This window comes from Heptranchias perlo, chromosome 26 (assembly GCF_035084215.1).
Source record: "Heptranchias perlo isolate sHepPer1 chromosome 26, sHepPer1.hap1, whole genome shotgun sequence".
Taxonomy (NCBI): Eukaryota; Metazoa; Chordata; class Chondrichthyes; order Hexanchiformes; family Hexanchidae; genus Heptranchias; species Heptranchias perlo.
The window spans coordinates 16,161,626-16,233,714 of record NC_090350.1 but is presented as its reverse complement, the minus strand read 5'-3'; positions in this window follow the sequence as shown (position 1 = coordinate 16,233,714).

Here is a 72,089-nt window from a genome sequence, read left to right as displayed (position 1 = left end):
CCCAATCAATATGAAAGTTAATATTCCCCATTATAAACCACTCTGCCTTTGCGACATGCTTGTCTAATCTCTGCATTTATACGTTCTGCCACTTCATAGCTGCTACCAGGGGACCAATGCACAACTCCCACTACAGTCTTAAATCCTTTTCTATTTCTTAATTCTACCTATAAAGTCTTCTCTGCCTGCTTACCTCTCGTTACATCCTCTCTTATCATTGAAGTAATTTCATCCTTAATCGCTGAGGCTTTTCCTCCCCCTCTACCATTTTTCCCATTCTTCCTGGAGACCTTATAACCTGGTACATTCAATTCCCAGTCCTGACCATCTTGCAGCCATGTCTCAGTAATAGCTACCATGTCATACCCTCTAAGTTGAATTTGCGCCTGCAATTCATGCAATTTGTTCCTTACACTCCGTGCGTTTGTATAAAGAACGCTTATTTGGGCCACACGCTCTAAGCTGTCCTTCTGCTTTAATGTTTTTTTCTTATTTCTCTCTCCTAATTTAATTACTTCACATCTTTTAGTTTTTCCTATACCTGTAGTGCCTAAAGCATTATATGATATATTCTTCTTTTATCTGGCAATATGCTTTCAGTGATCAACAGATTGTAGAAGGCATCCTCTTTCACATCTTTATTCTCCTGTTCTGTATCTCCTGTTTTCCAAAAATTAATTTCCTTTTTTATTCCCTCCCCGTGCTGTATGTCATTTCCAGATGTTAAAAAAAGCATCTAAACACCTGCTTTCAGTTGCTGTGACATGTCTAAGAATACTCAAGGTAACACATCCTCCCTCCATCCCAGTCTGCAAGATCCCAGCTGGTGTTGTGTGCCTCCCCCTGATGGACTAGTGGAGATTGGAAATTTGTTTTGTGGGGAGGTTGGTTTATTAAGCGCAATGTGGCATTTATTCAGTATTGTATTACTTCGTCAAAATTGGCCACCTGCATTATTAGCAAATGATTTCTGTTGCATTTTTAAAAGGTTTTGACTTTATTAACAGATTTTTAAAACCAGAAACAGGAGCATTTTTCCACAGCTATTATTATTCAATGTTTAACCACAATATTTGGTTCTATTAGATATGTTTTCCTCCCTACAATGTTTTAAAAAACTTTTTTCTTCAATTATAACTGTTTTCACTGTCGAGCATCTTTTGCTGGCAGCTTGAGCTACAAAGTGTTCTGCTGACTTTTCCAGAACTTTTAAACATTGGTGTTATCTTTCTGTCTATGAGATATCTTTCCTCAGAATCTCTTCTTCCTGAACTCAGTATGAAACAAAAATCCCAGACAAATCCAGAAGGCTTTTGACAAGGTGCCACATCAAAGGCTACTACATAAAATAAGAGCTCATGGTGTAGGGGATAACATATTAGCATGGATAAAGGATTGGTTAGCTAACAGGAAATAGAGAGTAGGCATAATGGGTTGGCAAGATGTAACGAGTGGAGTGCCACAGGGATCAGTGCTTGGGCCTCAACTATTTACAATCTGTATCAATGACTTGGATGAAGGGATCAAATATATAGTTGCTAAATTTGCTGATAACGCAAAGGTAGGTAGGAAAGTAAGTTGCAAAGAGGACATAAGGAGTCTGCAAAGGGACATAGATAGGTTAAGTGAGTGGGCAAAAATTTGGCTGATGGAGTATAATGTGGGAAAATGTGAACTTGTCCACTTTGGCAGCAGGAATAGAAAAGCAGTATATTATTTAAATGGAGAGAGATTGCAGAACTCTGAGGTACAGCGGGGTCTGGGTATCCTAGTACATGAATCACAAGAAGTTAGTATGCAGGTACAGCAAGTGATTAGGAAGGCAAATGGAATGTTGTCATTTATTGCAAGGGGAATGGAATATAAAAGTAGAGATGTTTTGCTACAGTTGTACAGGGCATTGGTGAGACCACATCTAGAATACTGTGTGCAGTTTTGGTCTCCTTATTTAAGAAAGGACATAATTGCTATGGAGGCGATTCAGAGAAGGTTCACTCGACTGATTCCTGGGATGAGGGGGTTATCTTATGAGGAAAGGTTGGACAAGTTGGGCCTGTATACACTGGAGTTTAGAAGAATGAGAGATGATCTTATTGAAACATATAAGATCCTGAGGGGACTAGAAGGAGTAGCTGCATAAGGGAGGTCACAGACGCACTGTACCACAAGAGGAACAGGTTCATCACCTTCCCTCTACACAGAGACAAGCAGAACGAGCGAGCACGGGGGTTCGCCCACATTGCTGGCTTCCCCATTGTGCAGGGTGCCATTGACTGCACACATATTGCCCTGCGTGCCTCGCACATCAACTCAGCCGTCTTCATCAACCGAAAGGGCTTCCACTCCCTCAACGTGCAGCTGGTGTGCGACCACACGCATCGAATCATGGAGGTCGATGCCCGCTACCCTGGGAGCAGTCAGGACGCCTTTGCCATGCGGCAGTCCAACGTGCCAGCTATCTTTCCCCCGACTTGGCAAGTCAAAGGCTGGCTACTGGGCGACAAGGGCTGTCCCCTCACGCCGTGGCTCATGACACCAGTCAAGAACCCACGCACACGTGCACAGCAGGCCTATAATGGGATCTATGCTGCCACACGCAACATCGTGGAGCACACTAAAGGCCTCCTCAAACAACGCTTCTGCTGCCTAGACCGGTCTCGAGTAGCCCTGCAGTACTTCCCTGAGTGGGTGGGCAGATTTGTGGTGGTATGCTGCATGCTGCACAAGCTCGCCATCATGAGGGACCAGCCTTTGACACCAATGATTGGAGAAGACCCTGAATCAGAGGTGGAGGAGGAGGAGGCTGAGGGGGAAGAGGCCGAGGAGCAGGAAGAGGATGAGGAGGAGGAGGAGGAGGTGGGGGGGGGCGGTGGAGCAGGAAGTGGAAGTGGAGGAAGGCGCAAGGGTGCAGCAGGAACCACACGCCTTGTCTGCCAGGACTCTGCGTGCTCACCTGATCCATGCCCGCAATCGATAATTTGAACTACATCCCCCAACTCACCAACAGCCCTACACTCGCCACCTTTCCGCTCCCAAAAGACAATCAAATCACTCTCCATCTGATTAAACATTGGTGTCCCTCACAGCTCATTGCATAAATAAAAACCACCACCAAATGCAAATCAAAGTCTCATAAATGAAATTGTGCAAACATAACAGAACTATTCACCCTTGTACATTCCCTTAGTGCCTTTTGTTTGCGTGCCTTTAGCTATACTAGTGCTCCTACGAGGTGCATCCCCAGTGGCTGGAGCCTGGGTGGTGGAAGGCTGCTGGCCTTCAATGGAGGAACGTGCAGATGGCCTTGGAGAACAACCTTGAGCAGCTCTGGGCCTGGAGAGCCTGGCTTCAGTCTGCACCATCTCAGCATGGGCTGCAGCAGTCTGGCCTGGCTGGCCGATCGGCAACAACGGGGGCACTGGCGGAGTGGCAGGGGTGGGAGCAGGAAGGCTGTCGTGCTGAGAGAGGACAGCAGGTCCGACTGCCATGAAGCCACTGCCACTCTCCCAGGGCGGCACCTCAGCAATCCTGGTGATCGGCTGGAGAACGGATTGCTGGAGTGCTGTGACGCCCTGGCAGCCTCGTTCCACAGTGGTCCCCAGTGTCACGATAGCAGCAGTCTGAGCTTCCAAGGCAGCAGTCTAAGCTTCAAATGCAGCAGTCAGACCTTGGATGGCAGATGTTTGTGCTGCAATGGAAGCTGTGACATCAATCATCAGACGCTGCATCATGGTGGGATCCACAGGTGCGCTGATGGAGGTGACCACCCGTTCTATGTTGGAAAGGATGGGCTCCAAGCTCTGCGCAAAGCCCTGTGAAAAATTGGAGCTGGACTCCTCCATGCCGCTTCTCATTGTGCACTTGCTTTCTGGCAGGTTTCCAGTGCCCCAAGCATTTGGTGTACGCCAATCAGCCGCCTTCTGTAGCCTGGCCCATCAAAGTCCTCATCTGACTCCTGTGCAGCAGAACTAGTGAGCGACCTCGCCTCCAGCGAGTTGGCTCCTGTGGTATTCGTTCCCCCCGCCCTAGCTCCTGCGCGCTTGTGCTCAGTGTCTCACCACGTGCAGATCCCTCCTCTAACCTAACCTCTAAAGGACGCACATTGTCAGTCTCTGAGCTGGTGGAAGCAATTGTCAGATTGAGTGACAGTGTGGCTTCAGTGTCCACCTCCTCCTCCTCGGACGGTGTCACCACGTGTTCTTAGGTATCTGCAATGACAAAGGGAAACGGGTTGAATTGTGGAATGGGGAGAGGAGCAAGTAAAACATGTGTGCTCTCAGCATGTGCAGCACGTGAGTCAGAAAAGATTATGGGAGGAGGGAGATGTGGAAAAGGAAAAGGAGCATTAGATATGCACAGACCCCCATCATCGGGACCTCCAGCGCGGCATGTTGTGACAGCTCCAGTGACGGCCTGCCCAATAATCCTAAGTACTGTCTCCTCTGCGGGGGGGGGGGGGGGGTGGCGAGGATGTGTAAACATGCCTGTCCACCCTCAGGTACTTCCTGCTGCCGGCTGTTTTGCGCCACATTCTCCTGCAAGTCAGAGGACAGTGTGTCATTGAGTCATTGAGTGTCCTGCAAGGTGTGTGGGTGATGTGCCTGTCATGGTCAAATAGCTGCCAGTTTGTGTGACTTGTGAGCGGTGGTTGTGTGGCCTGCAAGTGTGGTACTATGTGCGGTTGAGATGCAGCATGCCAAGTGCAGCATTATGTATGGATGGGCAGTGTTTGTTGGTGGGTGGGTGACGGGAGGTGTTGTGCATGGAGCAGTGGTGCAGTTGGTAGCATGTGCCACTTGACGCTTGCATTCACTCACCTTGACCACTCATGTCAAATCATTCAACTTCTTCCGGCACTGCACCCACGTGCGTGGTGCAATGCTCCTGCCGTTTACTTCCTGCACCGCAGCCTGTCAATGCCTGCGGAGCTGCAGACTGGAGGATCTCCGGCTACCCTGCGGGTACATGTCGGCCCTCTTTTCGTCCATGCCTTCCACCAGGGCCTCTAGAGCATCATCCGAGAAGCATGGATCCCTCTCTCGTGCCGGTCCAGCTATTCTCTTGGCCATCTTTCCCTCCTGCAAGTAAGCTGTGCACCTGCCATATGAAATGTGCACCTGCACCTTTAAGTAGAGCAGGCTGCTGATGACGTGTGCTGTGCACGCCCCATTTCCAACTTCCTCATTCTCCGTGCTGCCTCTCAGCAGCGCAGGTTGCACTGGCTGCACGGAAATATCATGGTAAGTAGCAGGCAGCACGAAGTTCACGTGCAGTCTGTGTCGGGTCCGTCAGGCGCAGGGTGCTGGCGCATCGCCCTACCCCCACCCGAAACAGACCCTTATCCAATTTTTCCCCCAACATCACTTGGTATGGCTTTATCCAGGAATGCATTACAAATGTGGACAAAAAAGGATTTTAAAGATCGTGAGAGTTTTACATGCCAATGATATTTAGAGCTGGCGTTTTATGCGTGTTAATAACCAATGTATAGAAAGGCTTCTTGACTACAGTGAAAAAGAACAGACTGCCTGAATAATTGGTCTCAGGTGCATCGGAGGGTATCTGCATGAAGAACGATTTATTAAGAAAATCAGATGCCTCTTGGCACGGGCTCATAGAAAGCAATTGGAGAATGGGATAAATCATGAATTGGCAGTCAGTATAATCTAATGTAAATTACACAAGCCTTTCCTCATTTCTTTAACATAATCCCTGACATACAAAATTCACATAAATTCCATATTAATTTTAGTCCAAAATTGCATTGGCAATAAATATAAATCAACCTCCAAAATACAAATTTACTCATACATCAAATCAAACCTTAATCTTGCCATAAAAATCCATTTACTCAACAATGGAAGAATCCCTTTACTGTGGCAGTTTCTGTCACGGAAGAAACATCCCATTTTCTCTCCATCATTGTAAATCAACACCATTAAAATTAACAACAGCAAATTCATCATCTTCAAAGCAGAGAGAACAGGGAGACCACAGTTTGTCACAGATGGCCTGCATTTCCACTTGTTAATTTTGCAGAATAAGGCATTCTCTCTGGGTGGTGCAACTGTAGGCCAAAGAAAAATGGATCCAGATAAGAAATATCGATCAGATTTCAAGTACTTAATTTTATGGGACAGAAGAAACACTAGCCAGTATTTCAGGAGAATGGAAACAAATAAGAGTATAATGAATAAGAGAACTGGCAAAAATTACTTGAAATTAGAGAAAGCAGGAAGTAAAAAAAAATGCATTTTGAATATGCATAAAAATGAGGCATTTCATGTAATCTTAATTTTTGACTCAAAAATTCAATATATATTTAGTTTCAACTTGTGTGAAATCAAACATTACTCTCTCTACAAATCATAATTCTTATCAACTATAACTTTTTTAATTTGTTCTTGGAATGGGGGCAATGCTGGCAAAACTGCATTTATTGCCCATCCATCGCTGCCCTGAGAAGGTAGTGACAAGTCTTCTCTTTGAACCACCTCAGTCCTTGTGGTGATGGCTGCTCCAGTTCAGCTTCTGGTCATTGGTAACTCCCAAGATGTTGATAGTGGGGGACTCAGTGATGGTGGTGCAATTAAAGATTGAGGGAGATGACTGAGATTTCACTTTTTGGAGATGATCATTACCTGGCACTTATGTCAGCCTAACTCTGGGTATTATTCAGGTCTTTCTGTAGGCTGGCATGGGCTTCTTCATTATTAGAGGAGTTATGAATGGGGCTGAATAATATGAAATCATCAGTGAACAGCCCAACTCCGAACATTATGATGGAGGGAAGGTCATTAATGAAGCAGTTGAAGATGGTTGGGCCATGGACACTTCCCTGAGGAACTCCTGTGATGGTTGTCCTCTGATGTCCATCTTCCTTTGTGTCAAGTATGACTCCAGCTACTGCAGTGTTTTCTCTTTAACATCCTTGGGTTATCTTCTTTGGGCTGTATGGAAATGTTAAAAAGTGGCCATTGATAGCATCAGCAGGGAAATCTGGACCGGAGGGGCTAATCATCCTGGCAGCGTGAGTGAGCTGTTAAAACACGCATAAGTGAAATGATAAGATTGCTAAAGCACTGCAACTGACGCCTGGGCCTATGTTGATATTTCGGCTGCGTCACACTGTTTGGTTCAGCAACACTTCCAGGCAGCGACATCAGAGCTCGCCATTTATTAAGTATTTGAGAAAAGCAACAAAACAAAAGAACATTAAAAGTTAATCATAATTTGGCTCAACTGGGATTTAAAAATTGGTATTGAGTGTGATTTGACTTTTAATTATATCTAGCACAATGTGAATTCTGTGAAAATGCTAATAACAATACTAGAGGATGTTCAGTTAGGCTGTGTGATGCTACTTTATCCAGAACACACTGTGGAAAGAGAAAAGAATGGAGCTGAGCAGATGTATAGTTACACCTGGCTCTCTGTACAGTACAGCAGGGAATGGATTAGGCTATTTAGCAGAAAATTTTATTCCCAAAGTAAACCATTCAGATTTGTTATATTTTTGAAGATAATTGAGTTTGATTTTGAGGTTAAATAAATGGCACCTGGTTGATTTCGTATTGCGCAGGTTAATGCATTGTCCTTTTACTGCTGGCGTCTGGATTTTAATCCAGCCCAAACTGATGAGGTAAACGTTTCTTTTTCTTTCAACTGGTTTGAAGGGACCTAAGTGAAGTCCCAGCAGGAGTAAGCCCACAGCACAAAACCGCTGATAATTTGGCAGTAATTGATAGGACATTGACAATGTCACTCAGTGGGCACAAGAATGGCTAATATGGGAGATGGAAAATTCACCTTGGTGCACTGGAGTGCTTTTCTGGGGATTGGATGGAGCTTCGCCCTATCTCTAAGAATAGATGTTGACAATCGATGTTTAAAGTAGAAAAAGATCAAGTTCCTTGTGTTGACATTCCTGAACTTGAGCATGAGATTCATCGTGTTACCCCCTACCCGAAGAACTGTCTGATTGATTGTGGAATATTTTTAGGGTTCTTAGATAAATAGTGTTCTTATACGAACATGCGAAAATGACAGGCAGTAAAAGACCAGTTGGTCCATCAAGCCTGCCCCATGCTCATGGTGGCTGGATCATCGTGACAGGACACATTTCACCCCCCCTCCCCCAGCAGCCATGTAATCTCCTGGAAGAGGCAAAACAAAAACAGAAAATAATCCATTTGAATGGATTCACTTCTTAAGATTTGCCCTGTATGCAGACTAAAAAAGTAGTTGTCAAGAAATATACCTGGTCAGGGAGTGTAATTGTCCTGGTCTGGGTCAGCCCTGCCTCCATGATACAAATGGCCCAAATGTGGAATGATGGAACATTTTCTTCGTTCAAAAAAGAAAGATTTTTTAAAATGGGACAACTTTTGAAAAAAATTATATCTAGGTTTCCAATTTGATTTTTGACGTGGTCGCGCACCCAGAGAGGAAGGGGGAGCTGAAGTACATCTGCCAGCAACCCACAGGAGAAGAGAATGCCGGCATGAATAAACTAGTCAGGGTCGCGGTAAAGATTAAAAGTAAGCAATAAGTAACTACTAATGGAACATTAAACACACAGTATTTATTTATTATTTAGCAAAGCAGCATCAAACTGCAATCTTTCCAGATGTTTTTTTGGCTGTGTTTACTTTTTTGACAGAACGCAGAGGAACATTTTTAAAGCTGGATAGACTCCCTTCCCCCTTTCCTAAAGCAGGCAGCCTAGCACTGCAGAGAAGGAAGCTAGTGATACTTAATAATGAGGGATACTTGAAAGATTATTCTACATTACAACCAATCGAAAATTGAATTTTAACATAAAATACAAATTTTATATTAAAAATCTTAATCTTTGATCCCACTTTATAAGTTCAGTACAGCATGCTGACATTATCAGAGGTAAAGGTCTGATGTAACATCCCAGAAATTGTACTTCCCATAATCTTTAGACCATCAAAGAGAGTTCAGAGGCTGTTTTTCCAACAAGATCTTTTATAGCACAGGCATTGTTCACAGCTTTTACGATGGCGAGTACTTTATTCGTATGAAGGTACAGGTAATAATACACCAAATGCTGCTGTTGTAGGAATGTATCTAAATTGCTTTAGCTCATCAATTCCTCCAGCTACATTGAAGAAAACAGACTTGTACTTAGGTAATCTCTCTGAGTGTCTATTGACCCCACTGTGTCAGCCAGTGAGTTGGAGGTGGGGCGGGACTTATGGCAGGACTGACAGCAAATGATGTATTTTACAGCAAACAAAGTTTATTTACTCATCAAACAACAAAACAAACAAAGTCTATTTAAAAAGAGTCTACAGCAAACAGGACTCATGACCGAAACTGCAGCAAATTCTCCCGATAAAAGCACAGTGATTTCTCCAGCAAAACACAGTGAGTGGAAGAAAGTTACATAATCCAAATTATTTGCGGAAAATCAATCCAAGTCACTTACTGCAGTGCGGGCTCAAGGCGTGATTAACAGAGGAATTACCTAATCATCTCCATCCTATATGCAGCCATAACCCCTTATAACATCTCTTAGACATATCTCAAGGTGCTTCATTTACAGTAAATTACTTTAAAGTTCAGTCACTTGTAAGGAAACACAGCAGTCATTTTGCCAAAACCAAGACCCCCAAAACAGCAATGACATGAATGACTGGTTAAACAATTCTTTCGCTGGTGTTAACTGATGGAGGAATCCTGGCCAGGAAACTGCGAGAACTCCCTACTCTTTTTCATTTCATGCCAGAGGATTTTGAATATCCACCTAAAGAGACAGAAGAGACCGTGGTTTAACATTTCATTAAAAAGGGAATGGGCCTTAATGGATAGCTCTTTCAGAAAGCTAGCACAGGCACAGTTGGCCAAATAGCCTCCTTCAGTGCTGTAAAATTCTATGAATACCGTGTTTCATATGTGGTAATTTTCATTGTTGATGAAAGCATATCATTATTAAAATACAACACTCCCAAAGCACTGTATTGGGTACTCAGCTTAAATTATATGCTGAAGTTCTAGAGTGGGCTTGAACCCACAACCTTTTGAATAAGAAGCACAAGTGCGAACAACGAAGTCAAGCTGACACTTGACATTTTCCTCATAAAGATTGAGGTAATTGCTCTGCTTATACACCAGATGGTGCTCTTCTGGGAATCTATATCCAAACCAGCTTCTTCAGCACAACTATTTACCTTGCTCTATCAGCATGTGTACACTGAGACCTACCCTGAGCATAACTTTGGATATTTCTTAGTTAGCATTTATAGAGTTTTATGGTCCCTTTTGCAGCCTCTTGTTCTGCTGAAGCAGGAACAGAGTCCAGCATGCTTGGGAGGAACAGGTGACTTTGGACCTATGGTTCCCAAAGCTCTCCACCACTGGGATTTTCCTCATGCGATTTCTGGGTCTGTTGTAGACTAGTTGATAGAGATTGATTGCTATGATTAGTCAACAACTCCATTATTGTTGTATCATGCCACTACCAGGTTGGTAGAAGGCGAACTAGATGGACCTTGGTCTTTTTTCGTCTAGCAATTCCTATGTTCCTATGTACCCCCTCCCAACCAAGAATATATGCATTGAGAAGCTCTGGGGCATTGCCATATCAAACCAGATTGTACAGAGCCTCTATCTGACATGATTGTTACTCACAGATATTGACAAGAGCCCTGGAACTAACTTTGGTTCCTTTATAGTAAGATGAAAACGATGAATCAACTCAATCGTTTTTGTCCTTAGGAAGACCTGATCAAAATACAGAGGAATACTTATTTTATGATCATCTCCATGAATTTACCAACCTATGTATACTAGTATCACCAAGCTTAACTTAAGGCTGATAAATTAGGCTCCACACAGACTCATTACTCATGGACTAGTTTGTGAAACTCCATGCAACTCTATCTTACCAAGTCCATTATTTTTCTACTACATAAATTCCGATCAAAACCAATAATGGAAAAACATACAAATGATACTACAATAAAACTTGTGGACACGGGGTTGTGGTGGCGGGGGGCATGAGTGGGACTGGGGGGTTAAATTCTTAAAAATGTGAAACCCGATCCCAACCTGCCGTGAACGTGTTTTCCTCCAGTTTAACTGGGGTGGGTTGGGGGTCGGACAAGTAACCTGCTCTCAGGAGGCGGGTCAGTAATTTAAATATGTTAACAAGGCTGCGAGACTCGGATTTTAGCAGCTATTTAGATTTAACGGCTGTGGGTCAGGTTTCCCAGGGCTCAGGAAACCCATGAGCTGAAGGGAGGCAAGAACTGCCAGATCCAGCAAGTAAGTGCTTTTTATAGCACTGCTTGCAGGCCAGGAGGAGCAGGAGCGCTTCCCCCCGGACCCCCAAGCTAACCCCCCACGATCGGCTATCGTCTCCATGATCAGAAGACCACCCCCCCGCCCCCCGCTATCACCAGGCTGACACCTTGGCGAACTCCAGGCCGACCCGCAATTTTCTCCCACCCCGACGCGATCAGATGCCCCCCCCTGCCCCCTGTCATCTCTCCCTCCCTTCTCTCCAGTCCCCAGCTACGGCCTTGTACTGCAGGCCTTCCCACCCAACAGCCAGCCAGCCTCTCAATCTGGCTGGCTGCTGGCTGGGAAACAGAGAAAAAAAATTCAAATTAGCTCCCGCCATTAAATTTGTCAGGATTTCCGCGTTCCCCGTAGTTCTGCGTTTTCCAGCCGCTAAAAGTTGTTCCCGCCTCCCAGTAAGTATCAGGGCCGTAGATTCAATTGGTGAGTCAGTATCAAGAGGACATAAATTTAAGATGATCACCCAAAGAACAAAACGTGAGGTTAGAATTTTATTGCTGCAAGAACAGTGGTGGAAGTAGAATCCATAATATCTTTTAAAAAGGAAGTGAATAAATATTTGAAAAGGAAATATTTAAAATAATATGGGGAAAGGGCTGGGAATGGCACTAAGCAGATAGTTCTTTCAGAGAGCTGGCACAGACATGATGGGCCAAATGGCCTCCTTCTCTGCGATAAAATTTCCATGATTCTTTGATTTTGTGAATTGTACTTGGTTTGTATCAAAGAAATGCATTGCTGTTATAATTAACAATGCAAACCTATGGACTCTCCTTTTTACATTGTTGTAGCACAGCTATGCAGAGCATTACAAAGGCAGAACAGAGTTCACTAATGTCCTTTAGGGAAGGAAACCTGCTGTCCTTACCCGGTCTGGCCTACATGTGACTCCAGACCCACAGCGATGTGGTTGATTCTTAATTGCCCTCTGAAGTGGCCTAGCAAGCCACTCAATTGTACAATCTTGCTAAAAAAAAGTCATAAGAATAAAACCGGACGGACCACCTGGCATCGGACCACGAGGCACCAGACACAACAAAGGCAAACCAAGCCCAGTCGACCCTGCAAAGCCCTCCTCACTAACATCTGGGGACTTGTGCCAAAATTGGGAGAGCTGTCCTACAGACTAGTCAAGCAACAGCCTGACATAGCCATACTCACAGAATCATACTTTTCAGCCAACATCCCAGAATCTTCCATCACCATCCCTGGGTATGTCCTGTCCCACCGGCAGGACAGATCAACCAGAGGTGGCGGTACAGTGATATACAGTCAGGAGGGAGTGGCCCTGCGAGTCGTCAACATTGACTCCGGACCCCATGAAATCTCATGGCATCAGGTCAAACATGGGCAAGGAAACCTCCTGCTGATTACTACCTACCGTCCTCCCCCAGCTGACGAATCAGTCCTCCTCCGTGATGAGCACCAGTTGGAGGAAGCACTGAGGGTAGCAAGGGCACAGAATTTACTCTGGGTGGGGGACTTCAATGTCCATCACCAAGGGTGGCTCGGTAGCACCACTACTGACCGAGCTGGCCGAGTCCTGAAGGACATATCTGCCAGACTGGTCCTGCGGCAGGTGGTGAGTGAACCAACACGAGGGAAAAACCTACCTGACCTCGTCCTCACCAATCTACCTGTCGCAGATGCATCAATCCATGACAGTATTGGTAGGAGTGACCACCGCACAGTCCTCTTGGAGACGAAGTCCCACCGTCGCACTGAGGACACCATCCGACATGTTGTGTGGCACGACCACCATGCTAAATGGGATAGATTCAGAACAGATCGAGCAGCTCAAAACTGGGCATCCATGAGGCGTTGTGGGCCATTAGCAGCAGCAGAATTGTATTCCAGCACAATCTGTAACCTCATGGCCTGGCATATTCCTCACTCTGTCATTACCAACAAGTCAGGGGATCAACCCTGGTTCAATGAGGAGTGTAGAAGAGCATGCCAGGAGCAGCACCAGGTGTACCTAAAAATGAGGTGCCAACCTGGTGAAGCTACAACTCAGGACTACATGCATGCTAAACAGCAGAAGCAACATGCTATAGACAAAGCAAAACGATACCACAACCAACGGATCAGATCACAGCTCTGCAGTCCTGCCACATCCAATCGAGAATGGTGGTGGACAATTAAACAACTAACGGGAGGAGGAGGCTCTGCAAACATCCCCATCCTCAATGATGACAGAGTCCAGCATGTGAGTGCAAAAGACAAGGCTGAAGCGTTTGCAACCATCTTCAGCCAGAAGTGCCGAGTGGATGATCCATCTCAGCCTCCTTCCGATATCCCCACCATCACAGAAACCAGTCTTCAGCCAATTCGATTCACTCCACGTGATATCAAGAACGGCTGAGTGCACTGGATACAGCAAAGGCTATGGGCCCCGACAACATCCCGGCTGTAGTGCTGAAGACTTGTGCTCCAGAACTAGCCGCACCTCGAGCCAAAATGTTCCAGTACAGCTACAACACTGGCATCTACCCGACAATGTGGATAATTGCCCAGGTATGTCCTGTCCAGAAAATGCAGGACAAATCCAATCCGGCCAATTACCGCCCCATCAGTCCACTCTCAATCATCAGCAAAGTGATGGAAGGTGTCGTCGACAGTGCTATCAAGCAGCACTTACTTACCAATAATCTGCTCACCGATGCTCAGTTTGGGTTCCGTCAGGACCACTCGGCTCCAGACCTCATTACAGCCTTGGTCCAAACATGGACAAAAGAGCTGAATTCCAGAGGTGAGGTGAGAGTGACTGCCCTTGAAATCAAGGGAGGTAATTGGGGCGGTAATTGGCCGGATTGGATTTGTCCTGCATTTTCTGGACAGGACATACCTGGGCAATTTTCCACATTGTCGGGTAGATGCCAGTGTTGTAGCTGTACTGGAACAGTTTGGCTAGAGGTGCGGCTAGTTCTGGAGCACAAGTCTTCAGCACTACAGCCGGGATGTTGTCGGGGCCCATAGCCTTTGTTAATAAAGGAAGGAATCACTGTAATATAGAGAAATGATATTGGGACAAAGGATCAGGATAATGAAACAGTTTGGGTAGAGATAAGGAATAATAAGGGGAAAAAAACACTAGTGGGCGTAGTATATAGGCCTCCTAATAGTTGCAACTCTGCTGGAAGAAGTATTAATCAGGAAATAGTCGGGGCATGCAATAAGGGAACAGCTATAATTATGGGGGATTTTAACTATCATATTAACTGGACAAATCAAATTGGGCAGGGCAGCCTTGAGGAAGAGTTTATTGAGTGTATTAGGGATGGATTTCTTGAGCAGTATGTAACTGATCCTACAAGGGGGCAAGCAACCTTGGACCTGATCCTGTGTAATAAGCCAGGATTAATTAATAATTTCCTAGTTAAGGATCCCCTTGGAATGAGTGACCATAACATCGTTACATTCCATATCCAATTAGAGGGTGAGAAGGTTGGTTCTCAAACAAGCGTACTGAGCTTGAATAAAGGAGACTATGATGGTATGAGGGCGGAATTGATTAAAGTGGACTGGGAAAATAGATTAAAGGGTAAGACGGTACATGAGCAGTGGTGTTCATTTAAGGAGTTATTTTACAACTTTCAAAACAAATATATTCCACTGAGGAAAAAAGGGTGTAAAAGAAATGACAGTCATCCGTGGCTAAGTAAAGAAATTAAGGATAGTATCCGACTAAAAACAAGGACATATATGGTAGCCAAACTTAGTGGGAGGATAGAAGGTTGGGAAGTCTTCAAAAGACAGCAAAAAGTAACTAAAGGATTGATTAAGAAAGGGAAGTTAGATTATGAAAATAAATTAGCAAAAAACATAAAAACAGATAGCAAGAGTTTCTATAGTTATATAAAAAGAAAAAGGGTGGCTAAGGCAAACGTCGGTCCCTTAGAGGATGAGACCGGGAAATTAATGGTGGGAAACATGGAGATGGCAAAAATGCTGAACAAATATTTTGTTTCAGTCTTTACGGTAGAGGACACTAAGAATATCCCAACACTGGACAAACAGGGGGCTCTTGGGGGGGAGGAGCTAAATACGATTAAAATCACTAAGGAATTGGTACTTAGTAAATTAATGGGACTCAAGGCGGATTAATCCCCTGGAGCTGATGGCTTACATCCTAGGGTCTTGAGGGAAGTGGCAGTGGGGATTGTGGATGCTTTGGTAATAATTTTCCAAAATTCTCTGGACTCAGCAAAGGTCCCGGCAGATTGGAAAACTGCTAATGTAACACCCTTATTTAAAAAGGGTAGTAGGCAGAAGGCTGGAAATTATAGACCAGTTAGCCTAACATCTGCGGTGGGTAAAATTTTGGAATCTATTATTAAGGAGACAGTCGCGGAACATTTGGATAAACATAATTTAATAGGACAAAGTCAGCATGGCTTTACGAAGGGGAAGTCATATCTAACAAATTTGCTTGAGTTCTTTGAGGACATAACGTACAGGGTGGATAAAGGGGAACCAGTAGACGTAGTGTATTTAGACTTCCAGAAGGCATTCGACAAGGTGCCACATAAAAGATTATTGCTCAAGATAAAGAATCACTGGATTTGGGGTAATATTCTGGCATGGGTGGAGGATTGGTTATCTAACAGGAAGCAGAGAGTTGGGATAAATGGTTCATTCTCGGACTGGCAACCAGTAGCCAGTGGTGTTCCGCAGGGGTCAGTGCTGGGTCCCCAACTCTTTACAATCTATATTAACGATTTGGAGGAGGGGACCGAGTGCAACATATCAAAGTTTGCAGATGATGCAAAGATGGGAGGGAAAGTAGAGAGTGAGGAGGACATAAAAAACCTGCAGGGGGATATAGACAGGCTGGGTGAGTGGGCGGAGATTTGGCAGATGCAATACAATATTGGAAAATGTGAGGTTATGCACTTTGGCAGGAAAAACCAGAGAGCAAGTTATTATCTTGATGGCAAGAGACTGGAAAGTACTGCAGTACAAAGGGATCTGGGGGTCCTCGTGCAAGAAAATCAAAAAGTTAGTATGCAGGTGCAGCAGGTGATCAAGAAGGCCAACGGAATGTTGGCGTTTATTGCTAGGGGGATAGAATATAAAAACAGGGAGGTATTGCTGCAGTTATATAGGGTATTGGTGAGACCGCACCTGGAATACTGCATACAGTTTTGGTGTCCATACTTAAGAAAAGACATACTTGCTCTCGAGGCAGTACAAAGAAGGTTCACTCGGTTAATCCCGGGGATGAGGGGGCGGACATATGAGGAGAGGTTGAGTAGATTTGGACTCTACTCACTGGAGTTCAGAAGAATGAGAGGCGATCTTATTGAAACATATAAGATTGTGAAGGGGCTTGATCGGGTGGATGCGGTAAGGATGTTCCCAAGGATGGGTGAAACTAGAACTAGGGGGCATAATCTTAGAATAAGGGGCTGCTCTTTCAAAACTGAGATGAGGGGAAACTTCTTCACTCAGAGGGTGGTAGGTCTGTGGAATTTGCTGCCCCAGGAAGCTGTGGAAGCTACATCATTGAATAATTTCAAAACAGAAATAGACAGTTTCCTAGAAGTAAAGGGAATTAGGGGTTACGAGGAGCGGGCAGGAAATTGGACATGAATTTAGATTTGAGGTTGGGATCAGATCAGCCATGATCTTATTGAATGGCGGAGCAGGCTCGAAGGGCCGATTGGCCTACTCCTGCTCCTATTTCTTATGTTCTTATGTTCTTATTTGACTGAGTGTGGTACCAAGGAGCCCTCGTAAAATTGAAGTCAATGGGAATCAGAGGGGAAACTCTCCAGTGGCTGTAGTCATACCTAGCACAAAGGATGATGGTAGTGGTTGATGGAGGCCAATCATCTCAGCCCCAGGACTTTGCTGCAGGTGTTCCTCAGGGTAGTGTGCCATGCCCAACTATCGTCAGCTGCTTCATCAATGACCTTCCCTCCATCATAAGGTCAGAAATGGAGATGTTCGCTGATGATTGCACAGTTTCCAGTTCCTTTCGCAACCGCTCAGTTAATGAAGCAGTCCGTGCCCACATGCAGCAAGACCTGGACAACATCCAGGCTTGGGCTGATAAGTGGCAAGTAACATTCGTGCCAGACAAGTGCCAGGCAATGACCATCTCCAACAAGAGAGAGTCTGACCACCTCCCCTTGACATTCAATGGCATTACCATCACCATCACTACCTCACCATCAAAATCCTGGGTGTCACCGTTGACCAGAAACTTAACTGGACCAGCCATATAAATACTGTGGCTACAAGAGCAGGTCAGAGGCTGGGTATTCTGCGGCAAGTGACTCACCTCCTGACTCCCCAAAGCCTTTCCACCATCTACAAGGCACAAGTCAGGAGTGTGATGGAATACTCTCCACTTGCCTGGATGAGTGCACCTCCAACAACACTCAAGAAGCTCGACACCATCCAGGACAAAGCAGCCCACTTGATTGGCACCCCATCCACCACCCTAAACATTCACTCCCTTCACCACCGGCACACAGTGGCTTCAGTGTGTACCATCCACATGTGCACTGCAGTAACTCGCCAAGACTTCTTCAACAGCACCTCCCAAACCCGTGACCTCTACCACCTAGAAGGACAAGGGCAACAGGCACATGGGAACAACATCACCTGCACGTTCCCCTCCAAGTCTCACACCATCCCAACTTGGAAATATATCGTCATTCCTTCATCGTCGCTTGGTCAAAATCCTGGAACTCCCTACCCAACAGAACTGTGGGAGAACCTTCACCACACGGACTGCAGCGGTTCAAGAAGGCGGCTCACCACCACCTTCTCAAGGGCAATTAGGGATGGGCAATAAATGCTGGTCTCGCCAGCGACACCCACATCCCATGAACGAATAAAAAAAATAAGCACTGAAGGTCCTGCCAATAAGGCAGTTATTCTATTCATGCTGTTGTTATACAGAAGGTACCTTTTTCAGCAATGCACTTGCTTTTGGAGCAGTGAGAGCCAGCAGCACCAAATTATACTGTTAGCTCTGCATCAGTTTCAATTCAGGGAAAAGGAGGAGCACTGTACATGTGTAATTAAATTCAAGTGCTGAACTTTGCTAACCGTCATCCGAATCGCAGAAAAGGTTTTAATCTTCATAAAAAGCAACTGTGTTAGATTATCTATTGGTTTCTTTACTGCTGGCCACAGATGCACATGGGGTTAACATTAGTTTCTACTGGCTCTTTCTGCAAACCACAGGAATATATGCTGATATCTATTGAATGCAAAAGCATTAGTGTCAATCTGTTGAGTAATGTCCTTGATGGCTGGCTGGACAACTGGTTAATTTTTAGCCATTATAAAGTGGTTGGGACAAACATCCTCAGGTGATTGACATCCTGTTATAATGTTTTTGATTGACAGTTGTGCCTTGTGTGCCCAAGTCTGGGTTTATATTTGCCTGCTTGGGCTAGTAGGCCAATCTAAATCTAGTAAAGAGAATGACCTTGATCTGGTTCTGTGGTGGTGTTTCACCACGTAAGAACTGAGCAACCATGTTATGTTTATATTAATAGATATCGTGGGAGAAGCATCTATTGTTTTGACATTGCCAAGAGGATAATAAAGTGTCTAAATTACTGTAAACACACTTTTTACCGAATACTGTTCATTTACAACCTCCTGAATGTGCAATTAATACAATCTCACAACTCAGGCCAAAACCCGAACTCGTGCTGCTCCAGCTGCAGATATCCACTTAAAGTAGTGAAACTGGTATGACCATGTTAAATGGTGAACTGGTATGTATGTGCCTTAAAACAAATTAATGCAGCCAACTCACATTGAGTCAGATGCTCAAAGTGAGTTGCTTTTTCAATCACTCCTCACCTCCTTATAAGGCATCGTAGGGAGCAATATAAAAAGTGTGTTACAATAGGGGAGCCTTGTAAAAGAAGTGCTTTCTTTGAGCCCTATATTAGTGAGGGGATTGTAATAATGTGTGTTATATCAGAGTGTACCCACAGAGACACCCACGTGCTTCTGGACCAATTTTATTGCAATACCTACACTTTCGCTGTAGTGCAAACAAAAAATAATTATTATGGCATCATTCTCATCCCACAATAAAATACACATCTATAACTTATGCTGTAAAAGTAAATAGATGGATATATTTATTGCAAAAGCTAATATTGCAAAATCTTTGAAAACCCCTAGAGGAACTTGTAAATTATAACCAACATTTTTGTATGGTTTAATGTGAATTATTGTTCCGTCAGTCATAAAGACATATTGTGTTTTTTTAAAAAAAACTTCACAGGCACACATATGTTGCGATCCCAGTGGGAAAAACCTTGTGAAGCTTGCCATTGGGAGGCCAGAGAAGCACTGCATGAATGCTTCTCTTAGTCTGCATTTGATACTACCATGGTTCACTGAGATTATGTTGAAGCCAAGAAACTCTGGGGAACCAAAGGGTAAAAGAATCAGCTAATGTTGCTGTTGGAAGCTTCAGCCTGTGTGAAACTACACTATCAACTGCACATGTTGACGTCAGGCAAAGATGGGAGGGCTATCTGAATTGGCTGTGAAGCCCTCTCTGAAGGAATAGCCTGTTGATACTCAACTGTCAAGACTTGCACATGAATAATGGCCACTTGGACAAGGCATTGGAGGGCACCCAGAACCCATGAAACTGTATCTCAGGAATGGATCAACACATTCTGGGGAGGATAGAAAAATGGCAATGTATATTTTTTAAACTCAATGCTTTGCTGCTTTACACAGAAGAAATCAGAATTGGTGTACTTCCCTCATTTGTTTAGAACCAAGAGCCCAGCAGTTTCTTGTGATTCCCCAAAGGCAGGAAAGTAGTTGATTTGTATGAGATTTTTCCCAGTATGTTCCAAGCACTTAGTGCAGGAAAGTGCACAACAGGCATTTTCCATCCAGAAGCCCTTAAGCAGTGGTTGCCTCTACTTGCTGCTATTAATACATAGAAATGACTTGGAAAAATAATACATTGGGCAGTGAATGCTTCCTTCTAGTGCACTAATGTGAAATGAAACACCAGTGTTCATCCATACCCTGCTCTGCGCTAAATTGTAAATCATAGGTATTGTGTTACATTGCATGTCAGCTTGTTTCAAGTACACAGCTGGAAATGTATTCCGATTTGTAGAAAAAAGAGATTGCTTTGCTCAGCACTTCATTATCGTTACTTCACTGCTTGCACCTCCAGGAATGTGATACCTGATTTATTTAATACAACGTTAACTGTTGAAACTCGTCAAATTAGTAAAATCATGTATAATGGAGGTGCAGAACTATCGAGATAAAAATATAATGCAGAAAATGCACAGCAAGCTCAGCGTCTGTAAGAGAAAGCTGAGTTAACATTCCAGATGGGATCCTTCATTCGAACTGGGACTATTGTGCTCTAACAAGGTTTTTGGAGGGTTTCCCTTAAAAGAAATTAATTTGCTCCACTCTGCTGTGCAGTTACTTCTCTGATGGTGCATTGAAGGGCATCGACAATATCCGAACAAATGACCCTATGACATCAATCTTCCTGATCCAATAACTCTGAATAGGGATTGGGCACCAGCAGGGTTCACCAGAGGAGATTTGAAGAATATCTGACAGAGGGTTAATCATCACTCTCATTGTGTGAACATTTGGAACATTTTAATCTGTGCTCTCATGCCCCATAAATTGTAAGATTAAAGAAAGCTTGTTTTAAAGCGTTTGTTTTTCTACGATATCATAATCAGGTAATGTGTACTTACACAGAGACTATTGTCTTTTAGCCTCTGAAAGTTTCCTCTTTCTGGCAACTTCAAGTCTGAAGACAATTCAGCCTCAGCTCAGTTCCTACTAGACAGGGGCTGTGAACTTACGGCACAAAATCATCCATAATTCAGTGCAATCTTTTTCTCTGAGAATGACAATCAGGATAGCTGTTATGGGGAGTGCAAGTGGAGTTATTCATTATTGTATAGTACAGAGAGTGGGAGGGGACCTAATTTGGAGATCCTACAGTGGCAGGTGTAGGAATAGGAGACAGATAATCACTGGTCAAAATAATTGAGGTCACTTCAAAATACCATTATCAGCTTAACTTTTTAAAGGAGGAAGGCATCTGCTTTGTGAAAGACCAGGCCAGGGGTCAGGTAGGACATAAGCAGCTTGCTTTGTGAATCTCTCTCACTACTAACAAAATACAGAGAAGACCAAGACTAAAAGCATTTATTGGTAGCCTGATAGAGAATGTGTTATATCATGCAAAAAAATGGATTAGCTGCGGAGTCTTTTTCTTCTCTTATCCTTTTTGGTTCCTATGACAGTGCCTCATGCTTTATTCAAACCTCAAAATGTTGAAAACAAATGCTGAACATTAAATGTTGCATGGTAATTGTTCTTTTACATTACAACTTATACATTCTTTGTACTTTCTTCTCTACCTCCTGTAGCATTGTAGAATATTCACTCAGTGCTTCCCCTCAGACAATGTCCCCCTCCAATTTGAAAACTGCCATCATCGTCCCACCCCCTTAAAAAACACCCTTAACCCCTCTGTCCTTGCAAACTATCATTCCATCTCCAAACTCCTTTTCCTTTCAGAAAGGCTTTGAACGTGTTGTCACCTCCAAAATCTGTGCCCATCTCTCCTGCAACACCCTGTTTGAATCTCTCCAATCAGGTTCTTGCCCCTCCCACAGCACCAAAATAGCTCTAACTAAAGTCAGAAACTACATTCTCTGTGACTGTGACCATGATGTATTGTCCCTCCTCGTCCTCACCAAAATCTCTGCAGCCTTTGAAATAGTCCACCAGACCATGGCACAGGCACAACGGGCTGAATGGCCTCCTCCTGTGTTGTACCTACTATGATACCATCTCCTCCATTGTCCAGCTTGATTGGATTTCCCTTGCTTGGTTCCACTCTTATTTAGCCAATGGTAGCCAGAGTATCTCCAGCAGGGGCTTCTCTTCCAGCCTTGCACCGTTACCTCCAGAGTCCCCCAAGGGTTTATCCTTGGTCCCTTCACCTCTTAATCTACATGCTGTCGTTTGGTGACATTTTCACAAACACGGGATCAGCTTCCGCATGTACACTGATGACATCCAACTCTACACCTCCACCATCTCTTGCCCCCTTCACTGCCTCTGTTGTCAGACTGCTTGTCTAGTATCCAGTCTTGAATAAGTCACAATTTCCTCCAGTTAAACATTGGGAAAACTGAGGCCATTGTTTTCAGTGCTCGCCACAAATTCCTTACCCTTGCCACCAATTCCAGGCTCCTCCCTGATCACTGTGTTAGGCTGAAAAAGACTGTTTGCAACTTTAGTGTCCTACTCGACCTTGAACTGAGCTTCCAACTTTATATCCTCTCCATCACAAAGACTCCACACTTCCACCTCCATAACACTGTGTACCTCAGCCCCTACCTTAGCGCATCTGCCACTGAAACCCTCAACCTTATCTTTATCACCTCCAGAGTCGTCTATTCCAATACTCTCATGGTGAGCCTCCATATGCTTCAGCTCATCCAATCTCTGCAGCCGGTATTCTATCCCCGCATCAAATCCTGCTTGCCCATCACCCACGTCCTTGCTGATCGACATTGACTCCTGGTCTCCCAATGCCTCAAATTTAAAATTCTCATACTCACATTTAAAATTATTCATGGCCTCATCTCCCCTACCCAATCTTTGTAACCTCATCCAGTCCTACAGGCCCACCCCCACCCCCTCTGAAGTCTCCATTTTTCTGAATCTGGCATCTTTCCCCTTTTACTTTGCCTCACCATTGGTGGCTATGGCTTCAGCCACCTAGGCCGCACCATCTGAAATTCCCTTACTAAACCCCTCCAGCTCTCCACCTCCCTCTCCTCCTTTAAGAACCTCCTTAAAACTCACCTCTTTGACCTCACCACTCCTGTCTCCTTCTTTGTCTATGTGTCCATTTTTTGATTGTGCCTCTGTGAAATGCTTTGAGATGTTTTTGTACATTAAAGACACTTTATAAATGCAAGTTGTTATTGGTTCCTCACTGCCCTGACCTGGTGTAAACCATGTCCAGGAATTGGCTCATTTCAGCACAATCAAAATGCAACGGCATTGTTTGAGATGCGCTACTTTTTGCTTTTATTTTACACCTTTAAGTACATAATTCTGAAAAACATAAGCTGCTTAGTTGTTTAATAGACTAAAATTGCTGAATATTCTCACATTATTCCCAATGAAACCATAACTATTTATTTTGCATAGACTATTTCAGTAGGCAGAGCCTTATAAAAGTGCAAATTAAATATGCCTTGTCCATCAAAACACTGTCTAATAAACCAATTTGCATTAACACACTTAAATAATAAAAAGTGCATTATCACAACAGAATTAATGATCAGCTTTTCCACTATGTCGTTTCCCCAATGGCATTGACACTTTTAATAATATTTAGTGTTTCAGGTTTATCCTTATCAATTTGCATGGTTCTGGGACCGATCACTATCAGCAATGATCTGATAAAAAAGGTCAGAGGAATGGGTCATTTTATGAGTAGCAATAAAAATTAATTTTCCAATGCCTTATTTTGGAAATGAGGTCATATATAAGAATGTAAATAATGTTCCAAAGAATTACAATGTGAAACTGATCCTGCCCTTATTGTTTAATTGTGCAATCCATTTAATTGTACAAGTTGCCTGTCCTAATGTTAGGCAATTAAAGGCAAGATATTGCCAGATTATTCAGTGACTATTGGCCTTATACAAACCGAAGTGATAATGGTTGTTGTAGGGCATTTTGATCATTAGCCTCATCGCAATGTACTCGGAGATGTGCGTTTCAATGAATTTGATACTAAACTGGAGAGGGGGAGGCCGTTGAGATGCACAAAGCAGTAGGAACCTACAAAAGGGGCTAGATAAAATCTGCAATTGGGCGGAACAGTAGCAGATAAAATTCAGTACCAAAAAGTGCAAGATATTCCACATTGACAGGAAAAATGTATGTCATAAGTATACTGCGGAGGGTATAGAATAGCAAAAAATGAAGCAGTATGTAATCTGTGAATGGTAGTAAATGCAGTACTAATCTGTCAAATCACTATTAAAAAACTAAAGACTTGCGTTTATATAGCACCTTTCACAACATCAGAACGTCCCAAAGTGCTTTACAGTCAGTTGTACTTTTGTACTTTTGATGTGTAGTCACTGTTGTAATGTAGTAAACATGACAGCCAATTTGCGCATAGCAAGGTCCCTCTAACAGCAATGTGAAAATGACCAGAAAATCTGTTTTAGTGATGTTGGTTGAGGGATAAATATTGACCAGGACACCAGGGAGAACTCCCCTGCTGTTCTTCGAAATAGTGCCATGGGATCTTTTATGTCAATCTGAGAAGGCAGACGGGGCCTCGGTTTAGCGTCTCATCCGAAAGACAGGACCTCAGTCAATGCAGCACTCCCACTGGACTGCACTGGAATGTTAGCCTAGATTTTGTGCTCAAGTCTCTGGAGTGGGACTTGAACCCATAACCGTCTGACTTAGAAGCAAGAGTGCTACCACTGAGTCACAGCTAACACATTAAAAATAGAAATAGAGTGGTAGGTCTGTTAAATATAACTTGGAAGGTGTTATGCTAAAACTCCACAGTGCCTTTGTCAGATCACACCTTGAGCGCTGTGTTCAGTTTTGTTCACTAAGACATAATGAAACATTCAAGCCATGGAGGCAGTGCAGAGAAGTGCCATGAGGCTGACCGTTAGTGTCAAAGTATTGAGTTATGATAAAAAACCATGGAAACTGGGACTCTGTTGCTTTGAAAGAAGATGACTGAGAGGGGACCTTCTGGAAGTGTATGAATGGAATGGGCATACAGGTGACAGATGCCCCTTAGTATGGATAAGTTTGAGATTCTGCATGTTGGGAGGAAAAGCAAGGAATGTAAGTAGAAACTCAATGGGAAGATGAAAGGAGGAGCAGAAAGACTTTGTGGTGGAAATACATGAATCCAAGAACAAGCAAATGTAAATAGATAAAGCCATATAAATAGGGGTATAGAGTACAGTCACAAACATAAATTTTGCACAAGGCACTGGTTAGGCCACAGTTACAGTACTGTACAGTATGATGTCCCATTGTAGAAAGTACACTAAAGGCTTAGACAATATGCGGCATTGAGAATGCACAGCATAGCTTGACCAGAATGATGCCAAGGATGACACAATGTAGTTAGGAAGGGAGACTTGTGATACTGGGACTGTGGTCAAGTTCACATAATGTTAAGTCGCCTGTTGTTATAATCCACATAATGTTATACTGTCCTGGCTATGTCTTGCACACATTTGAGTTCGCGTATTGTTATAGCTGTGTAATGTTAGCATTTGTTATATGTTATGCAAATTTGCAGCCCTGACAACAACCAACAACAACTTGCATGGTGGAGATTAGAAGAGACATGTTCTGAACATAAACAGAGGACCTTCTCCCTTACTCCATACAAAGAGTGATTAACACCTGGAACGGTCTTCCTCATAGAGTAATAAAGGTAAGAAGCTGAGAATAATTCATCAGTCAGTTCAATGACATGATGGGGGAATGTAGATCTTTTGCTTTATCTCTATCTGCTTTGTGATCTTGTGAGGAAAGAGTGTTAGTGGGGGATTTGGCTTCCACCCCTCCTGTAGTTTGATGTGTCAGGTGAAGTCATGTTTTGTGATTGCTTCTGCTGGAGCATGCAAAGAGAACTTCTAGCCCATGAATTGGATATTTTAGAGACTGATGGTAGTCATGGATTTTTTTTTTCTCTGAGGCACTCCTCGCTTAGAAGAGCATCTCAGAGTAAGGGAGAAAAATGTGTTAAAATAGAAATCATAGGGAGGTACTACACAGAGGAAATGTGGTTTCAATGCCTAAATGGGACAGGGAAATAATTTAATCAGTGGGTTGATTTAAACTAGGAGACTAATCATAAAGTATCACAGATAAGGGAATCTCTGAATTAGATGAAGAAATTATCATGTAGCAGCGAAGAGCACTGGAGGTGAAAATGAACAATTGTGCCTAAGGTTGCAGCTTTAGGACAAGATTTTCCAAAGTTTGTTATGCAAAACAAATGCATCTCAAAATGTAATGAGATCATCCACATTATCCACACTTACAGCATAGGAAATCTAACAAATACAAACAAATAGATGAACCAATCAATGCTCAATATTGAAGTCAGATTGCAATGATACCCACTTGCATGTTTGCCAATATGGCAAGGCAGATTATCAACACACACAATGTATTGCAATGGAAGCAGAAAGGAAATTTTCTGTTTTTAATGTGAATGAGTACCATGCCTATTAATATGATTAGGTGGTTCTGTGAAAATTGTCATTGCAGAACAGACTGCACAGCTAGCTACAAGGCCAAATAGATTCCTCCAGGGATAGAATAAAGACAGGCTGTTCTCTGTGCCATTATTTTGTTAACGAAAACATAACAAAAACAACCTCTGTTTGTATAGCACTCCTTGCTTAGAAGAGCATCTCAGAGTACTTTATAAGGGAGAAAAATGGACACTGAGCAGGAAGTGAAAGAGTTTAGAGGAGAGGATTTAAAACATGGTTGAATAGAAAGATTTATGCCTTTGAAGGTAGGGAGAGAGGTAGCAAAGCCAAGCAGTTTTGGAAATGAAGTCCAGAGAGCAGGTGCATAGTGGTTGGAAATCTGGTCTTTGGTGGTAAAGCAGAGGAAGTAGGGAACAAGCAGTTATTCAGAGTCAAAGGAACAGAGGATGTGGCTGGTACATATGGCTGAACAAGACTTCCCAGACAGGATGGAACAAGGCAGTGGAGGGGTTTGAAGATGACAACGAGGATCTTGAAAGCAATTCATTGGAGTACTAGGAACCAGAGTAACTTGTGTAGGAGTGGATTTGAGTCATGGTTTTCTAGATTAACTGAAGTTTGTGAATGGTGAAGGTGATGAGTCTGATGAAAACATTTGATAATTCAATCTTGAAGTTGGTAACGGTTTCAGCAGCAGTGAAGATGAAGTAGGACAAAAGCAGGTAACATTGGAAGCGGGATAAAGCAATCTTGAACACAGACCAGGCCTGGGATTTAAAGCTGCACTCAGGGTTGAGCAGAATTCAAAGATTTCTCACCAGTAAATTCAGTTTAGTGTGGATAATCAGGGAAGCTGATGGAGTTACAGCCAGAAGCACATAGTTGTTGATGAGATAAGTTGGCAGATTGAGAAAGCACAGGGGTTAAAAGTAGCCTTTTTAAGAAGGTGGATGATGACAGCAGTTTTGAAAAGGGTGGGAACAGCGTCTGAGGATAGGTAGAAATTGACAATGTCGCCAAGTGATGAGAGGGGGAGGTTAGGAATTGGATCACAAGAGGGTCAAGGGAACACGTGTAGGGCATCTCAGATGAAATTAATATGATGAAAAAGTGAGTAAGATGAAGGAAAGAAGAGAAATGGGGAAGAAGCTGCAAAGCGTCCTCAAGTCCTATTGGCCTAATTTACTTTGATGTAATATTCTGGGTTCATCTTATTGATACCACTTAATATTTTGTATACCTCAATGAGGTCCCTCCTTAACCTTTATAGAATTGGAATCATACTTAGTTCTCTTCTTTGCATCCTCGCTATTGAATTTATGCCTCTTCTGAAGCATTGCACACAGTATTCTAAGTGTGGTCTGATCTAACCCTCAGCATAACTTCTGTAGATGTCCACTTCACTGTTCTGATGATGTATTGCCAATTTTCTATTAGATTTTTCAATTGATTTTCTGCAAAGCCTTCACATTCTGTATTTAATGTTATTCACAGGTCCATAAGTCTTCCCATTAATTCTATTATGTTCATTTTCTACAAAATATATAATAGTCTATTTTTTTTAGTATTAAATTTAATTTACAGTTTGCCTACCCAGCTGCATAATTGATCTAAAATCGTCTGTAAATCATTATCTATATCCTTTATTACTACTGTTAGCTTAATTTTTTTGTATTCATTCTCGGGATGTCAAGGATGTCAAGGCCTTAGAGAAGGTGCTGAAGAGATTTACTAGAATGGTACCAGGGATAAGGGACTTCAGTTATGTGGGGAGACGGGAGAAGTTGGGTTTGTTCTCCTTAGAACAGAGAAGGTTAAGATGAGATTTGATAGAGGTGTTCAAAATCATGAAAGATTTCAATAGAGTATTGCATAGAATTCCATAGAATGTACAGCACAGAAACAGGCCATTCAGCCCAACAGGTCCATGTTGGTGTTTATGCTGCACATGAACCTCCTCCCTCTCCACTTCATTTAATCTTACCAGCATATCCTTCTATTCCTTTCTCCCTCATGTGTTTATCTAGCTTCCCCTTAAATGCATCTGTGCTAGTCACCTCAATTACTCCTTGTAGTAGTGAGTTCCACATTCTAACCACTCTCTGGGTAAAGAAGTTTCTCCTGAATTCCCTATTAGATTCATTAGTAAATAAGGAGAAACTGTTTCCAGTGGCTGAAGGTTCGGCAACCAGAGAACACAGATTTAAGTTAATTGACAAAAGAATCAGAGGAGACAGGAGCGAGTTGTTATGATCTGGAATGCACTGTCTGAAAGGGTGGTGGAAGCAGATTCAAAGGAACTTTCAAAAGGGAATTGGATAAATACTTGAAGGGAAAAATTTTGCAGAGTTATGGGGAAAGAGCTGTGGTGTGAGATAGTTCTTCCAAAGACCCGGCACCGAAATGATGGGCTGAATGGCCTTCTTCTGTGTTATATCATTCTGTGATTCTATGTGGACATCGCTGGCAAGACCGATATTTATTACCTATCCCTACTTGCCCTTGTAAATGGTAGCCATGATGTGGAGATGCCGGTGATGGACTGGAGTTGACAATTATAAACAATTTTACAACACCAAGTTATAGTCCAACAATTTTATTTGAAATTCACAAGCTTTTGGAGGCTTCCTCCTTCCTCAGGATAACATCAACAAGTTCCATCCCACCATCAAGCTCACCATGGACTTCTCCTCAGAATCAGTTTCTTTCTTGGACACACAAATCTCCATCAAAGACGGGCACCTCAGCACCTCACTCTACCGCAAGCCCACGGACAACCTCACGATGCTCCACTTTTCCAGCTTCCACCCTAACCACGTCAAAGAGGCCATCCCCCATGGACAGGCCCTGCGAATATACAGGGTCTGCTCAGACGAGGAGGAACGCAATGGACACCTACAGACGCTGAAAGACGCCCTAGTAAGAACGGGATATGACGCTCGACTCATCGATCGACAGTTCCGACGGGCCACAGCAAAAAATCGCATAGACCTCCTCAGAAGACTAACACGGGACGCAACCAACAGAGTACCCTTCGTCGTCCAGTACTTCCCCGGAGCGGAGAAACTACGCCATGTTCTCCGCAGCCTTCAACATGTCATCAATGACGACGAACACCTCGCTATGGCCATCCTCACACCTCCATTACTCGCCTTCAAACAGCCACCCAACCTCAAACAGACCATCGTTCACAGCAAATTACCCAGCTTTCAGGAGAACAGCGTCCACGACACCACACAACCCTGCCACGGTAACCTCTGCAAGACATGCCAGATCATCGACACAGATACCACCATCACACGAGAGGACACCACCCACCAGGTGCATGGTTCATACTCCTGTGACTCGGCCAACATTGTCTACCTCATACGTTGCAGGAAAGGATGCCCCAGAGCATGGTACACTGGCGAGACCATGCAGACACTGCGACAACGGATGATCGGACACCGCGCAACAATTGCCAGACAGGAGGGTTCCCTCCCAGTCAGGGAACACATCAGCAGTCAAGGACATTCAGCCACCGACCTTCGGGTAAGTATACTCCAAGGCGGCCTTCGAGACACACGACAACGCAAAATCGTCGAGCAGAAATTGATAGCCAAGTTCCGCACCCATGAGAACGGCCTCAACCGGGATCTTGGGTTCATGTCACGCTACACGTAACCCCACCAGCGAACAAATGTTATCTGTTTTTAATATAACGGGTCATTTGCTGTCTTTTCTATGTTTCTGCCTCTCTCATTCTCTTTTTTTTTTGGTGGTTTGTATATTCGGTGGCCTTTTAGGTAACACCTCTCTGTCTGCACACTGTGATTGCCTTGGCAACGGGCAGTTGGAAAGACTATCTGTAATCACCAGGTATTGTTCTGTGATTTATAAATGCGAAGGGTTCGAGGATTTCATTTCCACAACATTCACCTGAGGAAGGAGGAAACCTCCGAAAGCTTGTGAATTTCAAATAAAATTGTTGGAATATAACTTGGTGTTGTAAAATTGTTTACAATTGCCCTTGTAAAGGTGGTGGTGAGCCTTTTTCTTGAACTCCAGCAGTCCGTGTAGTGAAGGTGCTCCCACAATGCTGTTATGATACTGAAAAAAAAAAGTTTAGCATCCTTTGTTGTTGGATGGCTATAGCAGCAGCTTTGCAAGAAGTGGGTAGGGTTTTCTTTTCCTAAGAGTTGTTTTCCCTCCACAAATTAAGTGTCGGAGCACTTATGGAACCTGTAGGCAAAATGACCTGGGAGATGAGTCCAATAGGATACCATCCTAACAGCATTGAGGAGGACATTGTGAGTGTATCAGTGACAGGAAGACTAAGTGCACATTTAAATATAAGCTCTAACTAACATCATTCTGCAGTAAGATGCTTATCTTTGGGTAATACAAGGGGCGTTTCTGTCACATGCACACATACGCTCACAAATAAAGATATCACATATAAACAGATGGTCCTTGCAGATGGTAGAGAAAATAGCCAGATTCCCTCAAAATGACAAAGACAGCAAAAACAGTATGGGATAATGTACAGCTGGAAGTGGTTACAAGGAAATAATTTGATCAAGGGCTTCTGATGTTGAGATAAACCATGAGAATCAAGCTCAAGCTAGACATTGTAGTCTTGTAATTAGATCATTGATTTTTAGGTGTTTCCTTCTATCTGTTTTATTATTTTTGTTTTCCCAAAGATGTCTGTCTCAGTATTCTTAGTAATATTCGCAAAATCAGAACTATAGAGCGGAACAAGTTTTGCATTCCAATAGAATACGACCTGATCTCCTGCAAAGTTGCTCGTGGATTGGGCTCTTCTCTCTCCCAATTTTTGTTGAAGAGCAATGCTCAGCATTTCACAATTGGAAGTGGAGTCCTTGTTATCCCCCAGCTTACTCTGTATGTCTACAAATCTTTCTTCTTTGGTAAGTCCGTTCCCTGCCTCCTCTCTCTTACTGGTGTCACTATTTTGGTTCATAATTCCTCCTCTCCAATGTCACAGCTGTTACCCTGGATACTTGTACTACTTTCAGCCTTGTCGCTACGCTGCTCTGCTTTCCAGATTTTCCCACAAAAAACGCGCTTGAAAAAATAAAGTTGTGAACACAGCCGGCGCTATAATGTGCTCCCAACTTCAATTATTTTTCTGCAGCAAATAATCTAAGGTCGGTGCAAAATCCAACATGATTGCCTTGCTTGGTTTAGTGGGAGTCTCTGGTCTGTGGCCTCACGTGATCAAGATAAGCCAATCAGCAATGCTGGAAACACTCTACAATAATAAATATTACATTCACATAGACATCAAGCTTTTAATAATAGAATGTTGTAATTTGTGAGGTAATTTTGTTTCGCAAATGTCTTTTCCTGGTATTTTAGAGTGTGTTATTTCACAGCTGCAGTAATCCCCTGATGATTTTCTTTGTGAAGTTTCATGATTTGTGACACAATTAATGAAAATTTATTGAAATTAAATCTTCAATTGGCAAAAAACAAAATGAGAAATATATTGTGTAATAGAATAACGGCATCATGGAATATTATGGCCTGACTTTGTGAAGCTCCAGTTCTCATTTACACTCTTGACAACTTTTGGACCCTGTGAACCTGGTTCTAATCACTTTGTTTTTCTCCTCTCTGTGATTACGGAAAATGTTCTTTCATAAAAATAACACCATCTGATGGAAGTACAGATGTATCAGAGGTTTTAAATACAGTTTGCACGTATTTCCGTGATACAGTTTGAAAAACTATGAACTTTTGGGAATGAAAATAGGTTGCGAGTGCAAATCTATGACACCTTTGAGATATACATCTCAGATGCTTTTAGAACCTGTCTCTTAATGTCCCAGGTGATAGTGAAGCAATGACCCAGAAATGATCATTCCTTGATAAATCGCCTGTCACTTGTAAGTATTGTGGAATGTGAACTTCGATTATTTATGCACCCTGTCTGGTTTAATTTTTTTAAATATTTGGTCAGCATTACAGATTAATAGTGCAATAGAATCATAGAATCATAGAAGTTTACAACATGGAAACAGGCCCTTCGGCCCAACATGTCCATGTCGCCCAGTTTATACCACTAAGCTCGTCCCAATTGCCTGCACTTGGCCCATATCCCTCTATACCCATCTTACCCATGTAACTGTCCAAATGCTTTTTAAAAGACAAAATTGTACCCGCCTCTACTACTGCCTCTGGCAGCTCGTTCCAGACACTCACCACCCTTTGAGTGAAAAAATTGCCCCTCTGGACCCTTTTGTATCTCTCCCCTCTCACCTTAAATCTATGTCCCCTCGTTATAGACTCCCCCACCTTTGGGAAAAGATTTTGACTATCTACCTTATCTATGCCCCTCATTATTTTATAAACTTCTATAAGATCACCCCTAAACCTCCTACTCTCCAGGGAAAAAAGTCTCAGTCTATCCAACCTCTCCCTATAAGTCAAACCATCAAGTCCCGGTAGCATCCTAGTAAATCTTTTCTGCACTCTTTCCAGTTTAATAATATCCTTTCTATAATAGGGTGACCAGAACTGTACACAGTATTCCAAGTGTGGCCTTACTAATGTCTTGTACAACTTCAACAAGACATCCCAACTCCTGTATTCAATGTTCTGACCAATGAAACCAAGCATGCTGAATGCCTGCTTCACCACCCTATCCACCTGTGACTCCACTTTCAAGGAGCTATGAACCTGTACTCCTAGATCTCTTTGTTCTAAAGCTCTCCCCAACGCCCTACCATTAATGGAGTAGGTTCTGGCCCGATTCGATCGACCAAAATGCATCACCTCACATTTATCTAAATTAAACTCCATCTGCCATTCATCGGCCCACTGGCCCAATTTATCAAGATCCCGTTGCAATCCTAGATAACCTTCTTCACTGTCCACAATGCCACCAATCTTGGTGTCATCTGCAAATTTACTAACCATGCCTCCTAAATTCTCATCCAAATCATTAATATAAATAACAAATAACAGCGGACCCAGCACCGATCGCTGAGGCACACCGCTGGACACAGGCCTCCAGTTTGAAAAACAACCCTCTACAACCACCCTCTGTCTTCTGTCGTCAATCCAATTTTGTATCCAATTTTATATAACAGTTTTATTTCCAATTTTTATATCCAATTTTTATATAACAATTTTATATAACAATCCAATTTTATACAACAGTTATTTCATCTGTCTGCCCGCAAACCAAGGAGGAAGAAGCTTCAGCTCTTCAAACCCACAAGCTATTCATCTGCTGGTCACGAGTAAGTTTTTGTGATGATTGTGCTGTTGTTATTTCTGATATTTTCGTTCAGTAGCATGTCAATACGGGGAGCAATTTTAATCTAACACACCCGTTAAGAAACTGACGGGATTAGGTACAATGTTGGTTTTACATTCCGCCCGATTTTGCTCTCCATTGAAGTAAATGGAGACTAATTTTGGGTGGGGTGTAAAACCAGCATTCCACCCGATACCGTGGGTATCCCGCCCGGGGAGTTAGGTTAAAATTAACCCCAGTTTATCTCAGGATGATGATTTAGAGAGATTGGGTAACTCTTCCTCAGCACTGAGTTCAACTAAAAGATATTATGTGGTTCAAGAACGATGTGTGGCACCGAAGGATCATAGTGCCTGCTAAACTATGGATTGTGGAATCACAGACTCATAAAATCTGGAAAGGCAGCAAGATTCATTGCTTAGTTTGAATTCTAAGCTTTCTGAATAATATGGTGAATGAATGAGGTACCATCGTACATCATATAAAACTGGTATCGACACATGCATGAGTCTTAAAACAAAAAGCTGGTATTTGTACATGAAAATTGTCCCGCGTGTCTGAGAGATATATACCATTGATGTGGCTGCCATACCTATTGGACTTGCTAAACATATAATTATTAGAAGATTGTAGTTTGTGAGGTAATTTTGTTTCCCAATTTGTCTTTTTCTGGTATTTTACAGTGTGTATTTCACAGGTACAGAAAGCCCCAGATGATTTTCTGATGGATTAATGAATTGTGCAAATAATTACTGATAATGTAGTAAAATTTAATCTGCACTTGTCAAGAAATAACTTATGTAATATATTGTGTAATAAAATAACACTATACATGGGAGCATTATGTCTGAGAGAAGGTCCGTTCCTTATTTATACATTTGACAACTTTAGGACCCTCTCTGTGATAATGGGAAATGTTCTTTTTGAAAATAGCAATGTCAGGTGGAAGTGCCGGTTCCATCAATATTTCAGCAATATTGGCACTTCTATTATAGTCATACAGTTGTTTACAGCACACACGTAGAAAAAAAAGAACTTGCATTTTATATAGCACCTTTTACGACCCCAGGATGACCCAAAGCACTTCACAACCAATAAGGTGCAGTCACTGTTGTAATATAGGAAACACGGCAGTACAAATTCCCACAAACAGCAATGAGATATTGACCAGATAATCTTTTTTAGTTATGTTGTTTGAGGGATAAATATTGGCTATGACACCGGGGAGAACTCCCCCGCTCTCCTTCAAAATAGTGCCGTGGGTTCTTTTACCTCCACCTGAGAGGGCAGACGGGGCCTCTGTTTAACGTTTCATCCGATAGACGGCACCTCCAACAATGCAGCACTCCATCAGTACTGCACTGGAGTGTCAGCCTAGATTTTGTGCTCAAGTTCCTGGAGTGCGGCTTGAACACATGACCATCTGACTCAGAGGCGAGAGTGCTACCAACTGCGTCATGGCTGGTACTGAGAAGGCGGTACTGAGGCATTCATTCAGCACACAGTATAGATGCGTTTCGATAGTTAATTCTACCTGTTATGCACATAAATACCTGAAGGACATTGTTTTAACATAAATTTGTTTTTGAGTTTTGCACCTTTTCTTTTTGTACTCATTGGGGTTATTGACAGGAAATAGAACATTTTCTATTTCAGGCACCCAGTGTTAATGTCAAGTATTCATGTTAGGTACTGCACGACTGAAGGAAGATTGAAAATCCATCTACCAAAAATGTGCCTCAGTTCCAATCTCAAAAGAACATTCCTACTTCATCGATATGCCATTTTTCCATTTCCCATAACAGCTACCTTGTAACCTTTTCAAGTGAGATTGCCTAATTATTGCAGAAGATAGAGTACTGTGTGCAGTATTGGGTCCCACTTTAAAGGATGGATATTGAGGCTTTAGATAGGATAAAATACAAATTCACTCGGATGCTGCCTGGTATAAGGAAGTACAAATATGATGAGAGACTTGGAAAATTGGTGCTTTTTTCAGTTAGAAAAATGCAGATTACTGGGCGATATGATAGAAGTTTAAAATTACGAAACGATGGTATGGGATAGTTAGAAGCAGACTGTTTCCAGTCGTTGAGGGGTCAAGAAAAAGGGGCCATAGATACAAGATTAAATGTAAGCAATTTAGAACAGAGGACAGAAGAAACTTCTTTACACAGATAGTTGTGAGGCTGTGGAATTCATTTCCAGGGACTGTGGTTGAGGCAGAAACTATGTCAACATTCAGGATTAGATTGCATTGGTGGATGAAGGAAAAGGAGTTTGTAAGGACATGGGAACAGGCCGGGTTAGTGTGAGTAGAACTATTTGCTCACCTGGAAGGTGAACGTCAACAAGGATTGGTTGGATTGGTTCGATTGAATGGCCTGTTTTCATGTTGTAGCTTCTATGTATTTCTAAAGGCAGTTTTGTGCTGTTAGCCTATGCCCAGTAGGAGCTAGATTGAGATTGGCCAAACTCGTTTTATACAGGATCCTTACAATCTTACAGTCAACAGACAGAGAGGACTTTCATCTCATCAGTTTGGGCTAGATAATAACCTGTGTCCCAGGAGTGAAAAGCTACTGTCTAGCCCACTGCACCACCCAGTCCCCGAAACTTTTCATTTTTACTCCTGCCGCCACATCGACAGCGGTCCCCACACCCAAATGTGGGATTTAAAAGGGGAACATTTACAGGATTACTAACTGCAATTATTGCATGAATCTAAGTTGGCTTTTTATTTTTATTTTGTTCATTGTCCATTTCAATTAAATATTAAAGTGTGTGTTCACGAAGTGATGTTGATGTTAACTCCTAGTTGAGGAGGAATCCAAGAAAGGATGAATATCCTAATCCAAAGTATGGTTCTATATGGTAAAGGGATATCAGTGCCTATATCAAGGTTACAGAATGGTGAACAAGCTGAATTTTATTTTTTTTGTTTGTTCCTGATTACATTGCAAGAATCGTCTAGATTGATAGAATCATGGAAATCTACGGCACAGAAGGAGGCCATTCGGCCCATCATGTCTGTGCCAGTGGAAAAAGAGCTAGCCAGCCGAATCCCACTTTTCAAGTTCTTGGTCCATAGTGTCCGTAGTGATGTAAGTGCCTAAACTATATTTCAGAAGTGCTTTTCATGGCATAATGGACAATTGAATGGACATGGGGGGAATTTGAACTCTCCAGGACAGGCGGGACAATGGTGGGGGGGGGGGGGTTAAATTGTTAAAAATGGGAAATCCGATCTCAACCCTCTGCGAACGTGCCTATTTCCAGTTAACCCACGGCGGGTTGGGGGTCAGGCAAGTAACATGCTCTCATGAGGTGGGTCGTTAATTATAATATGTTAATGAGGCTCCGTGCCTCAGACTTTGGCAGCCATGTGGATTTAACGGCTGTGGGCCAGGTTTCCCAGGGCTGGGGAAACCCGGCAGCTGAAGTGCTGGAGAGGAGGATGTCCTTGAGGGGTCAAGGGCAGAATCTATTTGGTTGGAGTTTAGAAACAATTGGTGCGCCATTACATTACTGGGTGTATTCTGTAGACCACCAACTAGTGGGAAGGATATAGAGGAGCAAGTTTGCAGGGAAATTACAGAAAGGTGCAAGAACTATAGAGTAGTGATAATAGGGGATTTTAACTATCCTAATAAGGACTGGGATGGTAATAGTGTAAAGAGCAAAGAGGGGGAGAAATTTCTGAAGTGTGTTCAGGAGAACTTTCTCGATCAGTATGTTTCAGGCTTCAAGGGCAATTAGGGATGGGCAATAAATGCTGGCCTTGCCAGCGATGCCCACATCCCATGAATGAATTTTTAAAAAAGGCCCAACGAGTAAGCAGGCATTGCTGGATCTGGTTCTGGGGAATGAGGTGGGTCAAGTGGAGCAAGTGTCAGTGGCGGAACATTTAGGGAACAATGATCATAGTGTCATAAGGTTTAGATTAGTTATGGAAAAGGACAAGGAGCAATCTAAAGTAAAAATACTTAATTGGAGGAGGGCCAATTTCAGTGGTGTGAGAATGGATCTGGATTCAAAGATTGGTGGGCAAAACTGTAAATGAACAATGGGTGGCCTTTAAAGAAGAGATGGTTCAGGTACAGTCTAGGTATATTCCCACGAGAGGAGAAGGTAGGGCAACCAAAGCCAGAGCTCCCTGGATGACGAAAGAGATAGAGAGTAAGAGGAGCAAAGTGAGTAAGAGGAGCAAAGTGAGAGTATGAGAATAGACTGGCAGCTAACATAAAAGGGAATACAAAAGTCTTCTATAGGCATGTAAATAGTAAATGGGTAGTAAGAAGAAGGGTGGGGCCGATTAGGGACCAAAAAGGAGATCTGCGCCTGGAGGCAGAGGGCATGGCTGAGCTACTAAATGAGTATTTTTCATCAGTCTTTACCAAGGAAGAAGATGCTGCCAAAGTCACAATATAAAACAGGAGATAGTTGAGATACTGGATGGGCTCAAAATTGATAAAGAGGAGGTACTAGAAAGGCTGGCTGTACTTAAAGTAGATAAGTCACCGATCCGGATGGGATGCATCCCAAGCTGCTGAGGGAAGTAAGTGTAGAAATTGCATTGGTACTGGCCATAATCTTCCAATCATCCTTAGATATGGGGATGGTGCCAGAGGACTGGAGAAATGCAAATGTTACACCCTTGTTCAAAAAAAGGTGTAAGGATAAACCCGGCAATGACAAGCTGTTCCAGTACAGTTACAACACTGGCATCTACCCGACAATGTGGAAAATTGCCCAGGTATGTCCTGTCCAGAAAAAGCACGACAAATCCAATCTGGCCAATTACCGCCCCATCAGTCTACTCTCAATCATCAGCAAAGTGATGGAAGGTATTGTCGACAGTGCTATCAAGCGGCACTTATTCACCAATAACTTGCTGACCGATGCTCAGTTTGGGCTCCGTCAGGACTACTCAGCTCCAGACCTCATTACAGCCTTGGTCCAAACATGGACAAAAGAGCTGAATTCCAGAGGTGAGGTGAGAGTGACTGCCCTTGACATCAAGGCAGCATTTGACCGAGTGTGACACCAAGGAGCCCTAGTAAAATTGAAGTCAGTGGGAATCAGGGGAAACTCTCCAGTGGCTGGAGTCATACCTAGCACAAAGGAAGATGGTAGTGGTTGTTGGAGGCCAATCATCTCAGCCCCAGGACATTGCTACAGGAGTTCCTCAGGGCAGTGTCCTAGGCCCAACCATCTTCAGCTGCTTCATCAATGACCTTCCCTCCATCATGAGGTCAGAAATGGGGATGTTCGCTGATGATTTCACAGTGTTCAGTTCCATTCGCAACCCCTCAAATAATGAAGCTGTCCGAGCCCGCATGCAGCAAGACCTGGATAATATCAGGCTTGGGCTGATAAGTGGCAAGTAACATTCACGCCAGACAAGAGCCAGGCAACGACCATCTCCAACAAGAGAGAGTCTAACCACCTCCCCTTGACATTCAACGGCACTGCAATCGCCGAATCCCCCAACATCAACATCCTGGGGGTCACCATTGACCAGAAACTTAACTGGACCAGCCATATAAATACTGTGGCTTCAAGAGCAGGTCAGAGGCTGGGTATTCTGCGACGAGTGACTCACCTCCTGACTCCCCAAAGCCTTTCCACCATCTACAAGGCACAAGTCAGGAGTGTGATGGAATACTCTCCACTTGCCTGGATGAGTGCAGCTCCAACAACACTCAAGACGCTCAACACCATCCAGGGCAAAGCAGCCCGCTTGATTGGCACCCCATCCACCACCCGAAACATTCACTCCTTTCACCACCGGCACACCGTGGCTGCAGTGTGTACCATCCACAGGATGCACTGCAGCAACTCGCCAAGGCTTCTTCGACAGCACCTCCCAAACCCGCGACCTCTACCACCTAGAAGGACAAGAGCAGCAGGCACATGGGAACAACACCACCTGCACCTTCCCCTCCAAGTCACACACCATCCTGACTTGGAAATATATCGCCGTTCCTTCATTGTCGCTGGGTCAAAATCCTGGAACTCCCTTCCTAACAGCACTGTGGGAGAACCTTCACCACACGGACTGCAGCGGTTCACAAAGGCGGCTCACCATCACTTTCTCAAGGGCAATTAATGATGTGCAATAAATGCCTGCCTCGCCAGCGACGCCCACATCCCATGAACGAATTTTTTAAAAGTCAGTTTAACCTGCAAATTTTGCAGGTGGGGAAGCTTTTACAAACGATAAACCGGGAAAAAATTGATGGTCGCTTGAACAAGTATGGATTAGTAAAGGAAAGCCAGCATGGATTTGTTAATGGCAAATCGTGTTTAACCAACTTGATTGAATTTTTTGATGAGGTAACAGAGAGGGTTGATGAGGGCAATGCCCTTAAAATGATGTTGTGTATATGGACTTTCAAAAGGTGTTTCATAAAGTGCCACATAATAGGCTTGTCAGCAAAATTGAAGCCTATGGAATAAATGGCGCAGTGGCAGCTTTGATATGAAATTGGCTAACAGGAAACAGAGAGTAGTGCTGAACAGTTGTTTTTCTGAGGAAGGTATACAGTGGTGTTCCCCAGGGTTCTGTACTAAGACCACTGCTTTTTTTGATATATATTAATGACTTGGACTTGGGTCTAAAGGGCACAATTTCAAAATTTGCAGATGACACAAAACTTGGAAGTGTAGTAAACAGTGAGGAGGATAGTAATGGACTTCAAAAGGACATAGACAGGATGGTGGAATGGGCGGACACATGGCAGATGAAATTTAATGCAGAGAAGCGCGCAGTGATACATTTTGGCAGAACGAGGAGATGCAATATAAACGAAATGGTACAATTCTGAAGGAGGTGCAGGAACAGAGAGACCTGGGGGTATATGTGCACAAATCTTTGAAGGTGGCAGGACAGGTTGAGAAAGCAGTTAAAAAAGTACACTGGATCCTGGGCTTTAGAAATAGAGGCATACAGTAGAAAAACAAGCAAATTATGTTGAACCTTTATAAAACTGGTTCGGCCACAACTGGAGTATTGTGTCCAATTTTGGGCACCGCTCTTTCGGAAGGATGTGAAGTCCTTAGAGATGGTGCAGAAAAGATTTACTAGAATAGTTCCAAGGATGAGGGACTTCAGTTACGTGGATAGACTGGAGAAGCTGGGGTTGTTCTCCTTAGAGCAGAGAAGGTTGAGAGGAGATTTGATAGAAGTGTTCAAAATCATGAAGAGTTTAGATAAAGTAAATAAAGAGAAACTGTTCCCATTGGCGGAAGGGTTGAGAACCAGAGAACACAGATTTAAGGTGATTGGCAAAAGAACCAAAGGCGACATGAGGGAAAACTATTTTACGCAGCGAGTAGTTATGGTCTGGAATGCACTGCCTGAGAGGGTGGTGGAAGCAGATTCATTTGTGGCTTTCAAAAAGAAATTGGATAAATACTTGAAGGGAAAAAATTTGTCGGGCTATGGGGAAAAAGCGGGGGAATGGGACTAACTGGATTGCTCTTACAAAGAGCCGGCATGGGCTCGATGGGCCGAACAGCCTCCTTCTGTGCTATAACCATTCTATGATTCTAAAGGGAAGTGAGAACCGCCCGGATCCAGCACTGCTTGTAGGCCAGAAGGAGCAGGAGTGCTTCCCCCAACCCCCAGCCTCAAGCTAACCTGCCACAATCTCACCCTCCCCGCAATCTTGCGCGATCCCTCCCTCAACAATCCATTTTTCCCCCCATTATCGTCGGAACCCCCCTACAATCAGACCCCCCCCCCCCCCCCGCAACACAATCTCTCCCCTCCGCGATCTCTCCTTCCTTACCACGATCTCCCCCCACCCTCCGTGATCGCTTCCTCCCCCACCCCCACCGTGTGATCTCTCCCTCCCTCCCTCCTCTCCAGTCCCCAGCCTTGTACAGCTGGCGTTCCCACGCGGCAGCCAGTCAGCCTGTCAATCTGGCTGGCTGTCGGGTGGGAAACTGAGTATAAAATATTCTAATGCGGTCCTGCTGTTAAATTTGGCAGGACCTCCACCTTTCTCGTATTTCTGGGTTTCCCATCCACTGACAAGTACCCCCCTCCCTCCCCGCCTCTCCGTAAATATCGGGCCTATCATTTTCTACGGTAACTATGTTTTCTTATTTTATGTTTTTCTAAGCGTTGCGGTTTAAAAAAAACAAAGTATATCCTTGATAGTCTTTCCCCTCCCTCCCTTAAAGCCATCCACCTTCATTCTTTCCTGCATGAAACTTTATTCTAAAGGACATATTTTGACCAAAATAAATGAGGCTTGAGTACTATCTAACGAAGGTGCCAGCACGCTGGTAATTTACAGTGAGTATCATAAATCACTTGCGATTAATTGACTGAAAGTTATCCTTCTCTTGTGTACAAAATCATTTTCATCTTATATTGGAGCCTATATTGATGATATGTACACAGTATCAATAAATCAAGCCAATGCAGTGGATCTATTTTCTTGTTCAACTTTTTTTTTGCGAAGAAGGAAATTAAAATCGGACGGTGGTTTTAAAGAGCCTCCATCACCTTGCTTATACGTTGACCTACAGAAAGCATGGACCCGCAAGCAACCCCCATTCGTAATTGGAAACTGGCACTTTTATAGAATCGCACTGTGAATGCCTGAATTTCAACTAATGGCACATAACTGGGTTGAGTGTCTGGCTGCAATGCTTCAGAGGCCAAAAGACTGCTCTGGTAAACCAATACCTCTACAACGAATAATGATCGTATTGTTCCAATTCTAATTGCTTTCAGCATAGGGATGGCACTGCTCTCTAAGAGACCACAGTTCATCATAAACAATTGCACTTGTGAGAGATGAATATGTTAACAGTGACCCCAGATGGAGTATATACTAAGAATAATTTATTGGATCAGTGAAGGCTGAGAGACAATGAAAATTGTTAAAATACCATATACGCACATATATATTGTGCAGAGAGCACAAAACAGTTTTTTTTTAATTCATTCATGGGATGTGGGCATCGCTGGCCCGGCCAGGATTTATTGCCCATCCCTAATTGACTTTGAGAAGGTGATGGTGAGCTGTCTTCTTGAACCACTGCAGTCTGTTAGGTAAGGAGTTCCAGGATTTTGACCCAGCTACGATGAAGGAATGGCGATATATTTCCAAGTCAGGATGATGTATGACTTGGAGGAGAACATGCAGATGGTTGTGTTCCCATGCACCTGCTGCCCTTGTCCTTCTCGGTGGTAGAGGTCGCGGGTTTGGGAGATGCTGTTGAAAAAGTCTTGGCGAGTTGCTGCAGTGCATCTTGTAGATGGTACGCACTACAGCCACGATGTGCCGGTGGTGGAGGGAATGAATGTTTAAGATGGTGGATGGGATGCCAATCAAGCAGGCTGCTTTGTCCTGGATGGTGTCGAGCTTCTCGAGTATTGTTGGAGCTGCACTCATCCAGGCAAATGGAGAGTATTCCATCACACTCCTGACTTGTGCTAACTGTTCATGTTCAATGGCAGGTTCAGTGTACCAAGTGTCCTTGGGCATTTGGTACTTAATGTTATGTTGTGTCCTTGTGTATCCCCAACAAATTAAATGGTTTCAATGTCATCTCTGGAGCAATATCAGAAAAATTTCTATACTCAGAGAGTGGTAAGAATGTGGTATGCACTACCACATGGAGTGGTTGAGGTGAATAGCATAGATACATTTAAGGGGAACCTACATAAGTAAATAAGGGAGAAAGGAATAAAAGGATATGCTGATTGGGTTAGATGAAGTCGGATGGGAAGATGCTCGTGTGGAGCATAAACTTATTGGGCCATATGGCCTGTTCCTGTGCTGTAAAATTCCATGTGATTCTATGTAATGATCGGGGTGAGTCCAGGTAAGCCTAACATTTATTTCACTCCTGTTGAAAGTATTTCCGCAAGCCATCGTTTTCTAATGTATCAGAGTCATAACGTGGCCATGTGAATCGTCCACCAGTACTTGTATTCTAGCACATCACATTGCCACATATCGGGGCAGAACTTGCTCCCGAGATAACGGAGGAGCTCAACACCGCTCTCTGTTCTTAATGGTGAATTTGAATGTGCTCACTAAAACGCAGAAATTGTGAACTTGCGCCTAGTGGTTCGCCGGCGATTTGACAGCTTCGAATTAAAGGGCCATCGCACGCTGCAATCATTGAAATCATTGAAAAATCGCAAACTTGCCCACCTGCCCAGCTGGAAAGTAACTAATTATACCACCAAACAGGCACGCTTAAAAATACCAGGTCTAAACTAAATTTTAAAAGCGCAGTTAGTCTTCCTGACTGCCAAACAACTAAAAATTAATTCTAAAACTGTGGAGTCTCATTTTACTCCTTATTTTAATAGGTTTTGGTCATTTAACAAAGAATGTTTAAATTTTAAAAATTAATTTTTTTTTAACTTTTCCCTTCTCTCTCTTCAATTTAATTCAATTATCTCTTTGGCATTTTATTAAAAAAAATTGTAATTTTTATTTACAATGACTTCCAGAATGCAAACTTTAAATGAATGAAGTCTGCTTGCCTGCTTGTGGGCGGGACCTCTCTTCCTGACAGATTTTGTGGACGTGTCTTCCATTCTCACAGACAGTTCAATGCGCATCACATTATGCTGCTCAGAGGCTGAGTTCATAGCACACAAATTTTTAAAAGTTCAAAATCAAGCAAGTTGATTTAATTTGCAGGAGCTGCAGCGAGCGTTGCCAAGTCTCTCTGCGCAAGTTCTGGCCTAATATGTTTGTTACATGATGACATTCCTAGTTATGATAATGTCAAAAGTTCACTTTTCCGTGGGAATCCCGTATTTTACTTGAAAGATTACCTGTGGACCAGGTCAGGTGGAAAATGAGGAAAGTTGAAAATCTGCAACAAGAGAGCAAGCAACAAATGATGTCCTAATGTCCTGTTAATGGCCCATCAAAAAGCTGTAGCAATTTTAAAACATTGATAGTACAGGCTGTATGAACCAGATCGAGCAGGACATGTACATACTCTATGGGATGTGTTCATTGTATGGACCAACTATGGAAGTGGCATTTGTGGGTAAAATGAAGCAAATGAGCCTCAACCAGGTGGGACTATTGTGCTTCTTTGCCATTTAGCAAAATATCACAACAATTTAATTGTCTCCATAGTTTTCTGAGGTCTATTTTTTTCCACTCCCAATGACTTGTGCTGGAATAAGGTTCTTCAAGTACTGGCAGGCCTGCAGTAACTTTTGCAAGTTGCCATGCCTCCTATCTGAAACTAGGCAGTGAGTGTTGACCGATTATTTGACTGTGGCATGCAACACTGCTGAGGCAGATGCTGCCCTTATCTGACATCCACACAGATGTACTTTCCAAGGTGAGTCATCAGGTAGCAATATGCAACGAGGACCCAGTCAGAAATCAGCTCACTCAGCACTGACGGCGGACAGAATCCGAGACCTTCCTGGCCTTGTATAGTTCAGTACCACAACATCTGGTATATGTAAATTCCATACTTTTTTGTTTTATTTTCATCGTCTTTAGCACGCAAGATAAAAACAAAATAAGAAAACCATTAGGGAATTACAGGAAAGAAATATGTAATTGACAGGAAAAATCTGATTATGATCTGGGAATTCTGAGGTCCTTATTCTTTAAAAATACTTAGATGGATGTGGTTTGTTGTTTCCTGGATACCAAGGAACCTAGTTGATGCACAAAAGTGTTTGACTTCTGTTATTGTCACTAGGATATTGAACAAGAGGTGTTCACTGGTTATCTAACAGGCATTTGGGTGCCAGATATAATGACCCATTGATATCCGAAAGGTGTCTCATTTCATAGAAAGTAAGGGCACTAGTTGACTTACCATCACAAATAGATCAGGGTTCCTGTCCATGGGACTTTCTAGATCCAAGCAATGTGTTGACTTCTATCTAGACTAAATCAACAGGGGGCCAGTTACTGTATTTGGTTCTGGAATGTCACTGTGGGATGTTATACTCTGTACTCGGAGTAATTATGCTGCCACTTCCTTCTTCCATGCAATCTTCTCCTTAGAAGTGAAAAGCTGTTCTCTGTTTTTATTGACTATTATAGCCTGACAGTTACTGGTGGCATTAAGCCTAATGCCTGTGGCATTGAAGTGTTATTGTGTTGTAAGTGTGGGCTAAACCGCGCTCACTAAATTACTGTACCAGTTCAGGAATGGCGCTGTGGGCTGTTTGGAGTAATTGTGCTGCAATATCCTTCTTCCATACAGCTTTCCAAGAATAACTACCCTGGTACTAGGAACACGTGTCAGGCTAATTTAGTGAGTGGTGTTGAACCCACATTCACTGCCCATGGCTATGGCTACGTCTTCTCCTTTCTCTTCTGGCACACGAGGTAACCCGTTTATTCCAACTGCTTTTACGTCCAGTAATTTGTGCTCTGAGTTGTTTCCATAACGGAGACCCTTTTTTAAATGTGGACAGCTCTTTAACCTGACTCACAACCCCCTGCCGGGAGGAATGGCTATAGCGTATATGCATCACATGTGTGATGTGTTGTTAACCCTGATATCGAACTCTTTTTGCTGCAAAGGTTGCAGCCTGAGATCCGATCGGTGCCTTGGGGAGAGAGAGATCGGGACCTTGGTGTGGAAGGAGGGGAGGGAGATCGGGGGTCGGAGGGATCACAGTCGGAGGGGAGAAGGGAGGTCGGGGGGAGGGGGGAGGGACATCAGGAATCGGGGATCTCGGGGCTGGTAGTGGCAGCATTCGGGATGGTGATTGTGGTAAGTAACTTACTTTTTTTTGTGTAAGTGATCTTTAGGGCTGGTTTCCCTGAGTGCAGCCAGCACTGGCAATCTTGCAGTGGGGACTTGAAGCAGGCGTTAGGCCCCTTATTTGCTTATGCAAATGGCCTAACGCCTGCTTCAAGCATGGGTAAAGGATTCCTCTTGTTTGTCCTTACCGAATATGGCCGGTGTCGCACGCACACGCTTCCGGTTGAAACTGTGCATGCATTTCCTGCCAGCCATTTTGGGCCTTAGGTAAATAAGCACTACGTGGCCCAATTTAACTCCCTCTAATTATTAACAGCCACCAGACACAGAAAGACAAACACAGATAGAGAGGGGGAGACAGATGAAGACAGAGGTCATATTTTGAGTTCCTTTTTCAAATTAGAAAAATAAGTTGAATTTTGAAAACAAACAGAAAATCTCTAATTATTACCTGTGTTTTGTTGAGAGTTAACACTAGTGTGTTTACTTTTTCATTTGGTGTGAGACAAACAGAAAGAGGAGGAGGAAGAGAGTCAAAGGGAGGCAGACACAGATGCACATTCAGGAACCATCACAAAACACGAAATTTAACGTTTGCGGAAGTTCAACAACAACAACTTGTATTTGTATAGCACCTTTAATATAGATAAATGTCACAGTTGCTTATCAAGTCAGAAACCAGCGCTGTCAGGCGTAGCATCCTCTTTCTCCCTGCTCCAAGACACAAGGAATCGTTCAGTGAGCCATAACTCATGTTTCGCCTTCCATTTTGCCGATCCTCAGATTTGCCTTCCATAGTTTTGCCATACCTCAGATTCCTCTCCACGGTTTTGCCAGACCAAACGACATACCCCAGCAGGTCCACCGCACTACTGTCAAACTCTAGGATCACAACCCCAATCCTGCCAAGCCCCAGCCCACCTCAGTTTCTACCAAAGCCAGGACTGTCCTCAAGTCCAGTTAAACCCCACTCCTTTTCCCCAGTACTGCTAAATACCGCAATCTTACTGTGTATTCTCAGCTTTGAAAATGGTAGGGGATAAAAATTCAATGCAGAGGTATAGGAATATAATAAAACACAGGCCACTAATTTATAGTTTCTACAGAGTTGTGAAATTCAACCCCAAGGCACTAGTAAAATTCTAGAATAACATTTGATAAAAATGGAATTTGACATATTCAGTTACTGTAGATCAGTGGCCCTGCTGTTATCCCCCTACATGGCATAAAACATCCCTATTGTTGTAAAACAGCATGCCCCCTGACTCACCCTGAGCAATATCATGGAAGATCTACTCATAGAGTTTAAAATTTCCAAGTTAGAGGTGACATTTTTGAGATGCTATTCAATCTCTCTGTGTGTTTTCTCAACTCCTCCAAGATCATGTTCTTTATAAGTGCTCGTTCTATGCCCTACTGTCTCTACATGCCTGCAGCATAACAATTCAGTAATGCTTTGTAACTGTCTGCCACTCATCTTATCTAATATGTATCATTGTTAGCAATGTCTTACAGTTCTTTGGTAACACTGCAGTGCCAGCAGACCTTGTTGATTGTTCTGATCAACATATTGTGCGGCTTCACTTAAAGGGCTAGTTTAAGCAGGCATGGCAGTTTCAGCCACCAGCTGTTAGACTAGGAGTAGCAAGAAGATGTACGTATGGAAAAATAGAATGCCTTTCCTTAAGTCTGAACTTTAAAAATAAGTTGTTAAGCCATTTTCTGAAAAACTGTTTGTATTTAGAAGGTGACAAATAGTGTTTAATATACTTGGAGGCTTGGTGTTTGACATTTTGTTAGGCCTGGATAAAGTTTTTGAAAATGAATCCAAATTAAACTCATTTCTGCAAGTGATGCTTTTTTTTTCTCTCCCTCTAAACTAAGAACAGATGGTTGAATTGGTTGATGGATTAAAACCATCTGAAATAACTTTCAAAGTCATTTAGTAATAAAATCAACTTTCAGCACATTCTCTGGAAGTGTTTGTACAATGTAAAGAAGACTTGAGTTTCCTGATGTGGTGTAGTTTATAATATCCCTGGACGATTTATAATAAAACTATTAGCAGTAACATAGGAACAAAGGAAAAGAGGTGCCTTACAAAATGAATTCTAGAAATGCAACTAATTGTTTGGAAAAAAAAGCTGCCCTTGTTTTAAACTCGACCTCATTCTTATAGAAACATGAAATTTGAAACGAGAAAAGCCTATTCGACCCTTCAAGGCCCCTCCCTCCAACGGACTATTTACAATGTTCATTGTCATGGACATTACCCAATACATTTAATCTCCTGAGTGAAAGCAATAGCTGCTGATAAAACATTCAAGAAGAGAATTCTGAAATTTCTTGCTGACTTCCAAAAATAATGGAATGAAAGCTAAAGGATATAATCCTAAAATGTCATTCTGTATTATTCTATCTGCTGAATTTCTCATATCAGCCTTTCATGTTCCCAACATGTCCAGAATCATGACATTCCAGAACGTATTTGATCATCTAAGTCTATACATATCCTTATAAGCCTCAACCAGATATTCATCCAACTCTTCTCTGAATGAATTACTGACCTAGCATTAACTACTTCAGAAGGTCTCTAACTAGAGCGTGTTATGGGTTTGGAAGTTTGCCAGAGCTTTGTAAATGCAAAGACAGAATCCAGCAGAGATCTAAGAGAACAATTTGCAAAAATATTAGTGAGGATGCTTCAAAATGAAAGTCCCCTCTCTGTGGAAAAATACACTGCTGTCAATATGGTCATTTATTTTAAATAAAAACAGAAAGTGCTGGAAAAACTCAGCAAATCAGGCAGCATCTGTGGAGAAAGAAATCGAGTTAACGTTTCTGGTTGATGACCCTTCGTCAGGACTGGAAGAAGTTGAAGATTAAACAGCTTCCAGCATCCGCAGTATTTTGCTTTTGGTCATTTATTTTGTTCGGTCATGACCAGATCTTGTGGACGAAAGAGAAAGCTGCTATCTGGACTTGTGTTCTGGCGATAGAGGCAGCATTTTGTAAGTAACTTTATAAGAAACCGTGAATGAGAATTATTGGAAGTCATACGCTTCTCTTAAAATCTCACTGTCATTGTAAACTGAGATCATCTTTCAAACAAGGTGAGCACTTTAAAATTTAGATTCAAGACACCTTTCTTGGACTTTGATGTAAAATGACCTTTACAGCACAACGTAATTTGGAAGAATAGGATGTAACTCTTCAGGATGCAGATGGCATTAATAAACTGCTTAAGTTTTATTCTTGCTGTTTGTGCTGTCATTGCAACTACTAAACAGGCCTTATAATGTGATTATATCGTGAAAATCATCAGAGCAGCTCAATCAAATTACTGCCTTATGATGATTTCGATATATCCATTATGTTATTGATACAAGCTACCAAAACGCCTTAATTGGACCACTGCTTTGCAGTGACTCCGATTGTTATCTATGTAAGCCATCTCCTCAATTTAGATTACATCTTTCCTATCATTCCCAGGTAGCTATTGTTTTCTGCTGCCTTGAAGTCATGCCATGGAAAAATAGCACTCAAATGCTTATCATATTAATATGAAATTTCTTCCATCACTAGCTTAACGCAGGTCTTGATTAACTACCAGCTTTAAAAGGATTTCTCAGGCACTACAGGCCATGCATTGCGGTAAAATGTACACAGAAGTAAGGCAACCTGCAGAATAGCTTTTTGATTATTCATGAAATAATATTCCATGTAACTAATTCAAAAACAATGGGTGCATTTTCCTCCATGAGCTAAGATTAACTCCGAAACATATTTGTGTTAACTGGAGAGGAAAACCATAAGAAATCAACAATGGAAAACATAAGAAACCATTACTAACCTACATTTTTGGGTTTCCTGCCTGCCTAGAAAATGAAACCAAAAAAAAACAGGCTTATTCAGGGATTGTTAAAGGCCAATCAACTGCAAAATACAGAGCCTTCTTCAAGTTGAGTTAATGAAGGAAATTCAGCAATTTAGACTCAGCAGGCCTCAGTTAATTTTTGTAGAGTAGGGAAGAAGCTTCAGAGTTTCTGTGCAGCACTGCTGGAACTGAATAATACAAAATTATTTTCATTACCACAGCCAGGTCTTATTAGCTGGCACACACTCATGTCAGCAGTATTGGACACCTTTACTGAATTCTATCATTGCACATATTGTCTGTGCTCTGCAGTGTAGCACCATAAAAGTACATTATCTTTAATAGCAGCAATGGGGATGTTCATTGCTCTATCTGATCAGTTCCTTTACCTGACTTTCTAGGCAGAAGAAGTGATTTAAATAACACATTTAAAGAACGACAGATTACAACATCTATTGTAAGTGACAACATTTTATTGCGTGAAAAACAATGCTTATGATGTGTGTGCATGTAATGTTGACAAGTGAATGTAATTGTTATAAAAATGTAATGGGTAAAAATAAGAATGTTTGATCAAAAAAAAGGTTAACCTTAAACCATTTGCCTAAATGTAACCTGACTTGTACCATTGTCAGATTGAGATTTGTTCATTTACTGGTAATGGGTTTGCACTTAGTGCTGAGATAGTTTTGGCCTTTATAACTTTATGATGCTGCCAGAGACAACAATAACATCGACGGACATCACACAAAATTAACAATAGATTTGGATAAACTGCATGGGTTTCCCACAGCCAGGTAGTGTACGCTGCAACAATCCAGGTTCAGCGGTGATGCTTGATTTCACATTTAATATTCTACACACAAGGGACAGAGTTCCAGGACCATCCAGGAGAGAGTTCCATAGACAGGAAAAGAGATGTGCAAAACTTCACTGCTAGCATTCCGTGCAGACGTTTTGGATCAATACAGAATATTGAAATATAGCAACAGCAGCTCTTGAATCTCTACCATAAATATGGAGTGTTAGTTTACGCTTAAGCACAAGCAACTCTTGTGGCCATAATCTTGGAGAGGACTGAGAGCCTGATTAAGGTTTCTGCTGTAGTAGAGAATGGACTTTGACAAAGAGAAAGCCATTCTAATCCTGTCGACATGGAAATGTTGAAAGCTTCTTTACTGGTTTTGCACTGAGCAGCAAGAGAATCACCCAACTTTTCTGGCATCAAATTGATCAGTTTGTCCTGAAGCCAAGTTGCTCACCAGACAGCAGGTTGATGTGATTGAGGTATTACAATAATTCTCATTCACTTTGGTTTCCAAAACCTTTGATACAGTTGACAAATGGAATACTGCTCTATAGTTGTCAGAGTTGTACTTTGATCCAATCTTTGATACTTTCTAGTCTGGTGGAACAGTTCAAAATACATGAGTCATGAAGAGCAACTGTTCTTTTAAAAAGGTTTTGAGAACCTCAGCACTTATGTCATTAAGCTTTGCCCTGATTGACACTTCGAAGGAGACGCTGTCTTTCTTGTGCTTTGGATGATTGGGTTATTGCACATCAGTGTAACTTCTGGTACCTAACTTTGGATTTCAGATGCCTTTTCACTAAGGATGTGCCAACTCTTTTTTTTCCCACAAATGTGGCTAACTTGCTTCAGGTTGGAGCCTATGTGAGATGAGTGGTAGGAAGGTGGTGATTTGTAGAAACCCTTTTTTGCAAGAGGGTCATTTATATCCATCATGGGGTAATGTCTTTAATAGGAATAGAAAGGCAGAACTTCATAGGCTCAATTTTAGGGGGAAATTGTGGTGCATTGGGGGCGGGGGGAGGCTCCGAAAATCACGGAAATCCCGTTCGGGTTCGGAAGCCGACTCCAACCCGCCGGCTTCCGAGTTTCCCAGGGACCCACCTGTGTGCGCAGGCGAGTCGAAACCGGAAGTCCCGCCGGCAATTAAAGCTGGTGGGATGACAGTTAAAGAGCAATATGTAAGGCACTTTACCTGTGACAGATTAAGTGATTGTAATGATTTTTAACTTACCTGGGCGGCTTGCCCACCGCTTCTGATTCACGCCTGGTGAAACTGGGCGTAAAGGGCCGGATCAGGGAAAAAGAAACAACATAAATTAAATTAAAAAACCATAGAAGGAAGTTAAAACACAAAATGAACCTACCTTTCCACCGTGCTCCGACGTCCCCCTCTTCACCACCCCACCCCCGATATCCTGCCGATGTCCCCTCTTCACTTCCCGATGTCCTCCTCTTCACTTCCCGATGTCCTCCTCTTCACCCCCCGATGTCCGCCCGATCTTCCCCTCTCTCTCCCCGATCTTCCACTCACCCCTCCCCCCCAATCTTCCACTCTCTCCCCCTCCGTCCCCCACCGATCTTCCGTTCCATCGCCGGATGACGTCTCGCCCTCTCTCTTTCTCTTCCCCCCTCACCTCGCGTTGCAGCTTCTGACGGCAGCCAGCCTGTCAACCAGGCTGGCTGCCGGGCGCAAAACCTGGAGAGGACGTTAATCATCAGCAATCACCATGCAATTGCGTCGGAAACTGTAAGTTTTGTTTATGTGGGTTTGGCACCTTCACCACACTCTTTCCCCCCCCCCCCCGCTGCCAACCCGCCACCATTGCAAAATCGACCCACATATGAGGGGATTGCCAGTGGTAGTCAGGTTACTTCCCTGCAATGGACTGATTTGCAGACTTCTGAAGCCTCTGGCTTGTTTACAATTGATGGAATTATTAGAAGCAAATAACATGCAGATAATCCCAGGACTAATATTAAGAATATGTGTCTGTATCATGCTAGACCATGTCCTTGTGTGAAATAAACTATTTGGTTCTTATCACTGTTCTTTTCACTCTGAACACAAACACTAAAGGGGGTGATTTTAAATCCCAAGAACGGGTGGGTTGGGGGCAGGTGGGAGTTGACAACAATTGTTTTTTGGGTCACGACCGCAACTCGGCTTTATTTCCGGGTTTAACGTCGGCGCGGAAAAATACCAAGTCCAAAATGCCAAGTCCAAAAATTTTGCAGTTGCGACCCAAATAAGCAACTGTTTTCAACTCCAACCCGCCCCCAACCCACCAGTTCTTGGGGTTTAAAATCACCCCCTAAACATTTAATGTAACTCATCCATTAAACTTTTGTTAAAATATTTGAAATGACAGAAGTCAGACGTTCGTGAATTAACCATTACCCAAGTCATGGTCTTGTTTCCTACGATCAAGTTATTGATAAAAATATCTTAATAAAAACAACCTGCAAAATCATTTTGCCCCTGAGTAAAAAGCCTGGTGAGGAAATAAAATAAATTCAGAATGAGCTGCCCATCTGCCTTTTAAAAAATATCATAGGTGAGGAGTGGAGGCTGAAAAAGAAATGTTTTTCCAATGTTTAACAAGTATTTGGACTGATCATAAGCACCATTTGTGGAAGAGAAGCAGGATTCCCAATACATTGGGAAGAACAAGACTTCACTGTACTAGATAAAAAATGAGATCAGTCATTTAAAACTACACATCACAGTTTCAAGTATAGCTTTAAAAGGAACTGTGTGCCACAATTAAAATGACACAAGCTGTCAATAACTGCCAGAACTGCGTTTAAATTGTCGGGTTTTTTTGGAAGGCTTTTTTTTGGAATAACTAGCCTTTCCCACAATAGCACTGCAGTAACAATGTTTTAAATTATTATTTTGTGTTTTTAAAATCATTCATTAAAAAGGTTACTGAGAAAATGGAATCTGCAGCTGGAAATGGAGGTGTTGGAATATCTCAGTGATTCTTTCAGTTAAAAAAAACTTTGTTAAGACATAGTTGTGCCAGAAAAGTACTTTCAAATATACTCCCTAATGTTCCTTACCACACGTTGCTTGAAGCCCATTGAAATGTGTTGTCACAGAAACTTCCTCCATATACTTTACGAGTATGTGGCACCAGCTGACTGAACTGTTGTGTCTGAGTCATAATTGAATAAAAGTCTCTCCGTCCTGTCCCATACACTGATTATATCAATGTGCAGAATTCTATTTGTTTTCATTAAAATTATAGAACGATGTTCTATCCCAAAAGTCCTTGCAGCAGATCATGTTTGATCTACAATACTATGTTGTAATTTACAAAGAAGCATTTTGGAAGCCACTGACTTCCTTCCCCTGCCAGCTGGACTGATTCAATAGCCCGTAAAGCACAGTTGTAATGGATTACAATACTTCTGTATCATTTTTCCATGCTTTTGAAATTGGTTTCTTTTGTGATTGAAGTTGTTCATGTAACCCAATGGCGTGACCAGAGGCAAAGCGTTACTTTCTTTGTTCCTGAAAACTAGAGACCATAAATATCTAATAAAAAGTTGGGAATAATGATACAAAGAATGCTTTAAAACCTAGTGGGGGGTAAGATTCAACTGTAGATGGGGTACAGAACCAGCAGTGGCAGACCAGCCAGCCGTTATATACCCCGCCCGGTTTTCCTTTCTATGGACCGCTGCCTTTACACCTCCAACGGAAGTTGAATTTCACCCCCGTTGTCTCCAAATCAAGGAGTCCTGTTACCAGCCATTACACATTGAAATAACGCATCTTATGGGCATGTGGTTTGCTGAGATTTTTAATTTAGGGACACTGAATTCAAAATCAGGGGGGTGTTGATGAACCTGTACAAGATATTGGTTAAGCCACATTTAGAGTACTATGTTCAATTCTGGGCATATAAAAAGAAGCCATAGAAAAAGTACAATTGGGGTATCAGGAATGAAAGGATATCATTATGATGAGATACTTGGAAAAACTAGGACTGTATTCACTGGAGCTGGGAATCTAACAGAATTGTTCAAAGTTTTGAAAGGGTAAATGATGGTGCAATTGCACATTATTAGTGCAATGGCCCAGAAATTGCTAGGAGCAGCGAACCAACAGTGCTCGCCACTCCATAGATTTATACTAACCCACTAACTTACTGCGGCCTTTACTGGGTGCACTTCATCTAATAGGAAGCAGAGAAGATCCCAGCATTAGCTACAGCGAAGCTAGGATCCATGGGAGAAGCGAGAGGATCACCCTCTCCCCTCGACCCATCAGATTGCAGCATTTTTGACAAGCTGCGAAGAGTTTCTGCAAACTGGAACATAAAACCCAGGAAGTGAAAAATCATTTATAAAAACAGTTAAAGACTGTGAAAAAAAGAAAGGGTAAGAAATAATGGAAATAAATAAAAGTGACAGAAGGGGAAAGTAAAAAAAAATGAATTTTTGTTTTCGTGACCAAAAACTATTAAAATAAGGAGTAATGAGACTCCACATTTCTAAAAGTTAATTTTTAGTTGTTTAGCAGTCATTAAGACTTAAATTTAGTTTACGCCTGGTATTTTTATGCGTACATTTTTTGTAGTGCTATTAGTTACTTTCCAGCTGGGCAGAAGAGCAAGTTGGCGCTGGTCCATTGTTTCCACTGATTCTAGCCGGTGATATCCTTTTAATTCGAAACTGTCATATCGCCGGCGAACCAGGAGGAGCAAGTTCTGGATTTCCGCGTTTCACTGCGCATGTGCGAACACCAGAACTTGCTCCTCGATTTCGCCACTAACAGTGGGGAGTACTGTTGAGCTCACTGTTCCTTTTTAAGCAATTTCTGGGCCAAGGTCAATGGCAGATCAAAGCGATCTGTAGACCCAACTGTCTAACCCCAGCACCTCGTGGTTTGAGACCAATCCAGATCTCATACAATTGTATAAACCTGGTTGTCAACTGTTGGCTTAACAGCACCAAGAAGAGAAAACTTTGTAAAATTTTGAAGATAAAATCATTGCCCAATTGGTTGTCTCTCCTGGCGATAAAGTTAGAAATAGTTTTATAAGGTAAAACATTTAACTAAACAGTGTTGTGTGGAATGCATCATGATGTCACAGCAGCATCACAAAATGAACCGCGATGAGCTCAGATTTGGTTTGGAGCTCCATGTTTGAATGGAGCTTCTAGATTCAAAATGAACTTGGAAACAATTTGCCCTGAAGTTCCATTGATGGAGTATAAACACGCAATAAGTGAAACATTGGGCTTAATTTTAGAAGGCAGTTGCGGGTGTGTTGGGGGCGGGGGAGCTCCAAAAATCGCGAAAATCCCATTCAGGTTCGGAAGCCGGCTCCAACCCGCCGACTTCCGAGTTTCCCAGGGACCCACCTGTGTGCGCACGGGCGACCCAAAAACGGAAGTCTCGCCGGCTTATAACAGTTAAAGAGCCAAATATACCTCATTGAGGTACTTAAGGCACTTTACCCGTGACAGAGTAAGCGATTAGAACGATTTTTAACATATCTGGGTGGCTTGCCCACATGCTTCTGATTCACGCCGGATCTACCCCTCTCCCCCCGGAACTTACCCTCTCCCACCGGATCTTCCCCTGTCCCTCCCTGGATCCTCCCCTGTCCCCCCGGATCTTCCCCTCTCCCCCCCAATTTTCCCCTCTCTCCCCCCCCGATCTTCCCCTCTCCCCCCGCCCCCCCGATCTTCCCTTCTCCCCCGGATCTTCCCTTCTCCCCCCCAATCTTCCCCTCTCCCCCTGATCTTCCCCTCTTCCCCCGATCTTCCCGTCTTCTCCCAAAGGGTGGTAGAAGTTTGGAACTCTCTTCCACAAACGGCAATTGATACTAGCTCAATTGCTAAATTTAAACCTGAGATAGATAGCTTTTTGGCAACCAAAGTTATGAAGGGATATGGGCCAAAGGCAGGTATATGGAGTTAGATCACAGATCAGCCATGGTCTTATCAAATGGCGGAGCAGGCACGAGGGGATGAATGGCCTACTCTTGTTCCTATGTTCCTCCCCAGGATCTTCCCCTCTCCCCCCCCGATCTTCCCCTTCCCCCCAGATCTTCTACTCTTCCCCCCCGCCCCGGTCTTCCTGTCCAGTGCTAGATGTCGTCTTGCTCTCTCTCTTTCTCTTCCACCCCCCCACCACCTCACGTTGCAGCTCCTGACAGCAGCCAGCCCATCAGGCTGGCTGTCAGGCGCAAAACCCGGAGAGAATGTTAATCATCAGCAATCAAGATGCGATCGCGTCGGAAACGGTAAGTTTTGTTCATGCGGGTTTGCTACGCGCACCTTCAACCCCCGCTGCCAACCCGCCACCATTGCAAAATCGACCCCATTATTTTTATTGATCGGTGAATCAGTACCAAGGGAGCATTATATAACCTTTAGAAAACACTGGTTAGGCCTCAGCTGGACACTTTAGGAAGGATGTCAAGGCCTTAGAGAGGGTGCGGAGGAGATTTACTAGAATGGTACCAGGGATGAAAGACTTTAGTTGAGACATTAGAGAAGCTGGGATTGTTCTTCTTAGAGCAGAGAAGTTTAAGGGGAGTTTTGATGGAGGTGTTCAAAATCATGAAGGGTTTTGATAGAGTAAATAAGGAAAAACTGTTTTCAGTGGCAGAAGGATCGGTAACCAGAGGACACAGATTTAAGGTAATTGGCAAAAGAACCAGAGGCAAAATGAGGAAAAAAAAATTTCCGCAGCAAGTTGTTATGATCTGAATGCAATGCCTGAAAGAGTGGTGGAAGCAGATTCAATAATAACTTTCAACGGGAATTGGATAAATACTTGAAGGGAGAAAATTTGCAGGGCTATGTGGAAAGTGCAGGGAAGTGGGACTAATTGGCTAGCTCTTTCAAAGTGCCGGCACAGGCACGCTAGGCCAAGTGGCCTCCTTCTGTACTGTACGATTCTGTGATATCTGACCACTCCCCAACCTGTCTTTGTCCTCCTGCATTCTTCCTCGTTGTTTGTCATGCTGCAAATTGTTACATTAATACCTTTATGCCCACATCCAAATCATTCATGTAAATGAAGAACAAACGAGGCCTCCACACATGACATCAAGACATCTTGTCAATCTGAAAGACGTCTACTTACTCCTGCTCTCTGCATTCTATTCTTAAACTCTCCAACCATTCATGCTGTCGTTTTATCCTTCGTTTTTGCAACAAGTCTCTTGTTTAGCATTTTATCAAATGCTACATGAAAGTTCAAATATACTGCATCTGCTGCATTCCCTTTGTTCATTCACTTGGTAATTTCTTTGGAGAATTTGGTTATATTAGTCAAGCATGACCTACCCCTTGAAGATCCATGCTCTTATTGCCTCTGGCTGATGGAAACCCAAATCTGAATTTCCAATTATTTTTATAATCATTAAGCATATCCTTAAACACTTTCTGTACATAATTATATTTTTATATTAGAATACATTATGAAGATTCTTGGGATATGATTTGTATCTTGAGACTAATCGCATCTCGCCTATTGCTTTGTTGCTATTGAGGTATAAGGTCAGCCCAACTGTGTGATATGAATCATTGCACATAATTCTTGATATAACTTGATCTTCTATAACTCTTGTACAGAGCTACCAAGGAGTATAAAATCACATGTCCGCAGATAAGTCACCAGAATGACAAAGGCACCACGAACTGTTAGCTTTCTTAAGCTGCAAAAATATCCAGCAAAATTCAGTTAATTGACTGTGAAACCTTAATGTGCAGAGCCTCATGGAGATCAACATAATAGTCACCTAGAATGTTCTTTCCCAATACTCTATTTAAATGTTGTTTGTACTAAAGATAGTTCTTCCTCTGTTCCTTCTTGTTTAACGTGATTCAGATCCATCAGGATCCATTTTACTCAGATCTTTGTTGTTATTGAGGAGTTGACATGGTTCTTAAACGTTGCATGTTTAAACTTTGCATTTTGAGGACTGTGACATCATCTACATTATGAAATATATTGTGTAAAGTAATCTGATTTTATTGTAATTTTTCAAAATGGGGTGTATTATTTTCATGTTCATTCCATTTGCCTCACCAATGGCAGCATAGCCTTCAACTGCCTGGGTTCCCCTCCCTAAATCCCTCCATCTCTCTCTCTCCTCCTTTAAGAACCTCCTCAAAACTCAGCTCTTCAACTTATCTGTCCTCCTTGGCTCGATGTCCATTTTTCTCAAGCCTTTTTGAAGTGTCTCAGGATGTTTTCTACATTAAAGGTGCTGTATAAAAGCAAGTTTTTGTTGAGGAAGAGGATGAATAATGGAGGAATGAAGTGTGTGTTTCTCCAGCACAAGCAGGTCAGGTGTAAAGAAAGAACTTGGATTTCTATAGCACCTTTCATGACCTCAGGATGTCCCAAAGCACTTTACAGCCAATGAAGAACTTTTTTTGAAGTGTAGCCACTGTTGTAATGCAGGAAACGTGGCAGCCAATTTGCGCACAGCAAGCTCCCGCAAACAGCAACATGATAATGACCAGATCACCTGTTTTAGTGATGTTTGTTGAGGGATAAATATTAGCTCGGACATCAGGGAGAACTGCTCTGTTCTTCTTCGAAATAGTGCCATGGGATCTTTTACATCCATCTGAGAGGGCAGATGGGGCCTCGGTTTAACATCTCATTATTGACACTCATAGGCTGACACTCCCTCACTGTCAGCCTAGATTTTGTGAACAAGTCTCTGGAGTGGGGCTTGAACCCACAACCTTCTGACTCAGAGGTGAGAGTGCTATCAACTGATGCACAGCTGACACAGGTTACATGTAGAGTAAAGCTCCCCATCTTCATACCTTTGCTAAAATATCAGAAAAGCACTCATTCAGAAATGGGGAGGGGGATTGAAATGGAAAATGTGGTGGTTCAAACTTAAATTTATTGTGTATTAACAATTGGGGATAATCCTTTCTCTAGAGGACGGTTAGTGCCTTCAGGAGAGAAGAAAAAATTGAAGTGAAAATAACCTATTTTCTTAATAACTGAGGAAGTACATTTCTGGCCATTAAAGGGGTTCAAGCTTTAATATAAAGAACTGGTTTGCCACCCCCAGAGTTCAAGGACCATCATTCTAACAAGGCTGGGGGTGGGGCAGAGGGAGACAGATCACACAGCTTTTAGTAGTGTACAGTGTACAAAGAGAACCTCTCAGCTCTCATGCCAATCACTCATCGCTTAACACTTTGCAGGACAAGTTTATTTCTTTTGCCAAGATGCAAATACCATGTTCAGTCATTTATACTGAACAGTATATGTTTAAACGAGCAACCCACCACTCTTCACTTTATCCAGATTAATAAATAGCTTTGTCAAACGTTTTGCCTAATGCTAAAAGAACAGCAGCACAGATTTCTGAAATTTGGTGCCTTCTGTTTCTAATCAACCTCTTTTTTAAATTAATGAACTGCAGATGGTTCTCAGCTTATAACTGTTTGCACTGGTGATGCAAATTAATGATATGTTATATTTTATTATTCATTTGATAATATACTGCAACTCCCCAAAACCCAATAGTCAAACTTCTAGCCTGCTCCACAAATGCTGGCTTGGTGTGCCATTTTCCTTATATGGTAATGTCAAGCTCATTAAAAAGCTAATTATAACCCAAATACACTTATGTGTTTTAAGTGGTCTCCCTGAAGGTTTCCCCATCTGATTTCAAAGGATTAGATTTGCAGCTGCCTTCTTTATTGTGGGATGGAGAGAAGCTGTACATTGGAGCTGCCAGATTACTTTAACGTAATGATATATGGAAGATGGAGGTTTAACCTCCACAGACCCAAAGGACTATTATCTGGCATCCATATCAAGTCTTTGTTACACTGGTTATATCACCCCAGTCCCCCAGGACCAGCACCAGTTGTACTGGGTATTCAGTAGGTTCAGGTAAACCCTTCATGTTCCTAAACTTTGCTTAGTATTAAAAGGCTTCCAGATGTTATACTCAGCACTGTTCAGTGGGCAGTATGCCAGACCTTTTTGATGGTCTCACACAGCATATGTTGTGTTCCTTGGATGCAGATCCTCTCCTCATTATGGATAATGCCCCAAACCGACCACACTGAAAAAAAGCAGGTATGAAATCTGGGTCAAATTTTGAGTCATACTTCAAGCCTTTTCCTGAGTTTCTTGCTGGGATATTCATTCTCTCCGTGGGGCGTTTTTTTCTTCATTTCTTTTAAATGAGGTCAGTAGTCTACAAGGGTAACTAGGACAGTTCACCATCTCCAAGTTATAGCGAACTACAGACATTTTAACTGGAGTAAAAAGTTAAACCCCATTTTGTTTTATCAGCTCATTGGATTACAGTTTTAAAGCACGGGCACAGCAGCAGCCCTGAAATCATCATTTCACTCAGATCATTGCTGCCACATCTTTCATGACATCTCCAGCCCAACAGCCACTGGTCGTGAAAGACGCTTTTTAAATTCAAGCCCTTTCTTTCTTTTCACGGACAAAGGTACCTTGATTCATCTGTTGTGTATGTGCTTGGATTTTGTAAGAAGATCGTTGCCAATGACAGAAAGCTCAAATACTTCCATTTTGAAATCAGTGGGACTGTTCTAAAATGAAATCTTGTTTGGCAAAATTTGGTTTGACTATCAGAGAAGGACATCTTGAGTGTTACTGACCGACAGTTTGATAAAGCAAATAAATTATTACTTTCAGGTTCAGTTGCATGGAATAATTGTATCAACTTGAAATGGCTGCATTCTTGAAATTGAATAAAAGAATCTAATTCAAAGAAGATGCTGGATTTTCTCTCTTTTTTAGTTCTAAGCTTATTATCAAACTAATTTTATACATTGCAAAAACAAAATGTGATTCTGAGACTAACAAGCCCATTTTAAATTAAATGGGTTACTGCCAGGATAAAAATAGCAGCAATCTGGAAATCTCGATTACAGTCTCCTACACTTGAACTGGAATGAGAACTTCTATAAAGCATAATTTAGAGAGTAATTCAATGTGCAAACAGAGAAACATTGGTGGGAAGGGGTGAGATTTCCTTTGAAAGCTATGTGTGGTGAATTTTGTTAGTGGTTTCTATGTAAACTACACAGAACACACAAAGAAAACCTTTCCCCTGCATGATTAGTATTCATTGTCCTGTGAGATTTCTACCATTGCTTCTAAAGAATAGAAGATTAATGTTGTGATGTTCACTAACACAAGAGTCACATTCCATTTAGTTACAGTAGGAATTGGACAAAAGCTGATAATTCTCACTTCACAAAGTACAGATGAGGGAGGTCATTTGGTCCATCTAGCTCATCCTTCAATGGAAACCTGTAGTGTCTCCCTACCACCACCTCACCATCACAGCATCTAACTGCTTCTTGAATGATTCCTGAGTTTTTTCTCCTCACTATGCTACCTGGACAACCATTCCAAGCACTAATGACTCTTTGCATGAAGGAGTGCTTCCTGGCATCAGTCCTGAACCTGCCTTTTGCTAGTTTGTGCTTATACCCCCTGTTCCACAATCATGGTTCAACTTAAAATACTGTTGTGATTATTTTTTTCTATTCTACTTAATATTTTATATACCTCTATAAGGTCTCCTCTCATTTGGCTCCTTCAAGTCTGAAGAGGCCAAGTTTTTAAAAAAATGTTTCCACATTACTCAATTCTCTGACACTGGGGATTGGCGTTGTAACCTTTCCCTTCACAGCTTCTAGATTGCGAATGTTTCTCTTGTGCCTCAGTGACCACAACTGAAGTCTAATATTAGGCAACTCAAACTTATTTGTTGCTTTAATGTCATCTCCTAGGTATATATGCTGTATAATAGGGATTGTATTCCCACCATTGCTGCGAAGTCAACATCTGAGAGCTGATTTGGTGTGCTGATGTTCGAGAAGCAGGCAATTCATTTGTCCAGCATCTGAAATAGGAGCAGCTATAAATTGTGCAAGTCTACCACACAAATGATGCATGCATCACTAACTTATAGAATGCAATGTATGTTATCTGGCACAGTTACACAGTATTTTGGATCATACACTGTAAGTGCAAAAATTCTATGTGGTATATAGATTATTGTATAGGATACATAATATACACCGTATGGTATGTTTTGAGGTAATTTGCCATCAGATAAACCTATTTCGCAATTTATAATGTGAAGATATACAGCATCATGTGACAGTGTACACCTTCAGCTGGGCTCTGTTGGTAGTGCAAGGTGATACATTTTGGTTAAAAAAACAACAATAATTATACTCTGAATAGAAGTAGGCTAGGTGCTGTGGAAGAGTAGAAGGATTTGGGGGTACACGTTTGCAGGACATTTTAGCACCTCATATTGATAAGGACATTAAGAAAGCTAATGGAATTCTAGGTTTTATCACAAGAGGTGTAGAATATAACAACCAAGAGGTAATGGTGAGTCTATATAAAATCTTAATAAGACCTCAGTTAAAGTACTGTATGCAGTATTGGGATCCACACTACAGGAATGATATTGGGGCTTTAGAGAGGATTTACTGGGATACTGCTTGATATAAGGAAATACATATGCAAAGAAAACTTGAAAAATTTGGGGTTTTTTCATTAGAGCATCACAGGTTGCAGTAGACAATCTGATAGAAGTGTTTAAAATTATGAAAGGCTGGGACAGGATTTCCAATAGTTGAGGGTTATAGAACGCGGGGCCATAGATACAAGATTAAGTGTAAGAGATTTAGAACAGAGGGCAGGAGAAATTTCTTTACATAAAGAATTGCGAGGCTGCGGAAGTCACTTCCAGGGTTAGTGGTTGAAGCAGAAACTATGTCAACATTCAAGATTAGATTGGATAGATAGATGATGGATAAAGGGATATGGAACAGGGCAGGTAAACGTGATTAGGACTGTTTGTTTACATGGAGGGCAAATGGTGACAGACAGGTTGCACCAAGTTTTCTGTTTCCTTGTCATTATTGTGTATTTCTTTGTAATATTTCTTGCCTCTGAGTCAGAAGGTTCTAGTTTCAAAACCCACTCCCAGACCTGAGCAACAGTGCAGCATGAGGGAGTATGGCATTGTCTGGCACAAAATCTAGGCTGACATTTCTGTACAGTGCTAAGGGACTGCTGCACTGTCAGCAGTGGCATTTTTCGGATGAGATGTTAAATCGAGGCCCATCTGCCCTCTCAGTTGGCCGTAAAAGATCCCATGGCACTATCTCGAAGAGGATCTAGGGTGTTCTCCCCGGTGTCCTGTCCAATATTTATCCCTCAACCAACAACTAAAGCAGATCTGGTCATTTATCTCATTGCTGTTTATGGGACTTTGCTGTGTACAAATTGGTTACCGCGTTTCCTACAGTACAACAGTGACTACACTTCAGAAGTGCTTTAAAGCGCTTTGGGATGTCTTGGGGTCATGAAAGATCTTTCTTTCTTATGTATCTCACTGCCAGGCACCTATTGGCACCTGGTAGTGAGGTACAGATAGTGGAACCTTTACTTAAAGATGTAATAGAAAAACATCTAGAAACCAAAAATATAATAAAGAATAGTCAGCATGGATTTCAAAAGGGAAAGTCATGCTTGACCAATCTTAATAAATTCTTTGAAGAAGTAACAGAAAGAGTAAACAAGTGTAATGCAGTAGATGTAATATATTTGGATTTTTAAAAGGCTTTCAATAAGGTACCGCATTGTAGACTCATGACTAAGGTCAGAGTCAGGGGACAGGTAGCAGAATGGATAACAAGCTAGCTACAAAACAGAAAACAGAGTCGGGATTAAGGGTAGCTACTCAGACTGGCAAAAGGTGGGGAGTGGTGTTCCACAGGGATCGGTGCTGGGACCACTGTTATTCACAATTTACATCAACGATTTGAACTCGGGAATCGGAAGTACAATTTCAAAATTTGCGGACGACACGCAAGGGGTGTAGTTAATACAAAGGAAGAATGCGTTAAAATGCAAGAAGACATTAATAAACTTGCAGAATGGGCGTGTAATTGGCAAATGAATTTCAATATAGACAAGTGTGAGGTGGTGCATTTTAGTAGGAAGAATAAGGAGGCCATATATTGCTTGGATAATAAGAATCTAAATGGAGTAGAGGAGCAAAAGGATCTTGAGGTACAGATACACAAATCACTAGAAGTAGCGACGCAGGTTAATAAGGCCATATAAAGGCAAAGCGAGCACTGGGGTTCATTTCTAGAGGGATAGAATCGAAAAGCAGAGAAGTTATGTTAAACTTGTATAGAACCTCGGTTAGACCACACTTGGAGTGCTGTGCAGAGTTCTGGAGTCCATATTATAAAAAGGATATTGAGGTATTGGAGAGGGTGCAAGAAAGATTCACAAGGTTGATACCAGAATTGAGCGGATATAGTTATCAGGAAAGACTAAACAGGCTGGGGCTCTTGTCTCTAGAAAAGAGAAGTCTGAGGGGTGACCTAATAGAGATTTTTAAGATAATGAAAGGGCTTGATAGGGTAGATGTAGAGTAAATGTTTCCACTTGTGGGGAGTCCAAAACCAGAGGCCATCAATATAAAATAATCACTAATAAATCCAATAGGGAATTCAGGAGAAACTTCTATACCCAAAGAGTGGTAAGAATGTGGAACGCGCTACCACAAGGAGTAGTTGAGGCAAATAGCATAGATGCATTTAAGGGGAAGCTACATAAATACTCAAAGAAGAAAGGAATAGACACTGATAGGGTTAGATGAAGTAGGGAGGGAGGAGGCTCCTATGGAGCATAAATGCCGGCATAGACCAGTTGGGTCGAATGGCCTGTTTCTGTGCTGTAGACTCAATGTAACTCAATATATTATCCTGTATGTATCTCACTGCCAGGCATATATTATTCTCTGGTGGTTTTTCAACTAATAAGTATTAATACATTAAAGCTGTCCAGACTTTTTAATGATCATATTTGAATATTCACAGAACAAAGCAAGGAAACAAGTATTTCAACATATGAAACACATTCTATCATGACACTCAGTTTCTGAGTTTCCTGGTGAATTTTTTATATTCAGCTAGCCTATCAGTTGCAGTAAGATATTTTTTTAAGTGACTAGCCACCTTTAATAAGTAGATATTAAAAATTATTTGAAATGTGACAAAACTTCCAATTCGTCACACTTGTAAGTACCTCCGTGCCAGGCGCCAGCTAAATTTATAATTCATGTCAGAAATATGTTGTTGTGTACATAACTCATTCCCAAGCACCTATTATCAAATAATCACCTTATTATCCAGCCATGTATTATTTATGTGTGTTTTCTGTGATTTGTCACTCAAAACCAGTAGCAAACATTTTCCTGTGTAAACCCAGCAGCTTGGATTTACCTCCAAACTGGTTGTATCATGTTTCCAGTGCAAATACAATCCACATAGCTGATTAGATGGTAATTAGGTGCTAATTGGACATCTATCGTGATGCAGGACATCCACTGTTTTGTGGCAGTGTCTGTCTTGTTAACCACAACTAGAAACTGAAGAGCGAATGTAACATTAGACACAAGCACTTGTGGCAAAGTTTTCTTTTACCTGAATTGAGTAAAGAAAATGTATTTTGCTCAGTAGCTTTGTATGAGGTACAAAAATTCACATTCTTTGTACTGATGTGGCTCGGTGTCAAATTTAGTTTGATAATGCTCCTGTGACATGCCTTGGGGTGTTTTACTATGTTAAAGGCGCTATATAAATGCAAGTTGTTGTTGTTGTTGATGATGATTATTAATGGACATTGAGCAAGCTGCATTAATACCAGCTCTCATTGTCCAGCTCTCATTGTTACCCTAAGTGATACTGCACAATCTTTTTAGGACAAAATCAAGATCTTGAATTGTATTAATATTGCACACATGTTTCCTGATGTTGTTCTGCAATTCCAACTGAAGTGCCAATTGCTGTTGAAATGGTCAGTATATATATATATAAATACACACATATGTAGCATTTTCTATAGGGGCCTGATCCACTTTAAAACAACAGTATGCGTTTGTAAAGAGCAATTATTGCCTGGGGTCAGATTTTCCTATGATGACTGAGGAAAGTCTGTTTAGATCAGTAACCAACCTATATGTGGACGAGTGTGAGTGCCTCACCCACTTAGTATGCTGGTAGCCAAATATCATGGCCACCTCTGCCTCTGATGAAAAGCTTTGGATACATTACCATCAAAGGCAGCATTGTCATTTAAGGAATGGGCTGAAAACTGAGTCTGGTACAACATTACTTTAGATTACAAGAGGCCTCATGTTTGCTCGTCCTCAACTAAAAGCAGCAGCTCTACCCACCTCCCCTCCTCCACAACATAACTCAAGACACTAATTTCTGCCACAGGGAAGTGAATATTACAGCATTGGCCTTGGACCAGGTTGCCCACCTGCTCCAGCAGAAGTCCACAAAACAAAGCCTGCTGTCGAAAGGACTGAGCATTCCCCTTGGGCCTGCTGAACCCTTGATTTAAAAAAATCTATACATTTTAACATCTCTGTCATATGTACGAAACAGGATCATTAATATTTTAAACTTGTGCGAAGCTCACTTTTAACCAAAGCTTCAAACTGCTCCTTTGGTTGTGGCTTTTAGACACAGTGGTCCTCAGACAGCCTTAAGATTTCATGACAGATTATCAAATTGTTATTTGCGATAAAGACTGAGATGCTTTCAGGCTCAGATTGTTTTACTTAACAAGATGAGACATTAATGTGGTTTGTTGATTTAAGAACTGAATACCTTTTTTATTAAAAAAAAATCCTTTGAGTAAGTTCCAGTCTTGCTTGGGATAAAAATGTGGCGAGGATTACAAACATAAATTAAACACTGATGTATGAATCTTTTGCATGAGACTGTTCATCTAAATTCAATTAGTACAAAACTGCGCTACAAACTCTTTAAAGCTTACAATTAGCCATGTGGTTTTAAAAACAAACACTGAACCAAAAACCTAAACCACATTTCTACCAATTTAAATAGAAGTCGTTTGGTCCTGGATTGTAAAATATTTGTGTTAACGATCAAAGACCTTTGTGATTCACCACTTGACTTTTATGGGGGTCAGCATCAGAATACGCTAGGTACACTGACTTGGTATCTGTAGTAACAGAGCCCTCCAATCACCACACTGTGCTCAATATGCCAGGCACCATTGCTAAGCAAGGGGGAATTTCTCAGCACTCTGCATAACTGTTGTTTTTGAGCATGTTTTTGCATTAACAAATGGAAGCAAAAGAACTTTAGATAGAGCACAGCATCTAATATACACCGTTCATCTTTAAAAGTGAACTTTCTCTGTGTATAGCAAACCTCTTTTCCAAAGGCAGCTGAAAGGATTATCCAGCAGTTAAAAGGGAGTGATTAGTGCAAAGAAGAAAAGATTAACTCCTGGCTCTGGTCTGTTCCCCCCCACCACCTTGTTTATGATTGTCTGACCATCCTGGCTGTGACCCCTCAGTTAACTGACCTTTAACCTGCTGCAGTGTTCCCAAGGTAGTCCTTGGAGTTAGGAACTGCTGACAGGAAAAGTTCAGCCCTAGGCAGCAACCCTATCACAAACCTGCAGCCACCAGCGTGTAACTGATCAGTTCAGTATGAGGTAGGGTTTTCCACTGTCTATGTTGCCAGTTTATCACTGCACTTCAAAGTGTTTTATTATGCGCAAAGTGCTTTAAGATGTTTCTGAGAGATGCGGGAATGCGCTACACAACAACAGCTTAACATTTATATTGTGCCTTTAACATAAAGAAACATCCCAAGGTGCTTCACAAAGAGACAGAGAAATGGACACCAAGCCAGGAGGGGAGAGGTGATTGAAAGCTTGGTCAAAGACATGGGTTTTGAGAAGATTTTTAAAGGTGGAAAGAGACGGGATTTCCAGAGAATTGGAGCAAAGCTGGTGAAGGTTCTCCCACCAGTGGTGGGTTGGGAAGTGGTGGGATGCACAGAATAAGATGCACAGAAGACTGGGCTCAGAGGAATGAATAAGACTAGTCTAATCATTCTTTGCTGCCTGTTGTTTCACATAACATTCCCACATGCCCTCCCCTATTGCAGGCATTTCTCAGTCTGGGTTTAAAATTTTTCTGCTGTACCTTTTGCTGCATTTATGCCAGCATTCAGTGACAGCACTGTCATGTAATTGAGGTGGCAGTCCTGCCATAACTGGTGCAGAGCACCTTAAGTATTCACACTGTAGCCTGTACTGACCTTCCCCAGCAGTTGTGGAAGGCTGTTGATAAGAAAACAAAACTATTGATTGTGACTTTCTAAAGAAACTACAATGCTTAAGATCACTCTTGTGCTGCTCTGGAATTCCGGAACATGCTGTAAAAAGGGCAGATTTCACAACTTGGATGTGTGGACAAACAGAGCTACTTCACATCTTCACTGATCTTTCTGTTCCACCTTTTAATACTGTCAAATCCGGGACTAGGCAGTCTCCTTCACTTCATGAAGGATATATTGGCCTTGGAGGGGGTGCAGCGCAGATTCACCAGAATGATACCGGAACTAAAAGAGTTAGATTATGAGGACAAGTTGCATAGACTAGGCTTGTATTCTCTCAAGTATAGAAGATTAAGGGATAATATAATTAAGGTGTTTGAGATGATTAAAGGATTTGATAGGGTAGATAGAGAGAAATATTTCCTTTGGTGGGGGAGTCCAGAACAAGGGGGCATAACGTTAAAATTAGAGCTAGACCGTTCTGGGGTGATATCAGGAAGCACTTCTTCACACAAAGGGCAATGGAAATCTGGAATTCTCTCCTACAAAGCTGTTGAGGCTAGGTCAACTGAAAATTTCAAAACTGAGATTGATATATTTTTGTTAGGCAAGGGTATTGAGGGATATGGAACCAAGGCGGGTAAATGGAGTTAAGATACATATCAGACTTGATCTAATTGAATAGTGGAACAGGCTTGAGGGGCTGAATGGCCTACTCTTGTTCCTATGTTCCTCTGGGTAGCTTAATTTTAGGGACGATATACCTACGCCCAACCATGACACTTGCATGAAGCCTTCATGTGGCAATAAATTTATTGCCAACCAGTTTTGGTTGGTGTAACAGCTGTTCATTAGATGATGCAATCTAATGGCAAAGGGTAATTTTTTTTATATTGCGCTCAGAAAGTGGCAGCTTGTGTTTAACTGTTGTTAGTGAGTCATAGCAACTGGGCTCCAAAATTACTCTCGACAATGAATTCGAGAGGCCAACTAATGAAAGTGCTGGATCCTACAATTTTGCAATGTACAAATACTGCAAAAATGGATTTTTTTACCTGAATCAAAAAAATAGCTAATAATGACACACTTGAAATAAGAAAAAAATGATAATAAAATATTGTGCTTTTCATGTCCTCAGGACGTCACAAAGCTCTTTACGGCCAGTGTGGAGTCATTGTTGTAATGTAAGCCAACATGGCAGCCAAATTGCTCACATAAGATCCTACAAACATAAAGGAGGTGAATGACCAATTAACCTGTTTTGATGGTACTGGCTGAGGGATGAATGTTGGTTAGGACATTAGGAGAACTCCCTGGTTTTCTTTGAAAAAGTGCCATCTTTTACATCCATCTGAACAGGTAGACTGGGCTTCAATTTAATGTCTCATCCAAAAGACAGTATCTCCAACAATTTTCTGCACCCTCAATACTGTGCTGAAGATTATGTGTTCAAGTTCGAAGTGGGTCTTGGATTTACACCTTCTGATGCAATAATGATCTCATAATATTGCTGGAACAGGTAATGAGCCAACTCATCAATATTAATATCCAAAACTTTATTGATCCAGCTGTAGACTGTTCAGTTCTGGGTCAGAGTTGCTGAACGCCAGTGGAACCCTCAAACTCTAGCAGAGAATATTGAGCAATGACTTGGTGCTTGAAGGACGACATTAGATGACCTGGGTCATGACACACTGGTGTGACATGGTTGTCTGAACTCCAGTGTGCTAGTGAGAAAATAGCAACACCAGTGGCATTTATGCAAAGTGCAAATATTCTAGAAGTATTCCTTAGCAATGCTTCCTCCGTTGCTATGGAGGTTCTTGTGTTGACAATCCAAGAGCAATCATGGCTAGCTTTGAATATAGTGAAGAAAAGATACAGGCAACCATGAGGAAGGGGTTTAGACACCTCATATAAGCTCATTGGTATATGAGATAGGTGAGTGATCAGGAGCTGGTCAACACTCAAGTCAGTAGCAGTTCTGTGGTCACCACTTAGCCCCTGCAAGTGACATTAGGTGCTTCTGAGAGCAATGAGCCCAGAGCGACTGCTGTAAAAGATACCCCTGGCACGAATGTAAGTCCAGTACGGTTCATTGGAAATGCAGAGAAATTACCTTCTGTGTTCCATGCAGTAACCCTCCACTTTTGCTATTCCTTCAAATTAGAGAGGACATCATTATGTACAGAAGTCAAGGCACTCAAGTGGAAAATTCAACTCCAGAACACATTAAACTTGCACTAAAACACAATACAATTCATTCCATTTCACTAGACCTTGAGGTCTCTCATTTTTGTTATACAGCAAGTGTCAGATGTGCAAATATAACAGAATATGTCCAATAAATCAAAGAGCATTTCTATGATTACAAATTAATTAAGTAGAAAATAATAGTATCAGATTGTAGAGTTTTAACAAACTGGGCAACAAGATGCTCATACAACTGTCTCGCTGCCTGTGGTAGCTTGGGGCTGCGGCACACTATTGTCCTCCTGGTTTCCATGTCTTACTGCTGCTCCTCATGTAATTCCATGATGGGTTGTCTGTGAATGCCAATATTGTGCA